Source organism: Nicotiana tabacum, chromosome 4, assembly GCF_000715075.1.
Source record: "Nicotiana tabacum cultivar K326 chromosome 4, ASM71507v2, whole genome shotgun sequence".
Classification (NCBI taxonomy): Eukaryota; Viridiplantae; Streptophyta; class Magnoliopsida; order Solanales; family Solanaceae; genus Nicotiana; species Nicotiana tabacum.
Window position 1 is genome coordinate 35,352,630 of NC_134083.1, and position 72,089 is coordinate 35,424,718.

General features: G+C 38.4%; 2 protein-coding genes, 1 long non-coding RNA gene, 1 other non-coding gene and 1 pseudogene across 6 annotated transcripts; 3 read left to right on the top strand and 2 right to left on the bottom strand.

Moving 5' to 3' along the window:
* Window positions 1–25,964: 25,964 nt before the first annotated feature.
* LOC107802470 (uncharacterized) lies at window positions 25,965–30,513 on the bottom strand. 3 transcript variants are annotated; one of them, XR_012708617.1, is made up of 3 exons: window positions 30,254–30,513; window positions 26,995–27,131; window positions 25,965–26,902 (listed from the first exon to the last, which is right to left on the bottom strand). It is a non-coding gene; the product is annotated as an uncharacterized LOC107802470 (long non-coding RNA). The 3 variants fall into 3 exon arrangements; XR_012708618.1 differs by lacking the exon at window positions 30,254–30,513 and adding an exon at window positions 28,158–28,299; XR_012708619.1 differs by lacking the exon at window positions 30,254–30,513 and adding an exon at window positions 28,141–28,273.
* LOC107802469 (protein NRT1/ PTR FAMILY 4.6-like) lies at window positions 26,257–29,817 on the top strand (annotated as a pseudogene).
* Window positions 30,514–30,601: 88 nt separating the features above from the next.
* TRNAA-AGC (transfer RNA alanine (anticodon AGC)) lies at window positions 30,602–30,674 on the top strand. The gene has a single exon. It is a non-coding gene; the product is annotated as a tRNA-Ala (tRNA).
* Window positions 30,675–30,907: 233 nt separating this feature from the next.
* LOC107802475 (uncharacterized) lies at window positions 30,908–32,868 on the bottom strand. The gene is made up of 2 exons (XM_016625986.2): window positions 32,657–32,868; window positions 30,908–31,677 (listed from the first exon to the last, which is right to left on the bottom strand). Exons 1-2 carry the CDS (start codon window positions 32,780–32,782, stop codon window positions 31,234–31,236), a joined length of 570 nt encoding a protein of 189 aa, XP_016481472.1. The 5' UTR covers window positions 32,783–32,868; the 3' UTR covers window positions 30,908–31,233.
* Window positions 32,869–33,269: 401 nt separating this feature from the next.
* On the top strand, window positions 33,270–35,583 carry LOC107802468 (putative polygalacturonase At3g15720). The gene is made up of 9 exons (XM_016625977.2): window positions 33,270–33,401; window positions 33,491–33,628; window positions 33,718–33,873; window positions 34,270–34,287; window positions 34,392–34,599; window positions 34,693–34,774; window positions 34,864–34,972; window positions 35,047–35,160; window positions 35,243–35,583. The coding sequence occupies exons 1-9, from the start codon at window positions 33,270–33,272 to the stop codon at window positions 35,462–35,464; spliced, it is 1,179 nt and encodes a 392-aa protein (XP_016481463.2). The 3' UTR covers window positions 35,465–35,583.
* The last annotated feature ends 36,506 nt before the right edge of the window (window positions 35,584–72,089 follow it).

Sequence of the window (72,089 nt, forward strand, 5' to 3'; positions counted from 1 at the left end):
TCTGTTTTGATTCCACGAGATATTATTTGCAATTATTTGGTGTCATTAAATGTGACATACTATTTGATTCATTTCCAATGCCATTTTATTTTACTACATTAATAAACATTTTACCATGCCATTATTATATTCCAATAGGGCCTGACCTGACCTCGTCACTACTCTACCGAGGTTAGGCTTGGCACTTACTGGGTACCGCTGTGGTGTACTCATATTACGCTTCTGCACATCTTTTTGTGCAGATCCAAGTACATTTTTACCAGCCTAGACGTCAGTGAGTTACCTGCGCACGGAGACTTCGAGGTATATCTGCCAGCGTCCGCAGACTCTGGAGTCCTCTTCTATCATTTTATGTTGCTTCCTTATATTTTATTTAGACCTTGATATATAGAGATATTGAGAATAAATTCTTAGAAGCTTGTGACTTATTTCTATCGGGTTTTGGGAGTTGTAATTGTTTGAATTGTAGTTTATTTATTTCAGATATTTATTATTATTCCGCATTGATAGGCTTACCTAGTCTTAGAGACTAGGTGCCATCACGACATCCTACAGAGGGAATTTGGGGTCGTGACAAGTTGGTATTAGAGCACTAGGTTCATAGGTGTCATGAGTCACAAGCAGGTTTAGTAGAGTCTTGGAGATCGGTACGGAGACGTCTGTACTTATCTTCGAGAGGCTATGGAACTGTTAGGAAATATTCACTTCTTTGACTCCTTATTGTGCGACATTGATTTAGCTTGAAACATATATCTTATATTCCTTTGTATCCACTCATGTATGACATTGCGCACTCGGTATCAGTTGTGCGTCGACGGTTCGTGATGCCGTAGATGGACTATGAGGGAACCAGAGATGCTCAAACATTGCCTCAACGTGTGGTTCCGACTGAAGATGCGGGCGTATTGAGAGATCACCTAGTGAATCATGTGGGGGTGCAACGGACGTTGCAGAAATTTCGTGCGTGGAGCCAAATTTGGAAGCTTATATCTCGCAATTCATAAGGAATCAGAACACTTTCAAAACATAAAATTGTAGTCGTTTGATTATAGTTTCTAGAAAGTTAAACCATTCATTATTTGGACATTTGTACAGAAAGTTATGATGGATTGAATGAAGGCTGGTAGAGCAGTTTCGCCAGAAATTTCTGATGCGTGGAGCCGACTTTGGAAGCTTATATCTCGCAATTCATAAGGAATCAGAATATTTTCAAAACATGAAAGTTGTAGTCGTTGGATTATAGTTTTTAGAAAGTTACACCATTCATCATTTGGATATTTGTACATAAAGTTATGATCGATTGAAGAAAGACTGGTAAAGCAGTTTCTGGTAGACTTTTAGTGACGAAAAATGGATTTTTAGTGACGGATTGACAGAAACTTAAGGACCAAAAATGGTCATTTCATTCATTTCGTTTTGGATTTTTGGAGCACGGTTCTTGGGCGATTTTCACGGAAAAACATTGGGGTAAGTGTTCCTTATCCTATATTGATTATATTTCATGATTCCATACTCATTTACATCATGAATCCGTGAATTTATGGAAGAAAATTCAAGATTTTTGCAAAATCTTCCAAAAACGAAAATTTAAGATTTGGAGGTCGAGTTGTTATCGGATTTTGGTAAAATTGGTATGGGTGGACTCGTAATTGAATGGGTTGTCGGATTTTATAAGTTTTTCCGGATTCCGAAATGTGGGCCCCACGGGCAAATTTTGAGCTAATTTCGGATTTTAATGAAAATGTAATATTTTCTTATGAAATTGATTACTATAATTTTTGTTGACTGTATCGAATTAATTATGACTAGATACGAGTCGATCGGAGTCGGAAAATCGAGGAAAAAGCATAATACTTGATTAAATTGGAGCAAGTCGAGGTAAGTGACTTGTCTAACCTTGTGTGGGAGAAATTTTCCCTTGGATTGGTATTGATGTGATTATTGAAATGTGTTGAAAGTCATGTGCACGAGGTGACGAGTGTGTACACGGGCTAAATTGCGAAAGATTATATTTTTAAATTGTGTAGATCACTGTTGCGCATTTATTAAATTTTTTTTATCGTGTTATATTCTTCATCATTGATCTGAGATATATACTTCAAATTTGTTTGATCTTTTCTTACTAATTGTTTTACTTGTATAGTTGAAACTTGGTTTCTTTTATTCTGTGCATTATTTGAAGGTTGATTTTCTTTAAATTAAATATTATTAATATGAAGTATTTGACATTTTTAAACTTAATATTGAAGCAACGTAGTAAAGATTTTAAAATATTATTTTCCTAAATTATTTACTCCTGAATATTTTTATACTTATTGTGAGGGTGTCGTGAGCTCTTTATTGTGGAAGAATATTATTGTTGAATTATTTTGACATGAGTCGTGAGCTCTTTATTGTAGCAAACTATTATTGATGATTTATTTTGGCATGAGTCGTGAGCTCTTTATTGTGGAAAAATATTGTTGTTGAATTATTTTGGCAAGTTAAATTATTTGAGCACTTGAGGTACAAATTGTGATATATTATGATATTGATACGCATGCGGTGGTATAAGGTCTGGGTGTTAAAACGCATGCGGTGAGATAAGGGTAGCTTGATACGCGTGGCTAGTAGGGGTGACTACTAGAAGTCATGCGGTGTGATAAGGGTGGCTAAAACGCGGGATGCTATTTCGGAAAAAAATATTTTCTTTAAATAAATTGTGAAGGCTCCCGCGGTGATATAAGAAAATGAGATATTGTGAAATTATTTATAACTTGGGACTACGAGGCAGTACCTCGGTAGTGCCCTTGTTGATATTGATTTATGGCCATAGTTGCTTTCGATTAATTGTTGTGATTTTCATAAAGTTGAAGGAAATTCTGTTTTGATTCCATGAGATATTATTTGCAATTATTTGGTGTCATTAAATGTGACATACAATTTGATTCATTTTCAATGCCATTTTATTTTACTACATTGATAAACATTTTACCATGCCATTATTATATTCCAATAGGGCCTCACCTGACCTCGTCACTACTCTACCGAGGTTAGGCTTGGCACTTACTGGGTACCGCTATGGTGTACTCATACTACGCTTCTGCATATCTTTTTGTGTAGATCCAGGTACATTTTTACCAGCCTAGACGTCAGTGAGTTACCTGCGCACGGAGAATTCGAGGTATATCTGCCAGCGTCCGCAGACTTCGGAGTCCCCTTCTATCATTTTATGTTGCTTCCTTATATTTTATTTAGACCTTGACATATAGAGATATTGAGAATAAATTCTTAGAAGCTTGTGACTTATTTCTACCGGGTTTTGGGAGTTGAAATTATTTGAATTGTAGTTTATTTATTTCAGATATTTATTATTATTCTGCATTGATAGGCTTACCTAGTCTTAGAGAGTAGGTGCCATCACGACATCCTACGGAGGGAATTTGGGGTCGTGACAATTAAAGTTTTTAGGGAGGTGTAGTCACTATTATATCCAAATATATCCTACCCAACCTACAGCCTACATTACATCCAAATAAAGCCATACTTGATCCTAGACTGAGTGAGCTCAATTAGTAGAGTAGTACACTACGGGCAAGCCTATGGTGCGTTTTCTGTGGCACAAGAATGTCATTTCAGAGTGTGAGTGAATTCTGTTCCTTTTAAAGTTCCTTAGTGTGTGTGAATTTTACTGATTGTGAAATGAGTCTCTTTTGTTGTGAGCAGGCACTTGATTCATGAAGGAGAGGTAAGTCTGGACCTCTGAATTAGAGTAAGTAAGCCGGTTAGGAACATTGCGTGGCTAGAAGGAGTCAACTCTTGAGGTGTAGATATTGCACTAATGTCCTTAATTTATGGGAAATATTCTTGGTGTGACGAGTAGGGAAGTCGCTCAGTGAAGTTAGGCCTCTTAGAGTGTGGTTTGATTGCTCGGGGACGAGCAATGGTTTAAGTGTGAGGTATTGATAGTAGACTATATGTATGCAATTTAGACACTATTTACACTCTAATTTAGCTGCACTTTATTGATATTTGAATGCTAAAAGATAACAAAATGCTCTAATTAAGAATTTGATGCTTTGCAGGAGCTACTCCGAGCTAGGAGGAAGCTAACGAGTGTTTTGGAGTCAATATGGAGTGTGGAAGGCCAATCGAAGGTTAGCCCGATCGAAAAGGAGCGAGAAAAGCAAGCGAGATGACCTCTCCAGGTGCGCGGCCGCGAATTGGCCCGCAAACTCAACGCATTGAGGTAGTGAAAATCCGCAGCCGGATCCGCGGACGGGCAGACGAAAGCCAAACACGCAGGGTTAATTATATAATTTCTTAGGCGACTAACCTAAACCTATATGAAGCCTAAACTCGCCCAGAAGTGAGAGATAACCGTTTTTAGAAGATTTGAGAGGCAAGAACAAGGGAGAGAAGACAGATAATTTCCTAAGAGTTTTCATCTTCTTCTTCATACTTCTATTTGTTGATTATGAATTATTTTAGTGATTTGTTTTCCATTAGTGTGAGTAGCTAAATCTATTATCTAGGGTTGATGGAACCAATTGTTGGATGAAGTCTTGACTCTATTTTGTTATAATTGAGCCGTGTTTGTTCTATGATTGTTCAACTACGTATTGTATTGTGGTTAATTGAAAGGGCCCTTGATTAATCATGTCTAGTTACCTTGTGTTGCTTGAGAAAGAACACTTGGTTAGATTGTTATTGAACAACACAACTTTTGGGTAAGTTAAGAGATTAATTACTTAAATTTAAAAGTGGGGTTAGAAATAACAAAGCTTTGGTGGGATAATTCCGAGTTGCATAAATTGTTAACTAGAGTAGTTCGAGCGAATGCTTCTAGTAAATTATCGTAATTGATCGAGAGATAATTACGGTGGCCCGGAACTCATAATCCTCATAGAGTACTACGGCGAGATTATAGCTAAAGTGTTAAGAATTAATCCGGCAATTGGGGAAATCAATAGCCCTAGATCCTTTTACCCTTGAATTCAATTTTAGTCTTGATTATTGCTAATTTTATTATCATTTTTCCTTAGCTAAATAAATTCCACTGATTATTCATTAAACTCTTGCATCCGGAAGTTGTCTGAGCTTGTCATTAGCATTATTTAAAGTTGTAGTAAATAGGTTAGTTCCTTGTGGGATTCGACTCCGGACTTGAACCGGGTTATATTTGCAGCGACCGCTTAGTCCTTTTTACAAGGCATAATTAGGTGTGATCAGTCTACAACTTCAACTGCATTCATGGTAATAGAAGTTTCTTTATGTAGAAGGTTCCAACGTGTGACAGAACATGGATATTATGCCTATATTTGGGATGATCGGTGTTTAAGGATTAAGAGTGTAGTTGGATGATCTGTTAGTTTCAAGTGTATGTTTGAGCTAAAAATAAAACGTTAAGGGTATTTTTAGACCAAAAAATTAATGGAGGATATTTTTGACTCATTATCAATACGTTAGGAGAATTTTTGTCCCTTTTTCATACAATAAATGATAAATGTGTACGTTGTATCCTTTCAACTCCTAGATAAAATTATACTACTTTATAGCTTTTCAATTCCTAATTAGAATTATTTCATCTTCTCTCTTTCACCGGTCACCATCTCCTACATACGAAACTCATCTACAAATATCAAATAAGGTGCATCTTTTTCTTTCATGTTACTTTTTATAAGTGTTTTGCTAATGCCATACCTTTCTTTTCTTTCGTTCCTTCCGACTATTTCTTTGTATAGGGTAGTTAGATTATATATTGAAATTCTAATGTAATTATCAAATCTGGACAATATTTATGATACTAAAAAGCTAAAAGGTGGACTAAGTTTTTAGGACTGAATTAGCTAGGATAAAAAAATTAATTAATTGTTAGCTTCATCATAGCTCCTAACTGGTGTAGTTAATGATTTTTATAATGTTTTTTGATTTCTTTTAGCGTAAAGAATATCATTGTTTATGCAAAACTTTTGCTACGATGCAATTTTTCCACGAGAAATAAATTTATTTTCCATATCATCTTCAAAATTAGATTATGTGTTCCACATCCCTTTTGTCTTGTATACTGACGCCTTAAATATATGAAACAAAATTATTTTCAAAACTTTGCATTTGTATCTCACGTATGACACTTATTGTAAATATTTTTGACGTTATATACTTATGGATGAGTCAAAGAGTGGAAGTGCTACATAATTAAGTTTATGTTGGTTTGTGCTTGTATGTACACATCGATCGTATCTATATCTAACTAAATTTAGCTAATCATTTTTATTCGACAATTAAGTTTGAACTTGTAATTTTCTTTTAATATTATTTATATTATTTTAAAAGTTTGTATCAGTTGACATAGGATAGTTGCGCCGATCCAATAATATATATATATATATATATATATATATATATATATATATATATATATATATATATATATATATATATATATCACGTTTAATTAGAATTATCATTGAGTGAACTGTTATTTAGGTTAATTATTCAAACTAATATTTGTAGAGGAATTTTATAGAGACAGACTGTTAGTCACTGCACTTCCTTTCACCTGACACGTTACGATTATTGCACTACACGATAGGAATATGATATGTTGGTAATTCTGCGTATGTAACTTTAGCATCTCAGTAAACCAGTCTGCTCTTTCTCTATCTGGGCCCACCAGCTCAAAGTCACTCCACGTGTCTCTTGGGGGTTTTGGGGGGGGGGGGGGGTTTGGAAGTTTTGCCTATAGTTTAAAACATTACACAGTTATATTATTCCATTGTTTTTAAAAACTCATATTCAGTAATTGGTACGGTGTTCTTTACATCAAAATTAAAATTAACTTCTTATTTGTTATAAGAAATATCAATTATGGTAGATGTCTATTCTTCCTCCATAATTTTTGTCTCAAATATTTAATGACATATTCAATGATATATTTTCTATGTTTAATGACATATTTTCTTCACTTTTCATGCCTATATAAATGCCTTGTAATAGATAGGAAAATACAAACAATTGAAGAAGAAATACGAATCTCTCCTCTCTTTCTCTCTATATCTCTTAGCTTGTTTTTCCTTGTTCTATTTTGTTACTTTGAGTTATATTTCATAACACGTGATCAGCACGAGGCTCTACCGTCTCAAGAAACTCTTTGAGAAGACTAAAGTATAACTTTTCTCCTCTTTTAATTATGACTGATATTATGAAAAGAAAGTTCGTTGCCCTTGAAATTTCGGGAAAGAACTATATGACATGGGTGTTGGATGCTGAAATCCATTTAGATGCAATGGGTCTTGGAGACGCCATTAAACACAAAAATAAAGCATCTACCCAAGACTGTGCTAAGGCCTTGATTTTCTTGCGCCATCACCTTGATGAAGGGCTGAAGATAGAATATCTCACAGTCAAAGATCCACTTATTTTGTGGAATGGCTTAAAGGAAAGATATGACAACTTAAAGTTGGTCACTCTTCTACAAGCACGATATGATTGGGCTCATCTGAGGCTCCAAGACTTTAAGTCTGTTTTTGAATATAATTCTGCGATATTAAGAATTACTTCTAAATTGAAACTCTGTGGAGATACTATCACTCATTATGATATGCTTGAAAAAATGTTCACAACGTTTCATGCCTCCAATATGGTCTTGCAATAGCAGTACCGAGAGAAAGGTTTCAAGAAGTATACCTAGTTGATTTCTCTTCTCCTTGTGGTTGAACGAAACAATGACTTGCTCATGAGAAATCACAAAAATCGATCCACTAGGTCTACACCATTGCCTGAAGTGAATGAGGTTTATTCCCATTATACTAAGCGTGGAAAAGGTCGTGGCCCTGTTCGTGGTCGTGGTCGTGGCCGTGGCTAAGGAAGAAATTTTTCTGGTGTTAATCACCCCCCAAAGAAAAATAACCACCAAAAGTTGAAAGGGCCAAGGGCAAATGGTTCAGAAACTGAATGTTATCGTTGCGGTGAAAAATGGTATTGGGCAAATATTTGTCGCATACCAAAATATTTGGTTGAGCTTTATCAAGCATCTCTAAAGGATAAAGCTCCTGAAGCTAATTTTGTCTATGACAATGAATTTGACATCACCCACTTGGATGTGGCAGATTTGTTTGAGCACCCTGATGGAAAAATAAATCACTCGATCGGTGATGGATCTATGGTTAAAGATGATTGAGCATTTTGATTTTTATGTTTTCCTACTCGTAGTATCTAATGAATAAACATCTTGTAATATTTATTGCACTTAATAATACTTCTTATGTAGTTTTAAAAATATATATATTTCATAAATTTCATAAATTTCACAAATAAGGAGTAATATCTAAGTAAGTAGTGTCCTAGTCTCACTGATCTTTTAATTCTTTTTGATTTTTCTTTACGTTACTTTAATTCTCTTTAAGAAGAGGTTTACAAGCACCTTGGAACAACTTTTGTTACTTCATCCTTAATTGTTTTTCATGTACTTATAATTGTATTATTTTTGCTGTGTAATTATTTATATAATAATTAAAATTTGCTAGAAAATGCATTAAAGGTCACTATTAAATTATTGGTTTAACTTTATTTCTTTTCTTTTTTCTCTAAAAATACTAATATTTATTCATATACTTCTTTTGTATGTCAAACTATGGGAAGCAAATATGGATATCTTTCAAAGCAAACTTGGATCAAAGTTCAATTGTAAAAATATTTTCTTAATTGATTCATGTACAACACATACAATATTCAAAGAGAAGAAATATTTCTCTCATTTTAGTATGTGTAAGGCAGATGTTACTACAATTTCTAGTAGTAATAATCTAATTGAAGGCTCTGAAAGAGCTAATATAACTCTGCCTAAGGGAACAATACTTATCATAGAGAATGCAATGTTCTCCTCCAAGTCCAAGAGGAACTTGTTGAGTTTTAAAGATATCCGTCGAAATGGATTTCATATTGAGACAATAGATGAGAATAATCTCGAATATCTCATCGTTACTAAGAATGTCTCTGGCCAGAAAAGGTTTATAGAGAAGTTCCCATCTTTATCTTGTGGCCTGTATTGGACATGAATTATTGTAATTGAGGCACATTCTATCGTAAACCAAAAGGTTTCTAATTCCAATATTTTTGTACTTTGGCATGATCGATTGGGACATCCTGGATCAATTATGATGAGATGAATTATAGAGAACTCAAATGGGCATCCATTAAAGAATTTAAAAATTCTTTTAAATAATGAGTTTTCTTGCACTTCTTGTTATCAAGGCAAGTTGATTATTAGACCATCACCAACAAATGTTGGGATTGAGTCCCCTACGTTTTTGAAACGTATATAAGGGGATATTTGTGGACCTATTCACCCACATAGTGGGTCGTTTAGATATTTTATGGTCTTAATAGATGCATCTTCTAAATGGTCTCATGTGTGCCTATTGTAATCTCGCAACCTAGCATTTGCAAAATTAATGGCACAAATAATTCGATTACGGGCATAGTTTCCCGATAATCCAATTAAGTCTATTCGACTTGATAATGCTGCTGAGTTTTCATCCCAAGCATTTAATGATTATTGCTTATCAATTAGGATAAAAGTGGAACATCCTGTAGCTCATGTTCACACTCAAAATGACCTTGCAGAGTCTTTGATTAAACGTCTGCAATTGATAGTAAGACCGTTACTCATGAAAACGAAATTACCCACTTCTGTTTGGGGTCATACCATTTTGCATGTAGAAATACTAATTCGTCTCAAACCGATAAATTATCATAAATATTTCCCGTTGCAATTAGTTTTGGGTCATGAACCTAATATATCCCATCTAAGAATTTTTGGATGCGCTGTATATGTGCCTGTAGCACCGTCATATCGCACCAAGATGGGTCCCCAAAAAAGGTTAGGAATATATATTGGGTTTGAATCGCCCTCCATTATTCGCTATCTCGAAACATTAACGGAAAATTTGTTCACTGCTCGATTTGCAGATTGTCGATTCGATGAGGCATTTTTCCCAAAATTAGGGGGAGAAATTGGTGAAATCAAACAGAAAATTTTGTGAAAAAATTTATTATTATCTCATCTTGATCCACGTGCCTCTATTTGTGAAAAAGAGGTGCAAAAGATTATCCATTTGCAGAAAATAGCAAATCAAATACCAGATGCATTTACGGATCTGAAAAGGATAACGAAATCACATATCCCTATAGAGAATATTTCAATCCGTATTGATGTCCTTGTTGGAAAATCTTCTAGTGTCATAACTAATGAGTCAAAAGCACGCCTAAAGCGTGGCAGACCATTGGGTTCTAAGGATCGAAATCCTAGAAAAAGAAAAATAAATGATCAAGATGACACTATGAAAGAGTCTCATAAAGAAACCCATGATTTAACCAATCCTGAAATTCATGAGGATATCGATGAGCCTGAGACTCAAGAAAATAAGGAACTATTAATAAATCCAATCGATATTGAGACAAATTTGAATCGATTAAATATAGTGGTGGATTATGTCTTTGCATACAATGTTGCATCTATCATTATACAAGATAATGAGGATCTTAAACCTCAATCTGTTGGAGTATGTCGACAAAGACGTAATTGGCCAAAATGGCAAGAAGCAATCCAATCCGAGTTGGATTCACTTGCGAAACATAAGTTTTTGGGTCTATAGTCCAAACACCTAATGGTGTTAAACCTGTTGGCTATAAATGGGTCTTTGTACGTAAAAGAAGTGAGAAAAATGAGGTACAAAGATATAAGGCACGCATTGTTGCACAAGGATTTTCACAAAGGCCTGGTGTCGATTATGAAGAGACGTATTCTCCTGTTATGGATGCTATAACGTTCCGTTATCTCATTAGTCTTGTTGTCCATGAAAAGCTTGACATGCATTTAATGGATGTGGTCACAGCCTACCTATACGGCTCACTTGATAATGAGATATACATGAAAATTTTGGAGGGATTTAAAATGCCTGACGTACATAATTCAAAGTCCAGGGAAATATTTTCAATCAAATTGCAAAGATCTTTGTATGGTCTAAAGCAATCAGGAAGAATGTGGTATAACTGCCTTAGTGAATATTTATTAAAGGAAGGTTATATAAATAATTTTATTTGTCCATATATTTTTATAAAGAAAACAACATCGAAGTTTGTTGTACTTGCCGTATATGTTAATGACATAAACCTTATTGGAATGCCTACAGAACTCCAAAAGGCAATTGATTAAATAAAGAAGGAATTCGAGATGAAAGATCTCGGAAAGACAAAAATTATGTCTCGGTTTGCAAATTGAACATTTGGCAAACGGGATTTTTGTTCATCAATATACCTACATAGAAAAGGTATTGAAACGGTTTTTCATGGATGGAGAACATCCATTAAGTACTCCGATGGTTGTTCGATCACTTGATGTGAATAAGGACCCGTTCTGACCTCAAGAAAAGAATGAAGAGCTTCTTGGTCCTGAAGTACCATATCTTAATGCAATTGGTGCACTAATGTATCTTTCTAACACTACAAGGCCTGCCATAACTTTTTCAGTTAATGTCTTAGCAAGATATAGCTCTGCTCCTACAAGGAGACATTGGAATGGAATCAAACACATATTGCGGTATCTAAAAGGGACTACCAATATGGGCTTATTTTATGGCAATGATTGCAGTCCTGATCTTGTTGGTTATGCCGATGCTGGTATTTATCTGACCCACACAAGGCTCGATCTCAAACTGGCTATGTGTTTACATGTGGAGGCACTGCAATATCTTGGCGATCGACTAAGCAATTAATCGTGGCTACTTTATCTAATCATGCTGAGATAATTGCTATTCATGAAGCAAGTCGAGAATGTGTATGGTTGAGGTTTGTAATACACCTAATTCGAGACAAATGTGGTTTGAAGTGTGACAAACTACCCACAATTTTGTATGAAGACAATGCAGCATGCATAGCTCAATTGAAGGGAGGATTCATAAAAGAAGATAGAACAAAACACATTTCACCAAAGTTATTTTTCACACATGATCTTCAAAAGAATGGTGATATCAGTGTGCAACAGATCCGTTCAAGTGATAATATGGCTGATTTGTTCACCAAATCTCTACCGACGTCAACCTTCAAGAAACTAGTGTACAAAATTGGGATGCGAAGACTCAAGGATGTGAATTGATGCTCTCATCAGGGGGAGTTAATACGCGATGTACTCTTTTTCTCTTACAAGATTTTATCCCACTGGGTTTTCCTTGCAAAGTTTTTAATGAGGCAACCAAAAAGCGTATTCCTAAACATGTGTACTCTTTTTCCTTCACTAAGATTTTTTTTTCTAATAAGGTTTTAACGAGACACATTATCTATGGACATCCAAGGGGGAGTGTTATAAGAAATATCAAATTATGGTGGATGTTTACTCTTCCTCCATGATCTTCATCTCAAATGCTTAATGACATATTCAATGATATATTTTCTATGTTTAATGACATATTCAATGACATATTTTCTTCACTTTTCATGCATGTATAAAGGCCTTGTAATAGATAGGAAAATACAAACAATTGAAGAAGAAATAAGAATCTCTCCTCTCTTTCTCTCTATATCTCTTAGCTTGTTTTTCCTTGTTCCATAATGTTATTTTGAGTTATATTTCATAACATTATTTATTTTGTTTTCAACATTCTTTCACTATCACTAATAGATTACTTAAGTCCAATTAATATCTTAAACATATCTAATCAACTGATCATATAAAATGAAATGACACAAACCAAATACTACATTTTATACTTTTTGAATTTTGGCTAGAAAATAATTACTGAGTCACTTCTTGATGCCCTTTTATCTATATGTGTGTCTTTGCATCATTGAAGTAAGGTTGATGATTGAGGTATTAATGGTTCGGTTCCATTTGAAAATTTGTATTATATCAGTTTTATCAGTTAATTTATTCTGTGCAAGTTTTGACTTTTTCGCATCGTCTTAAGTAAGTGTTTAGACATGATTTAGTTGAAGTGTGAAAGAAAAAGATATTTGAATTTGAAGTTGAAAAAGAACATTGATAGGGGTGGATGGAGTGTTGGCTCTTGATCGTATTCAAATGTTATTTCCCTTTCTTATTAACAGGGGCAAATGGAGTGTTGCCATCGTATCCATCGGAACAGTATTTTCGATGTTAAGCATATATTTATGTGAAGAATATATTAAAATTATAATGAATAGTAGATGTTAACGCATAATTTTAAAAGTATAGCATATTTAATATTATAAATATTAAAAGTTGAATCTATAAAGCTTAAATTTTATTTCCATCTCTGCTTTTTAAAATAATATTGAATAAATATATGTGATGATGAAATTGTTTGACCAAAAAATACAAACTTTTGATTAAACTAATTAATTTTATATAAAAAGAGATTAAACCTAATTAAATCGGACAGTATTGGTGGATGATTAAATGCTAGGTACATTCAATGTTTCAAGATCATTAATGATAGAAGAATTTCAGGTAATAAATAAAAATAAATGACATTAACGTAAATAAGGAGAATGATTCACCCAATATTGAATGGGGTGGATGATTCCTCTTTCTGACAGTGATGAGTGATAGGCAAATGCTATAATACTGAAATATTCTCGGATCTGACGGAAAAGTGTAAAATAATATATAATCGAATCTTCTGAGAAAGGTAATGTTTGTATATTTTTCATAGATAAAGTCTTCTTCTCCAAAAGTGTTCTTATCAGAAAATGTTACCTCCCTCTTTCCCCCTATCTCTTTTTCTATTTATATGGAGCATACCCTAGTCAACCCTAAAAGTACAGACACCAAGAATATTCAATGAAATATTCTCTTGAATATCTTATTGCAAAAATTAGCCGTTAGCAATGCCCTTGATACTCGACCTCGGCCGTTATTGACTGCTCGGCTACGAGCTCCGTTATCTACTGATCGACCTCGACCATATTATTTTTCACGATATCGCTCCATGCTTTCCCGCTGAGGTACATTTTGACCTATACAGAAATCAAACATTTGATTTGTAACATTAGAATATACAGAAAAAATATTTAGAGTTAATATTGTCAGGGTACGAACATCTATCCCTCCTTGTCCATCCATCCATCGGCAAATGGAAAAAGTTTCATAAAATAAAAGGAACGGGAGGAAAAGCACTCTTTAATTGTCTTAAATTAATAGTTCTACTTGATTATGTAAGATTTAAAAATACCAAGTGTGTACAGGTAAAATCGGGGTAATGTCTACCCCGATATCCTGATGAGAAAACTTAGGAAGGACACGGATGCACGAGATTGTAATCGAGGTTAGAGATCCTTCGTATCGAGATTCAGGAAGAGTAGACGATACGCTCGTCATCGGGTATGGTAAACTGACACGCCCCGGGCCAAGAATGAATTCTAAGACCTCGGATAACACGGTAAACGGTTATACACGACAGATAGAGGGTCCTGATTGTCACGACCTAATTTCACCTATAGGTCGTGATGGCACCCAACAATACAGCTAGGCAAGCCAAGTTAATAAATTAAGCATATATTGACAAAATTTAAAATCAAAAAAATAATAAAGCCCAAATTCTACCAATGTGTGTGCCAAGACCTGGTGTCACAAGTGTATGAGCATCTAGTAGATTATACAAAACCTCACAAACTGTCTGAAATAAAATAGACAGAATGAAAAATACAAGGAGAGACACTAGTAGCTGCAGAACGGCTTAGAAAGGCAGCTCACCACTTTGCCCCTGGATAGCGTGGGTATAAGATGATAGGTCCTCCACTAGTACTTGCCTCAGGTCCTGCACAAAAAGTGCAGCAAGTGTAGTATGAGTACGTAAATAACGTGTACCTAGTAAGTATCAAGCCTAATCTCGAAGTGGTAGAGACGAGATGACCGACTTTGACACTCACTATGGATCAATAATAATAACTGAAATACAATTGGAATATCTAAATCAGCCTGATTTACAGAATTTACAATAATTTATTTAACCAACGAAAATAATCAAATTCCTTCAAATGCAACAATTCTCAATATATTAATTAAATTCCTTCAATTCAAATAATTTCTAATTTATCAATTTAAATCTCATTTACAGGAATAACAATTAATTCCTTAACAAGAAATAATAATAATTCATTAAATTCCAAGGATTTTTCAATTTATCAATTAGCTTTGCAAGCTGAAATAAATTATTAAAGTATCGTACAATTATTATTATTAAGCACGATTTCTGTCGAGGACGTACGGCCCGATCCAGAGTGTCGTGTACAATGCCGAGGGACGTGCGGCGCGATCCATAGATGCATCTATCCTGCCGAGGCATTCGCCCCGCTCCACAAGAAAGGAGGATATTGTTTTCTTATGTACCTCTGGGAATGAGAGTATATTTATTATAGGATAAATTCGGTAGGAGAATAATTTCTTTTAACAATTAATTAATTTAAACAAAAAAGCAAGCATATGAATTTTTTATCCTTTAATATTTTTATCTAACAATTCACAACATATATATAAATATATCAAATAATATTAATTAAATAAGGAATATAATTTACACAAGTAATTCATACTTTGAGTCCTAAACTACCTGGACTTTAGCATTAATAGTAGCTACGTACGGACTCTCGTCACCTCGTGCGTACGTAGCCCCCGCAATTATCAACAATTATTCAATTTACTCCCTATGAGGTAATTTTCCCCTCACAAGATTAGACAAGAGACTTACCTCGTCTTGCTCCAATTTAATCCACTAGAAGGCCTTTTCCACGATTATCCATCTCTGTCTGACTCGAATCTAGCCAAAAATAATTCGATTCAATCACTAAAAATTATAGGAATCAATTCTATAAGAAAATACTATATTTTCAATAAAAATTTCGAAATTAATTAAATATTTGTCCATGGGACCCACGTCTCGGAATCCGGCGAAAGTTACGACATATGAACACCCACTCAACCACGAGTCTACCCATACCAAAATCACTAAATTCCGATAATAACTTGACCCTCAAATCGTCAAATCTATCCAAGAGGATTTTCAAACTTTTCCAACTCAATTAACCAATTAAATGATAAAAATAGTGATGGATTCGGGTAATTTAACCAATATTGAGTTAAGAATACTTACCCCGTTGTTTTCTCTGAAAATCTCCCAAAAATCGCCTAAATCCGAGCTCCAAATCATTAAAAATGGAAAATGGGACTCTGCCCAGTGATTTCTTCTAGCACAGTCTCTGCAAGCCTACGCGATCGCGAGCCTCCTCACGCGATCGCGAAACATAAAGCACGTAGTCAGCTTCTGCTTCGTTTCCTCTTCGCGAATGCAGCCTTAGCCACGCGTTCGCATAGCATAACTGAATCCAACCTACGCGATCGCGGACTTTCCCACGCGATCGCATAGAACAATTCTTAGCTGCCAAATTAAGCCTACGCGATCGCAACCCCATTCACACGATTGCGTAGAATAAATCCATGTCTGCCTAAATTACTCTACACGGTCGCAGACCAACTTACGCGATCGCGTTTAAGGATACCAGAAGAAAATACCAGCAGTTATCAGGAGTGTTCCAAAGGCCAAAAATGATCTGTTAGCCGTCTGAAACTCACCCGAGTCCCTCGGGACCTCAACCAATTATACCAACAAGTCCTAAAATATCATACGAACTTAGTTGAAACCTCAAATCACATCAAACAACACTAAAACCATGAATCATCCTCCAATTCAAGCTTAATGAAACTTAAAATTTCCAACTTCTTCTTTCGGTACCGAAACCTATCAAATTAAGTCCGATTGACCTCAAATTTTGCACACAAGTCATAAATGACATAACGGAGCTATGAAAATTTTCAGAACTGGATTCCGACTCCGATATCAAAAGGTCAACTCCCGGGTCAAACTTCCAAACTTAAATTCCTATTTTAGTCATTTCAAGCCTAATTTAACTACGAACTTCCAAATAAAATTCCGAACACGCTCCTAAATCCAAAATCACCATAAGGAGCTGTTGGAATCGTCAAAATTCTATTTCGGGGTCGTTTTCTCAAAATGTTGACCGAAATCAAACTTAACACTTTAAGGTCAACTTAAGGAACCAAGTGTTTCGGTTTCAACCCAAACACTTCCAAATCTCGAACCAACTATCCCCGCAAGTCATAAATTATTAAAAGCACATACGAAAAGTTTTATTTTAGGGAACGAGGTTCTTAAAGTTAAAATGACTGGTTGGGTCATTACAGTGATATTCGCTCCCAATCGGAGATCACGGCGCGGATCTCGCTCGATGTCGATTATGGATTAGTAATTACAGGAAAATGAAGATTTTTACCTTTTTTAGACTTATACTAGGGATGAAACTCTTCTACTATATAAAGGAGAAGTTTTTCTTTTGTAAAACACACTGTAACACGCGAATCAAAGCAATACAAGTTTATTTTCTGCCTTTTAGCTACTGTTAAAGTTCTTGTTCACTTATCATGTTCTTCATTCACGACTGGGCTCGAACCGAGGGTCCAATCGAGGACGAGGTCACTGTTCAATTTAAGTTCAGGCTTGGCCATAACATCACAATTGATTTGATCGCTTATTTCGTCTTTAATTCATTATCTAATATTCCTAATTATTTATGTTGAATCAAACCACGTATTCTTAAAATCGCGTACAAATTTAATTGTTATCCATTTTGGGATAAACACCAAGTTTTGTATGCTTAAGAGTTTATAATTTGATAGACTGTACATACGTAAAATTCATAATGTTTTGTTCATTGTTTATATTAAATTAAAAACCAATTTGATTACTTGGTGTGATAACGAGCGTACAAATTAAACAGTTTTTTTATTTGAACAAAGTTATCTGTAAAATACTTTATCTGTTAGTGTTTCTTTTTGTAATAATCTCGTTTCACTGAATTTTTTCGGTGCCGTGACCGTAAGTTCATTATTCGCACGTGTACGGCAACCATTAGTATATTCTTTAGACTTCTTTCTTTTGGGTATTTGATAGGAAATCATTTGACTTAAGCAATACTATAATCGTAAAAATCAGTTTGATGAAACATCTGGCTTGTTCAGAGGATGGAAGTCGAAATTTTAATTTTTTTTTTCTTTTTGAGCAATCAGAGTTGACTTTGAGTAGGTGTCGGTACTTACGGGCGTGCCGTCCTATACTAATTATACAACATATTATAAATGTTACTAGTATCTAAACAGTTAATTTTGAAATATTTAAAAAAATGTAAAATATTTTAAAATTAGTCTTTTATGGAACTACTTACTTAATAAGTTTGACGAGGTAATGACTTATTTTTCTTTTCTGACGGAGAACAGCAAATTTCTAACTTCGAAAATACTAGCACTACTTATTTCCCTATAAGAATGTCATTGGAGTACGACAATTTGGCACGTCCAAATGAAAATATATGACATACCTTGCTAGATGTCAGATTAGAGTAAAGTCCAAAAAGACTCAGATATTATTTTAATATATTTAATTCCCTTCTCCATCCCAAGAAGAAAAAAAACTAATTCTATATTTGTCTCCTCAAGAAGGAAAGGAAAAGGTTGCGGGGGAAGTTTAAGGTAAGGTATATTGCTAGGAGAAAACAAACTCAAGATTTGAAAGGCAAACGAGAGCATGTTAATATTTATGATTTAACGTTACAAATGGCATAACCCGTTAAATGCTGTGGGATAACATACCTAAAAAGGCTATGACGATTTTTAAGTATATGGTAAAAGCTTATACACACCCGATGTTTATGTGCCAAACTGAGCAATTTGACCAGTTAAAAATTAAAGTAAGAACATTAATATGTCTTTCTTTTGCCTATAATTATTCAACTCATTCAAATATAACAAAGAACTCTCTAACAATACTACGAGTCAATCAGTCAAAAAGGAAAAATATAGTTTTTAATTCATTCGAGGGTAAGTGAAGAACCGATGTTAATTCTCTGGAACGAGCAAAAAGAGGTAATATTAAAAAATATTTTTAAATGTGTCAGTGTCACTACTGTTTTGTGATCACTAACACTGTTGGTTAAAGTTCCTTTCCTCAAATGTCTTTTTCCGCAACATTTGTGGACCATTTTTTTTTTTTTGGTTTCCTCGGGTGTTCGATACTCGCATTGAAGCCCGACTATATCCGAATTCACGTTATGTTGTATTTTTTCTTTTTTAGGGCATATCGTAGTAAGAAAAGGAAGTGAGGGCACTCATTCGAATTGAATAGCTGAAACTACTATAACTCCTATTTTAGGTCCCATTCGGGGGGAAGCGTTCCCTACCAACAATATTTCCATACCCATAGCTCGAACGCAAAACCTCTGGTTAAGGGAAAAACAGTCGCATCCGCTGCACCACATCCTTTAGTGGTAACATTTGTGGACCATTATTAAAGAATCCCAGCACATGTTTACACAATCTCATAGTGGTGAAATCTTGGAATTTGGAGATGTGTTTCATCTACTTCTTGAGGGAAAATGGAGAAATGCCTTACAATATATGTATGATCAAAGATTTAATATGCTGATAAGGACAAATATATGGAATAAAGAGAATTTTCCTGAATGAGAAAGGAGCAAAATGCATATATAAAGGAAGATAAAAAGGAAGATAACAAAATTGGAACAGAACATAAAAGAGAAGAGAAAGGATAATGCTGGAATTAGTAACTGATACACCTTACAATCTTCTTTTGAAGTTATATTATAAAGATTAGATGAAGTTTTTATTTATTTATCTAATTTTTTTATATGCAAATTTATTTTATTTATTGACTTAAGAATTTTTTTTTTATCTCCTCCTATAAGATTGGAACAAGGATAGGGTGTCTTATTACTGCATGAAATCGGTGCTATAATATTTTGTATGAGCTGGGCTTTTATCCTTAGGAGTTAATTTTCATACATCTAAAAAAGATTGTAACTTCATTATAAATTCTCCAGTTAGACACGATAAACGTGCAAGAACGCAAGAATTTTAAATTTGATACCAAAGATTAATAGGAATTTATGAAATGTGGATCTCAAATTTTGTTTGAAAGAAAGATGTTACCACTAAATATATTTAAGAATTTCTTATTTTTTTCACGTATCAGATTTGTAGCCAAGTGTTTGCGTGGATAGAGATAGAGGATTAGTTAGTGTATCTCACAAATAGATAGTAAGAAACATATTCTACTTGAAAAAGAAAATAGTGATCATAAACAGGTAATGGAAAACCTACCAAATCTCTTTCTATACATCCTTTCTTCTTTAATCGTGTGTTTTAACGAAAGGAGCAGTTCAGCAAACCATAAGGAGAGAGTGAGAGAGCGAGTTATCTTTGTGGTGTTCGGATTAAAAAAACAGTTCATTTTTACATAATTACTAAGTACTAAATCATATATATGTCACCAACTTTTTAAGTGTTAAATTTATTATTTCATAAAACAAATATGGTTGGACACTTTCAATCCCAATTCAAAAATTTGTTCAAGAGAACCAAATAGAGAAATCAGAAACCAGGCTTGTTAAGAAGACTTTTCTCTTTCTTTGGAATAAGAAATGGATCAGTTTCAGAACTTTAATTCGTAGAAGAACATGCTCTTTAATAAAACCATTTATACTTAATAAACCATTTACACTTAAAAAACCTTTAAGATGTTAATAAGCTTATACATAATTTCACATTCTACAATGTGAAAGAGAAAAAAGACAGAAGAACTTGACTAAAGGACGTGCGAGTCTAGAGGAGGAAAGAAAAGTATAAACTAGTGATAATATAAGCTATTCTGCTTTATGCACAACTTTTTCCTGATTTCAATTATATGCTCAACTGTATGACCTTTGTTTTTCTTTCTTATATCAATGATCACATAGCCAAGTGTCTGCTTAGGCACTACTCTGGATCCCAAATGTATTAGTACTAAGGGTTAATTTCACATTATGATTTCTGAACTTTACATCATACTGTCAGCCTCCGCCTTCTTCAATATCTTATACTTTGACTTCATTTGATTCTAATTGCTTAATCTTCTCTTCGGTTGGTGCTGATAACTACTAGGTTTCTCTGATTATTAGCAAACGGCTTTTAGCTGTTAGATCAAAACGATTACAACAACAGGTGCATTTTGGTCACCAGCATATTACAGGAACCAAGTGAAATACTTCAAGGACCATTTAGATTAAACACTTAACAGTTCAATATCCATATTGGAGTTTCAAAAACTTGAGATTCAATATTCTCAAGTTGACAACAGAAAAGCAAAAATAAATAAAAATAAAAAATAAAAAAATCAACAATAGTATACAATTGAGATAGAAAGCTAGTATACTTATTGTACTACTAGTTCAAAGGTGAAAGCAGTGAGTTCCCCTAGAGTCATATGCTTCATAAGTTTTGGACGGCTTTGATTACGGGACCAATCTAATTTTCCGAATAACTTTTAGGATCGACCATATACCAAACCAGAGGAAGATGAAGAAAACTGAAGTTAGTTAATACTTCTCTATAGTGCTAAAAGACAATCCAAAATCAGTTAGTCGGTGGTTGAGACCCCAAAAAAAAATTGGTGGTACCACTGTCGGTCGAATAAATTAGCACTTTGCGTCTCATGAAGGTAAAAAAAAGGTCCTTTAAATTATAAATAAGTGTACCAGGGAAATATTTATAGTAAGATATCTACCAACCAGATTCCTGAACGAGTGTCTTTTCAACTTCGGATAAACACTGCACGCATTTAACAAAATTAAGCGCCCAAGTGCCTGATATGAACACTTTCCTACCAACATTCTGAAGAAAGTATAACATAGTCATGTGAACTAATTTGAGAATTTACACTTTCTATGTCATTATACTAACATCTAAGTTCTTTGTAGTACATTCCTGCCTGCAGAATGGTTTGACTGTTTCCTAATTATACCAAAATACCTTTCAAGAAAGGTCAAGATTATTCTTAAAGAATGTCAGCTAGAGGGGACGAAAGAAAAGACTTCTAAACACACAAAAATCCCAGCAATTCCAGTTTTCCCTATGATAATTGTTTAACCAAAGAATTAGATTCTCAGTCAAAGCCTATACTCGGGTTAATGATAATCAAGAAATTCAATATTCTCTCAAAAATAAGAAAGGAAATCAGAATTAGAAATAACAAAGTAATCAATAGAAAGCACAAGAAAATAATTATATTCCAATGTTCTTCAGAACGTGTCCTTAAAAGTGAAATTCCCTTCCCTTATATAGAAATTTACAAACATAACGTTTCTTCCCTTTTATGACCGAATCATTATGAGCATTAATGACATTAATGAAATGTTATAATTGGCAACTGTAACTGCTCATGAAGATTCTGTAACGGTTCTGATTCTTTTTCCACATTAATTAGAGGTTCATGAATCTTCCCTCTTTACTGTCTTGATTCATCCTGCCTGTGTCTGAGTAATTTAGGCTCGAACAACCGTACCCTTTCGTCTCGTAAGTGATTTGTTCGTACCTGTTGTAAATTGTGAATCTTTTAATGCGACACTCTAGTTGTCATCTTCTTAGTGATCCACGTATCTTGCCCTGTCATCCTCATATAATTCCACGTGTAACATTTATTTTTTACCAATACAATAATCTCTTTCATCCTCCGTCTTACAAACATCACACTCATCTTTTCAGACCGGCTCTTCAATACGTGAATTTTCATTCTTTACATGATGAATTAGATTACAAAAGATTAGGACTTCAACTGTACAAAGGCTATGCCCCTGTTTGTTTCTGGGAATGAGCTTCCTTTTAACTACAAGGACAAGGGTAAGAATAAACAGGTTGACTGGTAGCTTGTCTCAGGTTTAACTCATTTGTATGTTAACTCAGTAAAGAGTTGCAGGTTACTACGTCTCTCCAGCCAGTAAGGTAAAAAGAATGATCACAACTTAGCTAACAGTGTCAAACTTGCATATGCTAGGCAAATCAATTGCCACAGATGTATTTCCTTGAAACCAGTGTTTTTCAGAATTATTTTTGCTGAACCTTTTTTTTAATATATGAATCATTTGCTGACATTTACACCAAGGTCCCTAATATTTTAGACCGTGGTAGCTATAAACTGAATTAGTTTTGTTTATCAAATGCATCTGGCATCATCCAGATAGGACATTCAAGTGGTCTACTTAGGTTTCAAAATAGCACCACTGTCCACTGGAGTTCCCTCTTTCAGAAGGAAAAGGGCACATGTGACCCCTGACTCCTGAGACCAAGCAACCAATCAGGTAAGCCTTTTCCTGTCCAGGTCCTTTTCCTAACAAAAAACTTCCTATCTCTGTCCAGAAATAGGAATACTTATATCCACTTCACATCCCACTCCCATCCACCGGCTCTTTCCAGAGGCCAGATACAGGAACTCCAAGACAAAAATGATAGGCACAGGAGAGTAATGTTAAAAACTATGTGGCTACTGGCTCTTCATCTTGAATTTCCCAAGATGATGAAGTAAACGATTTAAGGATTCCAAAAGCAGCAAGCAATGCAATAATCTGAGGCGGGAAAAAAAAGAAGCACTTCAGCCCAGTTAGTACAGATAAATATACAGCGGGAACACTAAAAAGCCTGTGAGCCACAGAAAGGAATGACGAGGACATTTTTGACCCAATTCACCAATTTCTTGACTAAGGCCTCCCTGTCACAATAGGAGCTTTCAAAATTGAGCACAAAATGCTTGGTAAGGTCCCAATAGGAATATCATTAGCAACCATCGAACATATTTACTATTTTATGGGCCTAAAAGTTAGTTGCAACATGATCAGCTTGCCATAACCTGGACTATGGATAAGAATCCAGAGTCCAAACACTTAAAAGATGCATTGTCGACTTGGCATAACCAGACATGTCTTAAATGATGGTTTTCCAGCTCCTTCAGTTGAGCATAAGAAGGATGTAGAACATCCGAAGTCCACCGAACTAATGCAAGGGTGGATGAGCATCGGCATAAAGTTTTGCAAGATATTTGACTTCAGATAATGATGAACTTGCCCACATATTTATAGGAGATTATACAAGAACACAGTAAAGAAAAAAAGAACAACTAATAAGGAAGAGTCCCCTCAAAAAAAAAAAACAAGAGAGGAAAACATAATTGCGAAACTTAACAGTAATGTCAAAGATTCCAACTGTTCTAGACGTCTCAACATACCATATATAGGAACCAATAATCCCTTCTTACTGTGCAATGCACGTCATGAAACCAGCACCTATAATTGTAACCTTTCAGTTTGATGGCCAAAAAACAACACCACTTCCATAAAATCATTACCTGTTTACTATCAAACTTATGTCATGGTAATGGAAAAACATTCAGATGTACTGAAGTTAAAAAGTTCTTACATCTCTGATTTAGAAAAGAACCTAGTGCTCAAAGCACACAACATAAAATTAGGAAAAGCACATGCAATGTTGATCTTAAAAATAAAAAGCACGACCCGAAAAAGGGAGTCAGGGATGTATCTTGGTATTTCATCATTGCTTGCAACAACATATATGCGATATGATGGTGGAATTGTTTCTAATGTCCAAACTATTGGATTAGCCAAGTTCAAATAATTTTTCTTATCTTGGCCTATTTAAAAACAGAAAAGAAAATAAAGCTTATGGAATACCATCTCTTTATTTAAAAACAAAATCTGAAATCACAGGGTACACGATTTGGAAGAAGGCTAATTTGGTGTGAGGACTATAGGATGTCATTGGTGCAAACAATTTCAATTTTTTGAAAAGAAAAATTATGACAATGACATGATTGATCTAAAGCATATATATATATATATATATATATATATATATGCTTTAAGGAGATCAAAAATTTACAATTTCTGTGCCATTACATAATTGGAAAAGGCTACCCGCTAGGCCGCTACAACTTGATACCACTCGCTTGAGTAAAAGTAAAATATATTATTTTTCGTGGACAAGCTAATACTGTTAGGTTTTCTTACTTCATGCCGTTCTATCTGAAATTGCTTGCTTAGACAACAGAGTGCGACAGGACATTAGAAGGAAGCGCATGGTAAATAGCTATGACCTTAAGGACTTCTAGCCACTCAATTTTGAGACCTTTAGGAGTATAATTCCCATAATAAGAGGGTCCACATGGAAACTTGCAGACATGAGTTCCACTCAGATGATAAGCTGAAATTAATGCCATAACTCAAGTACCAAGAAGAAGCAATGGCAAAGTTGAGAACCCTCTACAGACACTGCCAAGGACAAGCCCCACGTGAAGTAGAAACTGACCGCTCTTTATAGACAACGACTATAATGAATAATCTCATTTTACCAACGAGCATCAAGACAGAGATAGAGCAATTCTAATAGATTATGTCACGAGATACAAAGAAAATCAAATAGAGAATATTATTAAACAAAATGAGATGACCATTCCATTATTCAAATGTTCAAACTATAGTAATTCATCATAAAGCAGGAGTTGAAGTTTAACATAGTTATTCAGTTCATCATCTTCCACCTGAACCCTCCTCTCTTCTCCCCGTTTCATGTCCCTCAGGATTCCAACCTCAGTGTTGTGTTCACAAAGACACAAAAAGAAAAAGGTTATTTTTCAAACAGAGCCCTGTGACTCAAGGTAAGTTAACATGTACCAGGGCATGGACTATATCTGGAAGAAGATCAAAGCAGAGGGAGGGGAATATATAACACTTGAGTTTTGATTTAGAAAAGAGAAAGCAGAGTGGGATAGGAGTGAGATGAAGCTGAAGATAAAACTAAAGGAGTACAACATCCCATCATGAGTTTTATTTACCTTCCCAACATGCTTGAACGTGAGATCTATTTCATCAGATTATTTCAATTTATTGGATTCCGTTCACCCTTAGAAAAGCATTACAACACATGCTACACAGAACATATAGCACTTTGTGATAGAAGGAAGAAATACGACGAGACACACAAATACTCAAAAACCAAACGTCTACAGTTAAAAAACTAAAATGAACCAAGCAGCTCAAGCTAATATAAAGATGAAATTATTCCACGTAAACTATGTTACTAATACTCGTATACCATTCTGAAAATAGTGAGCACTCACCACTTCTTTGTTTTGTTTTTTTCTCCCCCCCCCCCCACCCAAAAGTATGTACCAAGAAGCATGTACACATAAATATATGAGGTTTTACCATACGTTAAGCAAAAAGATATTACTAAGTGCAGGGTCACATTCAGAGATTCCAGATTTTTCTACACAACTTGACATCCCCATCCTTTCAGTATTTAAAGGTGACACTGGCATAACTTCCTTGTAGCACTGGACGACTTTCCACTAGGGACTTCTACATCAAGATCCCAGAAACATCACAGAGAGAGAGAGAGAGAGAGAGAGAGAGAGAGAGATGGTGCACATTCCCGCTCTCATCTCTTCTTTTTTATATTCCCTCCAGCAAATCTTTACTAAATTTATGTGCACTGTGCTGCAGGATCATGCGAAGACACTGACCATGTGGGAAGGTTACGTGGACTGGAGAAACAGGCCAGCCATGAAAGGATGTCATGGAGGTGTGGTTGCCGCCTCTTTTGTGTTGGGTCAGTAAACCACCTCTCCTCATGCACATGTTGCTTTCATTACAATTTGAACCCCATACACTATGTTAGCTTCTAATGCTACAGCAATGAACTTCATGAATTAGTACTTATAAGCTGGCTAAATTTATTTATTAAGGTAAATTATAGATTGTAACAACTGACAATCTGAATTTTTTCAATTGTGGACGTAGTGGTGGAGATTTTAGAGAACTTAGCATACCTGGCAACTGCGAGCAATCTAGTCCTTTATCTATCAAAAAATATGAATTTTTCTCCATCTGCTTCAGCCAACATAGTTACCAACTTTATGGGAACTTCCTTCCTTCTCGCTCTACTTGGCGGGTTTTCATCTGATGCTTGCCTCACCACCTATTACATCTATCTGATTAGTGCAGCAATTGAATTTATGGTAAGTAATCTGTGTCTTTGAGATTATCATTTGTTCAATAACATGCACTAACCACATAACACTTGTTGAATCTCTTTGAGATCAATGTTTTCCTAGCATTGTATAGTCTGCTACTATCCAAAAGCATATGTAGATAGAGTACACCTTCCTACACCTGCCAATCTGGACCTTAATAACAATCACAGGAAACTGGACAAAAGGAATAGGATATCATTAGCAGGCGTGCATCGTCTTACCATTGCAGCAATATGAGAAAAACAGTCAGCTCTTTTAGGTCTGCATTTGAGATAGCAGAATTCAATGCAATTACCAGCTAGTCCATAAGATAGTGTTATAAGGATATATGAGGTCGTCTGTGGAAGAATCAGTAATGCCACACTCATATTATTGTCATGAATACACTAAGAATACTAGCAAACACACACTAACAATAGTAGCAAGCATAAGACTCACTTCATTACTTTACTTACCCCACATCATGTATATTTCTATTCATGCCATTTAATAACCTGTGGGTCAGTAGCATAGTAGAAACAAAGATTATTTATAGAAGAACAAATGTTTGTACATCAAACTTCACATGTCTTGAGTTCGTTCTGTCCAATTAGATATCAGGAATGAGAAAAATGGGACCCAGCACAATCACCCCGTTGATGACCTATGGTACATAAATCGGTGCAGCTCATTTTCAGGTTATTTTAAAATGAAAAAGACATACTGGTAATAAATTGTTGCTTTAGCTTTCATGGAGAAATAATGAAAGCTCAAATAATGAGCTGCTCAATATACAGAAATACAGTAACAAAAAGCACAACTTAAGATAGGTATTGAGCACCTGACCAAAGTCCGTTTCATCCGACTTCACCAGATAAAATTCTCAAGTGATCAAGACTTCTATAAAGAACTGTCCATGGCTTTTCTCTGACCCAGAAAAAGATGGGCTTTGTGTATGGACATAATAGTTTTGCAGGGACAACTGTATGGTTCTTAAAAGGAAGTACCTATGCTTCCTAACACGATGACAAACATTCTGCTTCTTTAGTTCTTAGTTAGCATGGTAAAGAAAACACGACACATAGCCTTTCTCCTTTCGGAGACATGAAAGATAACCACTCAGAAGATGATAACATAGCAGGACGCCATGTCACATGAATTGTTAATAATCAAAACTATTGGAACAGGGACTATTGATGCTCACATTTCAAGCTCGCATACCTTCCCTGAGGCCGCCTATCTGTGCATCCATAAACAGAAACACCTCATGTAACGAAGCTGGTCATGGCCAAGCAGCAATGTTATTTGGTGGCCTCTACCTGGCGGCCTTGGGTGTTGGAGGGATAAAAGGCTTCACTTCCTGCACATGGAGCGGAGCAATTCGATGAGAATTCGCCACAAGGAAGGAAGCACAGATCTACCTTCTTCAATTATTACATCTTCTGCCTCTCTTGTGGAGCATTGATTGCAGTGACATTAGTAGTATGGGTAGAAGATAATAAAGGCTGGCAGTGGGGTTTTGGTATCTCAACCGTAGCAATATTGAGCTCAATTGCCATTTTCCTCTTTGGATCTGGGACTTACAGGATCAAAGTTCCCAAAGGAAGCCCATTTACAACCATTTTTAAGGTATGTTCTAGACTTCTAGTTGCCTGCATCCTGTACCAGCATACTAAAATAGAGTAATCTTCATTGAATTGTTTCAACAGGTTCTAGTAGCAGCATTTTGCAACTCTCTTTTTCCTAAGAATTCTATCAATAATGTGTTAGACACGAGGAAATCCCCCCAAAACAAAACTGAGATAAGTCACGAAGAAGAAGGACACGGGGAATGGAAGGAAGAAATTCAGAGTGAAATGAAGGACCAGAAGTTCATCGATAAATCAACAATGAACAAAGCAGCCTACCCATCACTTCACTGCACAGTCACACAAGTAGAAGAGGTGAAAACAGTCGTCAAGATCTTGCCAATATTTATGTCAACCGTTATGCTGAACTGTTGCTTGGCTCAGCTTTCAACATTTTCTATACAACAAGCAGCCACCATGAACACATATATTGGTGCTCTAAAAGTTCCACCAGCTTCTCTTCCAATATTTCCAGTCATATTCACCATGATACTGGCACCAGTATATAATCATATTATAATCCCCTTCGCCAGGGCAGCGACTAAGAGTGAAATGGGCATTACTCATCTACAGAGAATCGGAACCGGGCTATTCCTATCAATTGTAGCCATGGCTGTTGCAGCTCTAGTGGAGATGAAGCGGAAGAGAGTGGCAGCGCAATCTGGCTTAATGAATTCAACTGAACCACTACCTATAACATTTCTTTGGGTAGCATTGCAATATCTGTTCCTGGGATCAGCTGATCTCTTCAGCTTGGCTGGCTTGATGGAGTTCTTCTTCACAGAGGCCCCCTTAAGCATGAGGTCATTGGCAACAGCAGTCTCTTGGGCATCACTAGCCATGGGTTATTACCTTAGTTCAGTGATCGTATCAATAGTAAACCATATAACTGGTAGGTTTCAGCGAACGCCATGGCTCTACGGGAGTAATTTGAATCATTATCACCTTGAAAGGTTTTATTGGTTGATGTGCATATTAAGTGGGTTAAATTTCCTACATTATCTCCTCTGGGCTACTCGCTACAAGTACAGATCAACAGAGCCTGATGACCAGAGAGGCAAAAATGACAACACACCGTAAGAAGCCCAGCTATAGTTGTTCAGTGTTCTTCAAATGCCAAAAATAAGAAGAGGGTAAGAGAGGAGGGATCTTAGCAGAGATAATTGTCAGTAGCATTAGTTTCTAAAAGTTGGGCAGTCGCAGCCTCAGATGTTTTGATTGCTTTTCAAATAACAAATTCCTTCTATCACTAATTGAATGCTATTACACTATATTTTTTATTTACTCCTTGATATTTAGAAATTAGCACAATATACTTTTCATTATAACAGGGTAGCTATTGTCATATAAAAACCTCTGAATTAGTTAGCGCTGCGATGTGTTTACATCTAATAGAGACATGACAATGTAAAAGTCAAAGGAAGATAGGCTGTACAAATACCATGCATCGGATTAAGCTACTAGTGCTCAGAACAACACAGAGAACTTCAAAAAATTTGGCACTCAGATAATTTGGAACTAGAACGAGAGGCTATTTCCATGGAATTGACAGGAAATCGAAATAAGTTTTGGGATTAGCCTTACGAAAAAGCAGGAAAAGCTTAAGAGTGTCTAACCAAATTAAATGTTCAATAACAACAGTAGCAGAAAATCACCATCTTTTCAATCCTTGTCTATTGCTTGGTTTACCTTACAGTCATTGTGCCGCGCTACTTTGAAGCTTGAATAGATGCTGCATATACAACCCAGTCCTCATGCCCGGAGAACTTTGACGATGAGAATCACCGAGACATTCAACATACGCATGGAAAGCAATTTGGAACACTAAAATTTGCACAGTTATGAGTCTTTAAAAGTACATCAAATGCTTTAACGCATCATTAGTTCATTAGAATCGAAGCCAAGTTCATGAAAGATCAATATACCTGCGCACGCGTACACCTTGGGTTCGGGTACATGGACAATAACAAAGGGGGCGAAGAGGGAAACTTTCTGATATGTTTAATTATTTAATTGCTATATGACTAGCAATATCACGGGGATGTAGCTCAGATGGTAGAGCGCTCGCTTAGCATGCGAGAGGTACGGGGATCGATACCCCGCATCTCCATTGAAGAATTAGTTTTTTCCTTTTTTCTGCACTGACTTGTGCGTTAACTCTTCTTCTCCAAAAGTTTTTTTTTCTTCCTTTCAACTCCACCGAAGTTATTTCGTCTATTACGTTTTGTACCTAGCTTGTGGTGGGTTTTCTTTTTTCGAAAGACTGTTTAGTTCATAAACAAAGCAAGGCCAAAATCAATTTTTAGTGAATTCAGAAATTTGTACTAAATAGTTTCAGAGTCGTGCAAGAACAAGGTTTGATTAATTATACTACTTCTTCACATACAATAACTACAAAAATTATTCAAGAGCGTAACCTTAAGAATTGGTTTAGCTTCAACTTTCAACACAAATCTAATGTCAACTAAGGCATGTAACAGCTAGAACTTACAACAACAATAACTTACACCAAAATTCCAAATAAATTGACAGACAATATGAATCTCACAGTGACACCTAAAAAGTAAGAAGCATAAAAATATCCCCTTTATTTGCCGTTTTCCAGGAATTGGTTCCTTTCTTTTCCCTTTTTTGGGTAGTTTTCAGGTGAGGTTGGATATACACGGTGGTCAATCAGCCTCCTGCAACCCATCCAAAACCACTGATCCAACTAACAACCCGACAGCTCCCAACCCGAGTGCTCCAGCCAAAACGGCCTGGACCGCCACAAGACCCGCAGAATCATCGGGTATCAACACGATTGCTAGTATAGCCGCCACTAAAATAGGAAGCGCTGCCGACGCCAAAGCAGAAGGAGAGAAACTCGCGGCCTTCTCCAGCAAACTAAGCAGACCAAGTTCTTCGGCCTTCGAAAATACACCTAACTTCTCTATGGAGGACAGCGTAAAGCCTAGCTCTTCGGCCTTTGATAGAAGCCCAGCTTTCTCCACAGTGCTCAAAACTTTTCGCTTCTCCAGTTTTTTGAACACATCAACTTCCACTTGTTCTCCGCCCTCGTAGAATAGTCCCGCTCCGTACCATTGTTTTTTCCAAGCATCATCATACTTGTTCACCTGCATTAGTGATTCTTATATTATTAGTTACTATATATTGTGGTACTCTTTTAGCTCAGCTTATGTGAATGTAAAACAGAATTTAGTAATTTGATCCAAAGTCTATATAAAGAATGATGGTTTACATTGACATTTATTTTCGTTTTGATAAGATGGTATTTCACTAATCACTGCACAAAAAGGTGCGAATTTGCAGAGCAAAAGATCAGCATCCTCTCAACTGAGGGAGTGCATTTATGTTTAAAGGAAAAAACAATTGTGCCTAAGTGTAAATTCTGCACAAATTTAGTCTTATAAGAGTAGTATTAGCCCATAGAATCAAGTTCACTGTTTTTATTAATCAAGCACCCTTTAGATGTATACTTAACTGAATTAAGAGTGGGATAATACACCAGAACCACCAAACTTGTCCCAATTTTTCCATTACGCACTTATACTTCAGAGGTCCTATCACAAACCCATTCCCACCCTATAACGAAACAAGATTTCTGATACACCACGTGCAAAGGCGGAGCTAGAATATAAATTTTATGGATTTAGGATTCTAGTCATTTTATGTTAATAAGTTCTAGATTAATATTCTGTATATATTCAATGAATTTCTTAAGGCAAATACAAGATTTGGACCAAAGTTATTGGATTCGGCCGAACCCGTAATATCAACAATAACTTTGCCCCTCACCACGTGGTACACCAAATCATTCTAATTTGTTTTAAGTTATAAATTAACTATAGTATATATAATAATCCAAATTTATGTAAAGACATATATCATGTATTCATCATGCTTACTAGAAGTATAATATTTGCTTCAAACAAGTTTGATTGTTCTAGGTAAATAAGGTTTTAGATGAGCATCAAGATGCGGAGGTTAATAAAGTTTGTGCCAATACGAGAAAACTTATGAATGTACCAACAAATTAAGGGGAATGTCTTAATTTTCGATTCGAACTGAATTAGCGTAATATAAATGGGATACCTTCTTTTTAGGAGCCATGGCCAAGAAACGCGGGGCGCTTTTAGAGGGAAATAAGCGGCCAAATCGGGGCTTGGAACTAAAGCCATGTTCTACATTTGTCAGACAAGCTGTGGTTGAAGCCGCCATTGAAGAGTTTCAGCTTCTCCCCAGAACTCTAGTTTCACATGAACTTTCATTAGACCCAAACGCTGACCCATTCTTCTCCTCAGAATTCTATGGTTCCAAATTATTCGACCAATCAAATTGCTGCTTATCCTATCTGGACAGGAAAATTTTAGATGTCGTCGCCTTGCTAAATATTATTTTTCCAATTATACCCTCAATTCTGTTCATTTTTACTTCACGTGGTACGTTACACTTCTAGAGTAGTCAATTAACTCCTGGACTAGGATTTTAATTTCTTGCTTGATTATTTAGTTCCTAGTTTGTGTCACGTTTGAATTAAAATACACTGTGGACTAGTTTACTAGGACAACAATACTTCGGAATCAGATAAGTCCTAGAAATATTGCATGCATTTATAATTGCAAATTACTTAGGTTATTGGCAAGTACTTTTCTATAACCAGTATATATAAGCTCTCCTTAATTTTTCAGGATTCCATAAGATAATAATGAAGATGCTCATCTCATACTTTCTTGCTCTACTACTTTTGCCTTCATTGGTTTTTTCAGTACCTGATTTTCCAGTGTTTAATGTTCTGGATTATGGTGCAGTTGGAGATGGCTTGACCGATACAACCAATGTATTTAACTATCCATTAATAGATGAATTAGGTGTTAATGGACTATTAATTAGTGGACTAAGCACTTTTTTTCTGCAAATTCTATATAGGCTTTCAACAAAACATGGGAAGCAACATGCACATCATTGTCATCTTCTCCGACGATGTACATTCCTTTTGGCAATACGTTCTTGATTCATCCCTTGATATTGAGTGGCCCTTGCGTATCACCGGGCGTCACTATTGAGGTATTTAATTAAAGTAATTAAATCACTGGAAATTCTTAAGTACTGATTTTTTTTAGTCTAAGTACGTCCTAACTCTACTGATTTTGCAGATAAATGGAAATATAGTTGCACCAATTGAACCCTCGGAATGGACGTGTTTGACCACTCATTGTGATAAGTGGATTTATATTAAACATGTTAACGGCCTTACAGTACGTGGGAATGGAACAATTAATGGTCGGGGACAAAAATGGTGGGATGTTAATGTAAGTCAACTACACGAATCAGATTTTAATTATACGTTATTTTTAAATCTTTATAATAACACCAAGTAAAAGGGAAAATTTAATGATAACGTATTAACTGACGCAAATTAATTATCAGCTTTATGTATTTGGTACATTTTGTTTTTCATTCATAGAGTTTTATAATTAGGTGGATGTATATATAAGCTATGTTAAATATTTTCGGGAGCAGATGTACTTGTAACTGGTTGCCGTCTTCAATATTGTTTGCTTAAAACGTTTCTCTTTCATTTTTTGAATCTTTTAAATGTTACTTTCAACTTAGTTAACTTACGTATTAGTTTCAAACCCCTTTTTTTTGACATTGGTGAAGCTTCAGTCTAGGTTTCTAACAGTTTTTATTACCTCTATTTTCAGGACCGCAGGAAACCAACTGTAAGTTTTGGATGCTCTAAAAACTTTTTATAAACATGACTTTTTCAATAACTCATGACAGCATTTATTTTTGGCATTTAACTAATAAAAGGTTTATTTTGTAGGCTTTTGATATTTCACATTGCCAAAACATTAGTGTAAGCGGACTAAGCTTTAAGGACAACCCTCACGTGCATTTTCATATTGAGAACTCCGAATCTGCCACAGTCTCAAACATAACTATAGACGCCCCAGCGAAAAGTCCAAATACTGATGGTATTCATCTTTCTAGCAGCCGAGACGTTTCCATTAACCATTGTCGAATTGGAACTGGTATTTTTGGACATCTCTATCAACTTATAGGATAAAATTTTCTTAATAATTTGATTTTTGTGAAGACAGTGCTAAATTTACTTGAAAATGCAGGGGAAGATTGTATCTCAATTGTAGATGGTTGTTCCAATCTGAAAATCAGCAACATAATATGCGGACCAGGGCATGGTATAAGGTTGAGTTTTCATCTCCTCACTTCTGTTCTCTTGCACTTTCTGTGTTTAGAAATGTAAATGTGATTAATGTAGCCTCATCCAAATGCAGTATTGGAAGTCTAGGCAAGCATGGATCAAACGACACAGTTGAAAATGTTCTTGTCAGTGACGTGGTGTTCATAAAATCTACAAATGGTGCTCGAATAAAAACGTGGCAGGTTGGTGTTACTGTATTAATTTAAATACATGTAGGCTTTATTGTTTTGACAATTTTTTTGTTGTATTTAATCAGGGAGGCCAAGGGTACGCAAGGAACATCATTTTCGAGAGAATATTGTCGCAAGATTCTCATAACCCTATAATTATTGATCAGTTCTATTGTGATCATGAAAACTGTACAGAACATGTAAGTAATTTCTGTTTACAATGTTCAACTTCTGATCCAAATCAACCTCTTAATTAAACTTTTAATACGTTTATTGTTTCAGGATTTAGCAGTACAGGTTAGTGGTATTACTTTTAGACAGATACTTGGAACTTCCCAAGGTGAATTTGCTGTGAAGCTTGATTGCAGTGCTAAAGTTCCATGTACGGGTATATTAATGGAGGATATATACATCCGTTCAGGCACCAAACGTGAAGCTAAATCGTATATTAATAGTGCACATGGATTTGTTAAGGGTCAAAATTTACCTGAAATCCGCCTTTGAGAATCAGGGGCACGAATTTTGGCCGATTAACTTCCAGATTTCATAATTACCCCCTGTCCCCTTGTTTGTTTTGTCTCGTAACTGCTCGAGGGAGTTCAGAATTCTATCTAGGGGATTCAAAGATGCAACAGTGTTATACCCCTTAGATTTAACTTAAAACAATTCTTAATTACCTTTACTGTTACACTAGAATCTTCCCTTATGTATAGGGATTCAAATTTTATTTATATTATATATGCAAAGAAGTTTGATTTTACCTTATTTGTACTAACATACTTTTTTTTATGGGTATTATCATTTTTAGTCCGTGCCACAAACTATTTGTATCTGCTAGTCGAAAAAGTATATAAAATTTGTATAATTTTTGTATATAACATACAAAATATATATAAGTTTTATACATTTTTTAACTATTATTTTTACAGCGGCTATACACTGTCATTTTTTTTTTTTTTTTTTTTTATTAAGGAACCCTCCCGAGTCTACCTAGCTCCGCTCTTGGTTAGAGGGTCTACTCCTTCAATGTTTGAGCTAAATCTTAACATTGTTTTAAGTTGACTTGACCTCTTCGAAACACATTCTACGTATACCTTCTTATGGTGAATTGATACTCATAACTTGGGATTTCTTAAAATTGACTGATAGCCAATTGTAACGGATTCATGGTACCTTTTTGTTATCGAGGTCTATTTCAAGGTCATTGAATCCTTGCAAATTTTAGGTGTTCAGCTGGAAATATTTAGGATAAAAGTTACATTTCAAAAAGAGGTATATGAATATCATCTAATGCATTTGGAGGGGGGGGGGGGGACAAAAATTAACGATGTTATATTTATTTGACTCAAAGACGTCGGCAACAATATTTTTTGTCTTTCAAATTTGCCTTTGGAGGAAGAAATACATTGTCTATAAATCATTTTGTGTAATTATGGTTTCTATTCATTTGTGCACAAATAAAAAATAAATATACTTTCTTCCATGATCAACAAAGTTTGCCAACATCAAACTCGTCATGAATTCGCTTTTTAGAGTGGTCCAATTCAACTTTGCAATTCATTGGTTGGCTTTTTATAATGAATAGTCAATATCAATTGAGCATTAGCACTCGACGAAAAACAAGAATGCGTTTTTTCACTTTTAACCCGTACCAAAAATTATTTATATTTAATAGTCGAAAAGTGTATAAAATTTGTATAATTTTAATATATAACATACATAATGTATATGATACAAAAAAATACATTATTTTTTACTATTATTTTTAGAGCGGCTATACAATATCATTTTCTCGGAACAAAATACCAAAAACCAAAACTATGATTAAGTCAACTAAGTTATAAGATGATTTTATTAAACTTAATGATGATTATGAACCGGGCAAGTTTCCTCAATAGATTCATCTCCACTTGTCATTAGTATGTTAATTAGTTTTAAACAAAGCGCCAGGTTGGATCCTTTGATCATTCCTATTATTCTCTTTTGTCTGACAAAACTAAGTATTTGATATTTACTCCTACATAGTTTCCTTAGTTTCTTTCATCTCATCCATGATTTTGGCGATATTCGATAATGATGGAATTTGGAAGAAAAATTTAACATTGTCACATCCGAAGCCAGTGTTCTTCATTTGGCAGTTACATTAAATCAGCCATATTCCAATCCAATATTTGCTTTATCCTAGATTAACGTACACCGAAATATCCTATATCAGTGTCAACTATCTCCTGCTGTACAATTGTTGAGTTGGTTACATAAATAAAATACTAATCAGACTGTTTTACGTTAAGGTCAGGTTGTTGGATTCACCTATGATTAATGCCATTGCTATCAAAGTTAGATTAATAAACCTATATAATTATTTGTCTTAACTGAACCAGGAGGTCAGAATGACGAAGATCTTTTTGGAAAATAATACTTACCGGCACTCGATGTCTGCACCAGATCAAGTAATTTAATATTAAAATTCACAAATTAAAGCGAGAATACATAAGAGGTTGTGTAGGGTAAAATCGGGGTAATATCCAGTGGCGAAACCAGAAAATTCAATAAGGGTGTCCAAATTTGAATTTTGAACACCCTTTGTGAGTGGGCTAATGCAAGGATGTTTAAAGTCTATTTTTTTAATCAATAATAAGTAATATTTTAGCTTATACGTAGTATAATTTTTCGGTGAAGGATGTTCAATTGACCATCCTTTGGCCAACATAGCTTCGCCCTGGTAATGCCTACCTCGATTTCCCGACGAGAAAATGGAGGGAGAGCACGGATGCACGAGGCCCTTCGTATCGAGATTCAGGAAGGATGAACAATGTGTCCATCATCGGGTATGGTAAAGCGACGCGCCCCGGGCCAAGAATGAGTTCTAAGACCTCGGGAGACATGGTGAACAGTTCTTCATGACGGATAAAGGGTCGTGATATTCGCACTCAATCAAATATCATGGCGCGGATCTCGCTCGATGTCGATTATGGATCAGTAATTACTGGGAAAGAAAGATTTTTACCTTTTTTAGACTTATACTAAGGTTGAAACTCTCCTACTATATAAAGGGAAAGTTTTTCTTTTGTAACATATACTGTAATATGCAAATCAAAGCAATACAAGTTTATTTTCTGTCTTTTAGCTATTGTTAAAGTTTTTGCTCATTTGTTCTGTTCTTCATTCACGACTAGGCTTGAACCGAGGGTCCAATCAAGTACGAGATCATTGGTCAGTCTAAGCTCAAGCTTGGCCATAATATTGCGATTGGTTTGAACATTTATTTCATCTCTAATTCATTTATTTGATATTCTTAATTGTTCGTGTTGAATTAAACCACATATCCTTAAACAGTTTGGCGTCCACCGTGGGGCTAAGGATAATAGTGGTGATTTAATACGAATCTCCATAACACACCATATTTTACGCTTATTCTGTGAAGTCTAAATTTCAGGTCAGCCCAAAAATATCAAACTCCCAGTCTGCTCACTTGAACGTTGACACTGAGTCTGGCCATCACGGAGAAAATAATAATTTAGTGCCCAGTAACGAGGTGCCTCCTGCCGATCTCAACGGTGTCCCTACTGCCGATCCGGTCGATGCTAACTTGTTGGTGTCCATCAACGTCAATTTGCCAACTGATCCCTAAAACAGTGTTTGCGGGGGACCCCGTCTAACATCTCGAGAAGTGCCCGAAGGCGAAGGTGATGGGGTAAGCCTATGGCTAATCTTCGAAATGTTGCAGGCTCAACAAGCGGCGATAGCGCAACTGCAGAATCAAAGCCACGCCCCAACAGGGTCGAGCCCGAACAATCCCGGGAAAGCACTCGAAGAGATGAGTAAATTATCGAGAGGCCGGATGAAGCCGAGCCCAGGGTAAATCCCGAGGTGATGAAGATGCTCGAAGAGTTGACAAAACGAGTTGAGTCGAGTGAGAAAAAGATTGAGGCTAATGAAAAGAAGGTGGAAACATACAACTCCAGGGTCGATCAGATCCCGGGGGCACCCCCTATATTGAAAAGACCGGACTCCAAAAAATTTATCCAGAAGCCTTTTCTCCCGAGCGCGGCACCAAAGCCGATCCTAAAAGGTTTCGTATGCCCGACATCCCCAAATTTAATGGGACCACGGATCTAAATGAGCACGTGACCTCCTACACATGCGCAATCAAGGGGAACGATCTGGAAGATGATGAGATCGAGTCGGTATTACTGAAGAGGTTTGAGGAGACTTTGTCCAAAGGAGCAATGATATGGTATCACAACTTGCCCCCAAATTACATTGACTCATTTGCTATGCTTGCAGATGCTTTCGTAAAAGCCCATGCCGGGTCCATGGACAACGAGATGCTTAGGGAGTTCGTGCCAAGGCTCCAGATGGAATGGATAGACCTACCTCCAGTTGCAGATGATTGGGCCGTTTAGGCATTCAATCAGGGGCTCAACCCCCGGAGTTCCTTGGCCTCTCAATAGCTAAAACAAAATTTGGTGGTGTACCCAGCGGTAACCTGGGCTGACGTCCACAATAGGTACCAGTTAAAGATCAGGGTTCAGGACGACCAACTCGGGGCCCCTTCTGGATCTGTTTACCCCATCAGGGCCGACGATAGGTCTAAGAGGGCCATTGATCAAGAGCCAAGACCGGTCCGAGATCGGTATCAACCATACAGCGCAGACCGAAGGGGGAATAGATCCAGGCATCATCCCGCAAGGAATGAGAAGATAAGCGATCGAGGGCCCGGTGGCCAAGGCCTGATGATCAAAAATGGGTTCGATAGGCCGCTCGGGAGCATGGAAGCACCGAGATTTTTAGAATACAATTTCAACGTGGACACTGCCAGCATTGTGTCAGACATAAGACGCATTAAAGAGACCAAGTGACCCCAACCTTTGCAGTCTGATCCTACATAGAGAGATCCCAATTTGATGTGTAAATATCAAGGCACTCACGGTCACAGGACCGAAGATTGCCGGCAGTTAAGAGAAGAAGTTGCCCGATTATTCAACAACGGGCACCTCCGAGAATTCCTAAGTGATCGAGCCAATAACCACTTCAGGAACAGGGATGCCAACAAACAAGTCGAACAAGAGGAGCCTTAGCACGTGATTAACATGATAATCGAAGGAGTCGATGTCCCCCAAGGATCAATGATAAAGCGCACTAAAGTATCTATCACAAGGGGAAAACGCACCCGGGATTATGTCTCAGAGGGAGCCATTTCGTTCAGTGACGAAAATGCTGAGGGCATCATACAACTTCACAATGATGCACTGGTAATATCCGTACTTATCAATAAATCTCGAGTTAAATGTGTGCTGATTGATCCAGGTAGCTCGGCCAATATCATCAGATCAAGGGTCGTAGAGCAATTGGGGTTACAGGACCAAATCGTGCTAGCGGTCCGGGTATTGAATGGGTATAACATGGCGTGTGAACCATTAAAGGAGAAATAGTAGCTTGCTAGTGAACACTGCCGGGACAATTCAATAAATAAAGTTCAACGTGATCGAGTGGGACATGAGGTATAACGGTCTACGGAGAAAAGTCGTCCGCGAAAGAGATATTCGTTATCGATGAGGTAATCCCGGTACCCGCAATTTCGACATCAAGGAATGCGGAACTGACCAAAAAGGAAGAGATTAAATAGCAATAATTAATACCGGCCTCGGCCGAATCGGAGAAAGATGAGGAGTAGACGAGGAGGATGATTATTGCATCCCGATATCATTCATAGCTCCTGATGACACCGATGCCACCAAATCGACGGTTAAAGAATTGGAGCAAGTCATATTGATCGAACACCTACTGGTTCGAAAGGTATACCTAGGCACGGGGTTAACCCCCGAGCTCAAGAAAAAACTTATTGATTTTCTTAAAGCTAACGTCGATTGTTTCTCTTAGTCCCATCTTGACATGACAGGGATTCCACCGGAGGTAACCACTCACAAGCTGAGTTTGAAACCAAAGTTCCATTCGGTTAAGCAGAAGAGGAGGCCACAGTCCAAGATCAAACATGCGTTCATCAAGGATGAGGTATCCAAACTTCTAAAAATAGGATCCATCCGAGAGGTTAAATACCCCGACTGGTTAGCTAACGTAGTGGTAGTGCCTAAAAAGGGAAATAAACTAAGAATGTGTGTGGATTACAAAGACCTAAACAAAACATGCCCTAAGGATTCTTTCCCTTTGCCTAACATCAATCGAATGATCGACGCGACTGCCGGGCACTAGATACTCAGCTTTCTCGACGCCTACTCCGGGTACAACCAAATTCGGATAGACCCAGACGATCAAGAAAAGACTCTTTCATTACCAAATTCAGCACCTACTGTCGCGCCCCATTTTCTCGCAAAGCGGGTTTCGACGTGCGACAATTTTTTTAAATAAAGGTATTAAAAGAGAAGAGTCACCACCTAACAATATTTGAGGTGCGTTAGGACACCAATTTGAAAATAACTCTATTTGACTAGTCCGTGTCACCAAAGATCGGGTAAGGGCTCAAATTACCACAAAGAGAAGGTGTTAGGCACTTTTCAAGGTCCACAACTGTGGGTCCCAGCCGAATTTTAAACTATGTGGATTATGTGATTAGGTTAGGTGATCAAATAAACAAAGGGAAATTTAGAATTCAAAGAGTCTTACTATAACACATGAGAATTGGTACGAATCTTAATGATCACATGGATGCAACTACATTGGTCTATGTTAAATGACTAAGTGTAAATAACAAGTATATAAAGAAAAGGGGGGATCCTAAGTTATTTAGCCTAAAGGATCACCCCGTGCTAAAGGATCACTCCGTGCAACATAAATAATACTTCGCAACTCCCTTAAGGTAGGGGTTGCTCATATTATTCAGTGAGCACAGTCTATCATCTCTTACTACCCAATTACTATGTGAAGTTGCTACCTAAAGGCGCTCTAATTCAATTCTAAATCGTATTCTATGCATGCACTACTCGTCCCGTACCTACGGTCCATGAGGCATTGGACCTATTATTTGGATGGTTCTAGACTTCACCTATGATGCTCAAAATGATAAAACTAAGCAACATTCAAAACAAATAGGACTCCACATAAAGACAATTAAAGGCCCATGTTAGCCTCCGCAACAAATGCACGCGGGCAGTTTAGGCAGTACATAGTCCCAGAATCGAGACTTAGAGTCCTATAGGCATGGTTTCTAGGTGATTTTGAATTCCAGTATCGTATATGTATCGTTATTGTTCTAAGTGGTTTAGGCGAGGAGGCAGTAAACTGTTTGCAGACTCAGGATTATTAGCACTGATTTTATAGATAGACGTCTCAGGCGAGTGACACTGTCCTATAGGCATGATTTCTAAGTTGTTTGCACAATGGGCAGTGAAAGCTATTAAAACTAAGAATTTCCAGCGTTTGATTCTATACTCATGCTTTCTAGGCGAATAACAGTATTCTATAGGCAAGATTTCTAATAGTTTGTATTTGAACTCGCTGTTAACATACTTATTCCTATATGCATGCTATCTAGGTGGAAGTGTAATAAAACGGCAGAAGCAGTTGAATAAGAGATTAGTGTCGCGGACCCGTTTTCTGGGCGCTCAGCGAGGGCAGCAAGATAGCCTGACTACTACTCTTGCTTCAGCCTTTAACAAGAAACAAGCACAAAATCATGTTTTGGACCAAGGCAATCACACAAATTCAAAGGTTGGAGAGATAACGAAATGAAAGACACAAAGATGGGAGGCCAAGGCCAATTTTTGGGGTTTTTCTCATATACAAAAGAAGGAAATACAAGTAAAGAGATCTGCCTTCTAACAAGGCCTAAGTATCCTATTTATACAGAAAAATGTCCACAGGCAGCTAAGCTGGTTGTGGGCCCGTCCAGCCTGTGGTGTACTGCTTTATGCTGGATTCCAGGAAGGTGTTGGCAGCCCATGTGCCAATTGACTTGTCCAGATGCTGTGGCCCAGTTCTTGCTGGCAAACAGTTACTCCATGTTCATCCAGACAGGATGTGGCCCTACCTAGTTGTGCAGCACATGCCTTTGCTGGCAGCATGTTACTTCCATGATTGTCCTGGCAGACTGTGGTCCTACCCAGTTGGGCTGCATGTGACTTTGCTGACGAAAAGTAGCCCCTAGGAGGGCCCGGACAGCCTGTCGGATTGTTGCCTCCATGTGCAAAGACCTTCTGGTCTTTGGCAGCCAAGTTTGGCTCGTTTGGCAGCCCTTTAGGCAGCAAATTTGGGTGGAAAATATGTGGGTCGGTACACTCTCCCCCACTTGAAATGGCGACGACCTCGGCGCCACACCGATTCAAGTAGTCGTGAACTTGATCTTTGAACGGCCACAATGCCTCATATTTCTCCCGCGTTGCCCTTTCTGACGGTTGCCCTTTCCATCGGACAAGAAATTGGGCGCTTGAATTGCCCCAACCTACTCCTTGTATCACCCGATGCTTGATAATGGTCTCGACCTTTTTGTCGACAACCGAAGAACTTGTGAAAACATTTGGTCGCTTGGATTGCCTCTGCTCCATATCACCCTTGTCTCTACAAGGTTCCTTTAACGGACTGACATGCCTCGACCCAAGTAGCTTTCCACGTTGCTTCCTTGAATCCTCCAACTTTGGAGGTGATATGTACGGACCCATGGCATGTGGCTTTGCCCACGGAATAAAGTCCTTACCCTTAAGGACTCGTTGTTCAGAAGGAGTCAAGGCTTTGTCCCTCTTGACCTCCTTAGTCCCTGTCCCAACTGCCAAAACCGGTGCTCCCTCTTCCTTGAAGCCTTTTACGATTTGAATCGAGGACAACAAACTAACAACTTGTGGTACCCGAACTGCCGGCACCACATACGGACCCCTTGGGTCATAAATGTATGTCTGGTTGAGAAATGGGCATATGTATGCCTTCACTGCATCCCAATAATCCAGCACCAGTACCAGATCAAATACGTCCAGGGAAGCAACAAAGAAACTCACGTTTCCCTGCCAAGATCCTAAGCTGAGCTGCACATTGCGGGCGATCCCTTTCACGTTGGTGGGTTTGGCGTTCACCGTCTTCAGTACAGAACTGCTAGGACCGAACACAAGGCCAAGTGGCTTAGCCTTTGCTTCGGACACAAAATTGTGTGTCGCGCCGGTGTCTACCATGATACGGACTGATTGTCCGTTTAATTGTGCAATCACATCGTCACCTAAAGTGTGAACCAGTTTGACAATGTCATGCTTCCCTTGGGCGACCTGCTTCAAAGTAGGCTTTTCGGCAACTATTGTGCCCAGTACCATGTTGCCAAGATGAGCTATGTGCGGCGGTTGTTCTTTGGCTTGTTCATCCGCTTGGATCCTTTCCTCTGTTAGCCTCCTCTCGGCAGTAATTATGGCGCCGAGTTTCTTCAAAGAAGGACAATCTTTGTAGCCATGACTAGTGTCCTTGCAGATATAACAACCATTGCCATCCTTCCTCCTTTGATTGTACCGGTCGCGCCAGTGCGCCTTGTTGCCTTGTTCTCTGGAATCGCGGTCAGGGGCAGCAACTTGTTTGCCCTTGTCCCGACATCCATGGTCTCCATCCGGTTGGAAGTTGGTGTCCCTCGCCTTTGTGGCTTCTGTCCTATAATCATTTAAGGACTCTGCAACCGCAATAGCTTCATCGACGTCTTTGACTTGACGTCGCTGTAATTCCTGTTTTGCCCAATCTTGAAGGCCATCGATGAAAGTGAATAACAAGTCATCGCTTGCTAAGTTTGGAATTTGCAGAATGAGTTTCGTGAAATTTCTCACGTACTCGCTTATGGAAGTTGTTTGCTTGAGCTCTCTCAACTTCCTACATGCCTCGTTGACAACATTTTGGGGGTAGAACTGGCGCTTCAGTTCGAACTTGAACTGATCCCAGCTCTTGATGGAGCAAGTTCCCTTCTCCATGTCTGCTTTCTTCCGTCTCCACCAGAGCATGGCGGTATCGGCAAGATACATCACTGCTGCCCGGATCTTGGCAGCCTCATCAACGATGTAAAGGTGCTCAAAGTAGTCTTCCATCTTCTAGATGAAGTTCTCTACTTCTTGAGCGTCTCGTTCGCCCCTAAACTCCTTCGGTTTTGGGCCCTCGATCTTGGTCTCCCGCACTGTCACATGACCAGTGCCACCAGCTAACTCTACTGCCTTCAGTTGTTGCTTTAGGAGCTCAATCTCCCCGTGCAACGCCGATACAGCCTCGGTCAGCTTGAGCTCAAGGTTGGTCAGTCCTTCCTTATGCTCAAAAATTGCTTGATCTACCGACTCTTTGACCTCATCTAGTCTATCTAGAGTCGTAGACTCAAGTGCTTGGAAGTAATCCAGAACTTCTCCCATATGCTGGTTTAGAGCATCTAAACTAGCTTCAGTGAGACCCATTCTCACGTTTAAAGGATTTGAGACAGAAGCCTCACAATCTTCACCACGGCTAACCTGTTGTGGGGGCAGCGGTAAAGCTGGCGCCTCACTTGTTACAGCTATGGCGGGATCTCAAACTTTGCTTGTTCCTCTCTTCTTTGGTTTCTGCCGCTTTGTTGGTGACTCGTCTCTGCCACGAATGTTGTCTAAGTTGACATTATCTCCATCAGTTGCCATGGTCGATAACATTTGCTTTGATACCACTTGCCGCGAACCCGTTTTCTGGGGGCTCAACGAGGGCAGCAAGATAGCTGACTACTACTCTTGCTTCAGCCCTTAACAAGAAACAAGCACAAAATCGTGCTTTAGACCAAGGCAATCACACAAACTCAAAGGTTGGAGGGATAACGAAATGAAAGACACAAAGATGGGAGGCCAAGGCCAATTTTCGGGGTTTTTCTCATATACAAAAGAAGGAAATACAAGTAAAGAGATCTGCCTTCTAACAAGGCCTAAGTATCCTATTTATACAGAAAAATGTCCACAGGCAGCTAAGCTGACTGTGGGCCCGTCCAGCCTGTGGTGCACTGCTTTATGCTGGATTCCAGGAAGGTGTTGGCAGCCCATGTGCCAATTGACTTGTCCAGCTATTGTGGCCCAGTTCTTGCTAGCAGGCAGTTGCTCCCATGTTCATCCAGACAGGATGTGGCCCTAGCTAGCTGTGCAGCACATGCCTTTGCTGGCAGCATGTTGCTTCCATGATTGTCCTGGCAGACTGTGGTCCTGCCCAGTTGGGCTGCATGTGACTTTGCTGACGAACGTAGCCCCTAGGAGGGCCCGGACAGCCTGTCGGATTGTTGTCTCTATGTGCAAAGACCTTCTGGTCTTTGGCAGCCAAGTTTGGCTCGTTTGGCAGCCCTTTAGGCAGCAAATTTGGGCGGAAAATATGTGGGTCGGTACATTAGTGTCCTATGGTCATGATATCTAGATGGAAAGTGCATCAAAAGTAATAGAAGTAATTTGATCAATTAATTATTTGAAGTCCTATAGACATGATATGTAGGTTAGCAAAAGCATATAATATACGTCCTATAGGCATGTCGTCTAAACGCACAGTAATAACAAGTATGGCGATTAATAGCATGTTTAAGACAGTGTACGAGTATTAGACAAATTAGTTGAGGTGTGTGCAATTCCTAGATACATGATTTCTACTAGTGTGTAGAAATAGAGCAAGTTAAACAAGATAACGAATAAAGCACGTAGACCCTATAGGCATGTTCTCTACCCTTTATGCAAGAACGAAGCACACCCATTCCTCAATTTCACTAACACCCCAATTATTCGTTATTACAAGTTACAGTACCAAAATGGAATAATACAAACTCAAAGATGACAAAATATAGACTGAAACAAGTACAAACCCGCTATAAAATAACCCAGTGAATTCCTGGGCCTTTAGCAGCCTCACCAACCAACAGACCCAAATCTCAAGCTCATAAGGACAGTACATTCTTCTTGAATCCAATGCACAAGTCCAACAACACATATGGCCCAACACCAAGCCCAATGAATAACTTACTTAGCCAAATGGATGCCAAACTTAACCATACAGGTGATAGACCACTCTTGAAATTAATTAAACAACTTTTCACACTTAACTCCTAAAGCTACAACTAATCAACAGTTCTAACCAAAGCATATAGACAAGATCGCATGAAATACTGACAAGTTTACAAGGCAGGTTCATGTTTGTATTCTCAAAAACAAAACTAAAGTAACAGGATTGACCATCATAGGATAGTGAACTATTCCAAAAGAGTTTCAAGAGTAAACTAATTCAGAATTAGCCTAAAAGAGCTTTAGACACAATATTTAAACATGAAAATCTAATAGAGTCATAGACAAGAACAAGTAGAGCATAGCCTTCACATGAAAGTTTTAATATGAAGGCCTAGTGAAAACAACATAAAAAATTAGGTTCATGATCGAGCAATCACTTAGTAGAAGATAAGAAAACTTGAACATATTGAATATCAGTAATAATACCAGCAAAACTTATAGTAAACAGAAGACATGTCAATTTTCAAATCAATAGGACAGACAAGCATCAAACCTTGTACCAATTGGCCACATATAGGCAAAAATGTTGATTATGAGATTTACTCTAAAAGTGTTAACTAATACTGAAAAATACAGGATCGAACAAGTCAAGAAAAGCACACACTAGAGTTACAAATAGCATGGGAACAAGTCATAGCTAACAGTAGAACTCCAGAGAGATAAAAGTTGGGCATGAATATCTCAACAGGAATTAGAACACATTTTGGGCATGAGTTGGCTATCATAATAGTACAGAACAAGGCAAGGAACCAAACTCAGAATAAGCAACAGGTATAAGTAACCAAATATTCAAAAACATAATGATTAGAAATTATTTAGGTTGGACACACCTAATGAGCATGCATTAAGGCTAGCATATTAGGCTAAGTATTTAGATAGGCTTGCAGAGAAATAGCAAATTATGCATTAAGGATTCAATCATCAAGAAAGGAGTTTGAGCAAGAACATAGTTTCATAAGGGTTTTGGTACAAGAAATAAAAATAAGGTTCAACAACCATCAATCAGGTTTCAATTATGAATCAGGCAGGCATTATGAATCAACTTAGCTATCCACATGTGAGTTAAAATCATAACTCGCATAGAATTGAAGCTAGGGAACTACAGAGTAGTACTAAAACAAGCAGAATTGTATACGAAGGGGCATAATATTGAAATTAACTCAAGGAAATCCAAATAGCACTAATGCACCTAACACAAACACTAACAGAAAGAAGTAGAAGTGCGAGAGTATAGGGCACTAACCAGTTGCAGACAAACTAGGCAAAGGATGAAGAACTCAAAAATCTCAGGAATAGTTGTGGTTATTGAAGACCAGTAAAACCTCAACTCCCCAGTGCTTCAGAGTTCACAGGAGCCTCGAAATGGACTTCGAGCAGTGCTTGCACTGGAGGAAGGCGAACAAAATCTGGTGGCCTTGGCTTTCAGCCGGCCAAGAGCTCAATTTCAGAATAGTACAAAATAAATGAGAGTGAGAGAATAGTTCTTAAGGTGAAAAAGTCTGTCCAAAAGGAAAATTGGGGAGGGGTTATATAGTGGTAGAAATCGAGCAACCAAACATGGAAAATAATTAATCAAACACAAATAAGGAAAGAAAATCACATGCAATCGATAATAGAACCAGTAAAGGAAAAAAATAAAATTTCAAACCCTAGTTTGACGGAAATCAAAGATTAGCCGAGGATCTTGGTAAATCGGACCCATATAATTTGGTAGTAAGTGTATATAGATGAAATATCATCTAAGTCTCGAAGATTGAGGATGATTGTTCATAACTCAGGGCCTGGTACTTGCCAAGAATAGGCGAGTACTAGGTGATGCCAAAATCGTGTAAGTAACAAGATGACAGAATGTATAAGGTAAGGGAATCATGGATTGATTCCATTTTGGGGCTGGATTCGGAGAGGATTTGAGAGTATGACGGCTAGGGTTTCTCTGAGATGAGTGGAATGGAGAGGTTTCAGAGGCAACTGTTTAGGTGGGAATGTCCCTAAGGTTTAGGTTATGGAGAAGTTACGCCCGCATTTGATGGGTACAAAGGTGATTGTCCACACGGATCATGCGGCGCTTCGGTATCTAATGAGCAAGAAAGATTCAAAGGCGCAGTTAATGAGATGGGTGCTTTTATTACAAGAGTTCGATCTAGAAATCCAAGACCGCAAAGGCAGTTAAAACCAAGTGGCGGACCACTTGTCTCACTTGGAGGAGGAGGGGAGGCCACATGACGGCCTTGAAATCAATGACTCCTTCCCCAACGAGCAACTTCTAGCCATTTCAATAACCAAGATGCCATGCTTCTCCGACTTAGCAAATTATCTTGTGAGTGGTATTATACCGAATGAGTTCTCTTTAAACCAAAGAAAGAAACTCAAACGGGATTGCCTTGACTACTATTGGGATGAACTGTACCTCTTTCAGATTTGTACCGATAGTGTGATTCGAAGATATGTGCCGGAGGAGGAACAGGTGGAAATTCTTGATGCTTTCCACTCTTCACCGTATGGTGGTCACCATGGTGGAGCGAGAACGACGGCGAAAGTGTTGAGTTATGGATTCTATTGGCCTACTCTCTACAAGGACGCAAGTGATCTAGTCAAGCGTTGTGATGAATGTCAAAGGGCCGGTGGGATTTCTAAGAAAAATAAGATGCCCCTCACCACCATCTTGGAAATTGACATCTTTGATGTGTGGGGCATTGATTTCATGGGACCGTTCGTAAGCATTTGTGGGAACACCTACATTTTGGTAGTTGTGGAATATGTGTCAAAGTGGGTTAAGGCCGTTGCTCTACCCAACAACGAAACTCGAAGTGTGGTGGCATTTTTGAAAAAGAACATCTTTACAAGATTTGGTACTCCAAGGGCCATTATAAGTGATGGAGGATCGCACTTTTGCAACAAAGCTTTTGATACCTTACTCACCAACTATGATGTCACTCACAAAGTCATGACCCCATATCACCCTCAAGCAAGCGGACAAGTGGAAGTATCCAACCGAGAGATCAAGAGTATTTTGTCAAACAAATAAATGCCAACCGGACGGATTGGTCAAAGAAACTTGATAATGCTTTATGGGCTTATAGGATGGCTTACAAAATACTGATTGGGATGTCTCCATACCGGTTAGTGTTCAGGAAAGCTTGTTACCTTCCGGTGGAACTTGAGCACAAGGCTGTGTGGGCATTGAAGAAGCTAAATCTTGAGTGGGATGTCGCCGCCAATTTAAGGGTGGCACAATTGAATGAGCATGATGAATTCCGGTACCGTGAATATACAAGTTCTTCCTTATACAATGAGAAGATGAAGTACCTCCATGACAAGTACATTCGGAACAAGGAGTTCAAAGAAGGTGATATTGTGTTATTGTTCAATTCTCGATTACGGATGTTTCCGGGAAAGTTGAAGTCTAAATGGAGTGGCTCGTTTGAGGTTGTGAGTGTGACACCCTTTGGTGCAGTAGACTTGAAGAATAAAAATGATGAAGTGTTTAGAGTCAATGGTCACCGGGTGAAGCATTGTTTGGGAAAAGTTGATGATGGCCACGTCGTGGCATTGATTCATTTCAAGTGATTGATGGTAATTTGCGTTGTGTCGAGACGTTAAATCAGGCACTTCTTGGGAGGCAACCCATGTTTCTTTTTATTATTCTTTTTCTTCTTTGTTTTAGATAAGTCTTGTTTTGTGCTAACTGGATTTTGAAGTATGTTGCAGGAATGATTATTCTTTGCAGGAACTGTGCTCAGGAAAAATCCTAAGTGTGGAAAAACGTGCGTACCGCACAATCTTGATTGACACATCAGAAAGGAGTCTATGGCCGCACAATTCATTGTGCGACCGCACAACTGGAGATCACAAAATTGCAAACTCTCTGAAGTTTGAATTGCAGAGAAATGGCCGATCTGCGGCCGTACAAGGAATTGTGCGGTCCGCACAAAACTCTGCGGCGGCACTCAGAATTGTGCGGACCGCAGATTGACAAAGATGGAAGCAGGTGACAGGTAAAGAGTGCGGACCGCACACTAAATTGTGTGGCCGCACTCGGCTGCTATTCCTTGCCTTAAAATCAGCCAACTATAAATAGTGATCCTCTACCACTGTTCAAAACTTTACACACTCTGACTAGTTGACACCAAAGCAAGCACTGTGCACTCAAATTGATTCAATCATCTCGCATTCACTTCATCACCCTAGATTCTTCCCTGCATCACTCATTACTGGTATGTTCAATTCATGTTTAGATTCTTTCAAATTTCTTAATTTTTGTTCTTTATTAGTTTAGTTATTTTTAGGCTTAAATGTCAAAATTAATCATCATGCGTGCTTAAAATAGTGTGGGTAACTTTATACTTGTTAATTGGGGGATGGGTAAACTGTGCATCATGTTTAATTTGCCAATACCATGTCTAAATTGTGCAAAAAATGAAAAAAAATAACCTAAGTTCAGTGCCGTCTAATTTTGAATTGTGCGGCCGCATAAGAAATTATGCGGTCCGTAGATCCTTAGGCGAGGGCAAAGTCTGTGCATTGATTGTGCGGTCCGCAGAAACTGAACTACGGCCGCATAAAAATATGTGCGGCTGCAGATCAAAACTTCAGAGAATTGGTATTTCTGGGCCTTGAATTGTGCGGCCGCACTCAGAATTGTGCGGACCGCACTTCAACTGTGCGGTCGCACTTCCAAAATTGTGCGGTCCGCACAAGCCATTTTGCGACTGCACTTCCCCCTCCTGCCCACTGTTTTGTCTGCAACTATTTTATAGTCTGTGTTTAAACTTTAACTGAATTATGTTGCTATGTATTGCAGAAAATGGTTAGATCAAGAGGACGTGGTGATACTTCCAAAGGGAGGGGTGAACCCTCCCAAGGCCGAGGCAAGGGTACCCTATCACTCTCTGTGCAAAGAGTGTTATCTAAAAAGGCAACTGCAGGGCGAGGTAGAGCTGCAGAGCCCTCTGAGTCAAGTTCATATGCCCCAGGGAAGCATCGGAGAGCGACTCAATGCAAAGGCAGCCTGCTGAGCAATCATAGCCACATCTGCCCCAGGACAGATACCGACTGAGAGATGAGCCTACCTCTTCTGAGAGTACTTCTTAGGGGTCGGAAGGGAACAACCAGGCTTCGGAGCCCTCATCTACTCATGCCCCCGCTGCACCAGTCACAGTTGATGATGATGATGATATTTCGGATGACGGAGGGGGAAGGGAGGGGGTGATACCAGAGTTGCAGGCCTGGAGAGGTCAAAGAAGAAGGAAGTTTGGGAAGATAGGTTTGTGAGCCTGACTATATTCAACAGGTTCCAAGAGTGGTGGCCCCAGAGATCGCTCACACTTGAGCGTCAGTTCCTGTTGAAATACTTGGATAGGCACAATCCAAATGTGTTAAGACAATTTCGGGAAAGAAAAGGGTGGAAATGGTTCCCGAAAAGCGTATTGGATGCCAAGGAGAATTTAGTCCGGGAATTCTACACCAATGTGATGCATATCAAGAAGGGGACTAAGGTGACTAAGGTACGGAACTTGAAAGTACGATTTGATCAGAGCACCCTGAACATTTATTTGGGGCTCGAGAATATGGAGCCGGTGCAGTATTTAGAGAAGTTCGCACTGGGTGATGCAGCTCGCCCTTGGCTAGCTGAGATACTAGCAGCTCCAGGACCACCACCACCATGGATCACAGCAGGGGTTCCCATTCTGTGGAACACCCTCAACTTTGAAACAAAAGGGTGGCAAACATTTATATGCAGTCGCATAGACCCAAGCCGGAATGAAAATAATCTCCCAATCCCTTGGGCAATCATAGTTGCTTCCATCTTGGTCGGGTACCCAATCAATGTGGGTGACATCATGTCGGCCAACGTGTCTCTGGTTGTCAGGTAGGGTGAAAGCTCCTATCCGTATCCCAACACTCTCACGAAGTATCTCACGGATGCGGGGGTGGAGCCCAAGAGCTTTGATATGAAGGTTAGGGCTAAGCAGCCCTTCTCCTGGTACTCTTTGAAGGACCCAAGGAATCCGAAGAACAAGGGTAAGTAGACTACTACCGCATGCCAGTCTGATGAGCCGTCGATGGTAGTTGCAGATTCTGCTGCTATGCCTTCTACAGCTTCCATGCCTTACACAGCAGCTGGGCCTTCCACCAAGACAACTGCCATGCCAGCACCTCCATCTTCAGGGCCATCAGCATCAGTATTAGTGCCTTCCTCCTCCACTTATCCACTCACTGTGTTGCGAGTCTCCCAGACACTGGCGAGTCTCAACAACTGGATGCAGATAGCTACTGTAAATCTGTTCGACCTATCAAGTGCTATTGCAGCACAGTCTTCTGCCCCAGCACCCCAGTTCCTCCGTCAGTGGAGGAAACATTGAAGAAGATATTGGATAATCAGAAGACCATCATGGATACCTTGGTGGCACATGGGGGAGCAATCGAGGAGCTAGGTAAACAGGTGAAGAATATGAGAAAATCCCAGGCTCGAGAAAATCAGTGGACGAGTTGAGACGTGAAGTGACCAAGATAGCAGCAGCTGGTGATCTTCCCTTTGACTTACTGATGGAGACAGATCCATCAATACCAGCAGACCCAGCAACACCATCAGTACCAGTGGCACCAGCTATCCAGTCTGAGGAGCCAGACCTCTCTGTCCACACGGCAGAGGCGGTGCTACAGATGTTCACCAACCCAGCTACTCCCCGAGTAGAGGATGATGAGATCCAATTGGAGGAGCTTAAGGGAGGTGATGATGCTATGGACACTGAGACCACATAGGGAGTCCTCTATACTCTTTCCCTTCCTTATTTTGATTTTTGTTAAGCATTGAGGACAATGGTTATTCTTATTTAGGGGGGTGGTCTATTTTGATTTGATATGACATTTGACATTGGCCTGTAATAATTGATAACATTCTCTTTTTATTTTTACTTTCATCATGTACATATTCTTCTCTCTATTGATGTATATATTCTCTTTCCCTTTCTCAGTTTGTATATTCATTTACGCTTTCAGCAGTTTACTTCATAGCTTTTTTATTTTGTTTTCTCAGTAGTCAATGTTTAGTGAAATAGCTTCTTATTTACTTTAATAGCTTCTTTTTAATTTAGTAATTTCTTTTCCTGTTTAAGTGATCAATAAGCCTTTGGTTTTCTTAATGCCACGGTTCTTTCCAAAGGTGGTTTTTGTATGAACCGGGTGACTCTTCCTAACGATGGATAGCGTGACAACTTTCTTAAGGGATTGATTCCGTTTTTGATGTTTAGGTAAGAACAATAGTAATAATGAATAAGAGGACCTAATTGAGTCGAACTAGAAGAGTCAAGCATGCTTCACTTGGTACCAACACACTTAACTACATGCTTATGATTAAAAATAAGTTATTGGAAAGAAATAGCTCTAGTTAGTGACCTTGTGACTATTACATTGACTTAGGCAATCATCGAGTGGTTTAGTTGAACCATTAGTGATTTTCAATCTTGAATATGGTTGTTGTGGGCCCTCGACTCTATCCTCTTTAAAAATCCAGCTGTGTAAGAGGTGAGATGTTTTGTCGCAAGTCCAAGTACTCGTGCGAATGGTCTAGAACTTGCCCCGAATGTGTTTCTAGGCAAAATTTTGAGAAGTGATTGTAGGTTCTCCTTGACCCGTTTTGAAATTTTCCATGGCCCACCAATGATGTTATCCCTAGTCAACCCTTCTGAGTCTAAAGCCTTTCTTATTTAATAACTATGTTACAAGCCTTTACCTATTTTGTAGTGACCCTCTCTTGGCACCCGAGCTTTCCTTAACACTCATGAGAAGCAATTGGCGAAAACATAAGTTTGGGGGAGATAGGAGGAGTTTGAAAGTGGTATCAAGGTACAAAAAGAGAAAAGAAATGAAGAAAAGGCAAGGCAAAGAAAAAGAAAGAAAGAAAAAAGAAAAATACAAAAAGAAAGTGAATAAATTGAAGAGTTGAAGGGATTCAAAGAAAATCAAAAGTGCAAAGCATGGAGGAAACAAAGAAGGAAAAAAATGAATATCATGACCAAGAAAGAATGATGTCAAGTCTCTCTAGTTCCCCTAAGGAAAAAGAAAATGACTCAAAGAGTCGGCAAAGCATGAGCCAAAAAGAGAAAATGGAGTGCTTAAGGAAAGATGAACCCGTTTTACTCTAACATTTCCTACCTTAGTCCAAAAGCCTTCATTACATTCCGAAAAAGCCCTATGTGATTTCAAGCCGAGTGAACGTATATTAGTGGTGATTTACATTAGGGGCAAGCATATGATACTTAGAGTCGTACTTGTGACATTCTTTTGAGAGAGATGAGCGAACTTTTCACAAATCCTTGAAGTGAGTGCTACATTTTTAAGTGAGATAAGCTAACTGAGAGTAGAGGAGGAGAAGTTTGGGATCCACAGTGACCTACATGAAAGAGCGAACTTCCTTGATGATTAAGTCAACTCTTGATGCTCTAGTGTCACATTAAAACTATTTGTGCTTAAAACTTCAAATCATTGCCTTGTTGATAATTCATAAGTGTTGTGGATAATTGTTGGTCCCAATTGATGTGTGTTTGATTCACCTTAGATTAGCTAGAATAGCTCTTTTCTTGTGGAGGTGGGAATTACCTTATTTGCTCGAGGACAAGAAAAAGCTTAAGTTTGGGGGAGTTGATAAGTGGGGATTTTAACTACTTATTTGCGCCTTTTAACTTTTGTTTTAGTTCAAAAATGTTTAAAGGTATTCCCGAAAACTGATGAAATATGCTTACTTGCAGGAGTATTGGAAAATGAGCCATTACGATGAAATCAAACTCAAGAGGAGTGCTTTTGAACAAGGACAAAAATCAAGCACAAAAAGCTAAAGTGCAGACTGCAGAATTCTGTGTGCGGCCGTAGAACATGAAGAAGAATTAATAGACTGCAATGTAAGGTGCGGACCACACAATAATTGTGCGCGCAGAAGTCAAGGTTAAGAGAGTTCCAACTCCAAGCCCAGCAAGAATTGCGGACCGCACTATAATTGTGCGGCCACAGAAATCAAATGTGTTGCCGCACTCAGAATTGTGCGGTCCGCAGAACTCAAGAGACGCGGCCACAATGCAGAATTGTGTGGCCACGGATCCAACTCCTGTCAAGAGCTGAAGCAATGTGCGGACTGCACATAAAATTGTGCGGCCGCAGAATCTCCGAAAGGGCAATTTTGTCCGAAAATTTCAGCTTTGTATAAATAGACTACTTTCACGAAATTAGGTCAAGTTTTGAATACCAGAAAGTCTGTAGCCATTTTTATTTACTCTTTTAGGAAACTTTAGTTTATATTGTTGATTTTACATTGGATTTTCATCTATTAATCGTTTAATATGAATTTTATCATCTTTTTTTCTTTATTTTTCCTCAATATCCACTATGAGTAGCTAAATTTCGAGCTAGGGTTGTGACCCAACCCTAGTGTGGGAACCTAATGGGTGTTTGATTTAGTACTTGTTTATGGTTGGGTGTGTATTATTTAGCCTAGTTCTTGCTATAATTGTAGAATTAATAGTTGCAAATATTGGTTCAAGCCTATTTGACTTGGTCTCTACTTGAGAAAGAGAGACTTAGTCTAGGAAAACTTCTCTAACAAGAGTTTGGGATGAAATCAAGAGATCGATAATCCCAACTAAAGGGTTAAACCTGGAGATAGTAAAACCCAACTTGAGCAATTTGTCAATTGTTTAGTTCAATACCCATTTGGACTTGAAAAAGCCAAATTGGGCAAAACCACTCTCTTACCGAGAGGTATTGAGTGGGTATTTGAGTGTGATTGCTATAATACACCCCGACCAACGAAACTCACTCTAAAGCCCACAACCCGTTAGGCAAACACCTAGGTGGAAGTCACAGCCCTAGAACTTTTACATATTTGAAAAACAACAACAAAAACATTCTTCTCTAGTTTCATATTTTTCAATTGCAATCCTTAGTATAATTTTAGAAGTAAAATCAAAACAAAATTTGTGGAAGTGCTACTTAGATAATTCACGTGCTTAGACCAAATACATACCACTAATCCCATCTACGCTCCCTGTGGATTCGATCCCGGCTCCTAGTTGGGTATTATTATTGTAATCGACCGCTTCACAACCCCAATTTGAGGTGTGACTTGGGCGAGATCACCGCCTCCAGCATGGAACACCCTAAATTTGGAGGGGGGAAGGTTAGTTCGTGCTCTCGATTCCTTGCTTTGCCTTTGTTCTTGTCTTGAGGTCATGTTTGAGTCACCACAGGTAGCGTCTGGCTACTGTAGAAAAATAAAAAAAATTTGAAAAACATGCATTTGTGATAAATCGTTTGTAGTTGTTTGAAATATGTGATAATGCCTGAGAGTAAACAATTTTGACGAATTGGCGAATGTGACACGCTTTTGAGATATTACAACCTCCTTAACACAGGGCTTCCTACATATCCCCTTTTAAACGGGAATCAGGTCAAGCGTAGTTCAGGTTACATCAAATAGAAAGTGCAAACATAATCTTAAATATAATATCTCTTGACTGCGTCTGAATTGATAGGTTTTGGTCATATCTCTCCATTCATCTCTGCAAGTATAAGTGATCCTCCTGTCAGTACTTGGTGAACCATGTAAGGGCCTTGCTAGTTGGGTGAGAATTTCCCCTTTGCTTCATCTTGATATGGGAAGATCCGTTTCAGTACCAGTTGCCCCGGGGTGAATTGCCTTGACCTAACCTTTTTGTTGAAAGCTCTTGCCATTCTGTTCTGGTAGAGTTGACCGTGACACACTGCATTCATTCTTTTACTATCAATGAGAGCTAGTTGTTCATATTGGTTTCATACCCATTCTACGTCGCTGAGCTCGGCTTTTTGTATGATTCTTAAGGAAGGGATCTCCACTTCGGCGGGAATAACGGCTTTAGTATCATAAACCAGTAGATAGGGAGTTGCCCCAGTTGATGTACGGACTGTGGTTCGATACCCTAGTAAAGCAAATGGTAGCTTTTCGTGCCATTGTTTGTAGTTGTCCACCATTTTCCTCAATATCTTCTTGATGTTCTTATTGGCGGCTTCAACGACCCCATTCATTTGCAGCTTGTATGTTGTGCAATTCCGATGCTTGATCTTGAATGTTTCACACATGGCTTTCATCATATCACTGTTGAGATTGGCAGCATTGTCAGTGATGCTTGACTCAGGTACTCCAAATCGACAAACAATGCGATCCCGAACAAATATGCTACGACCTTCTTAGTCACAGCCTTATAGGACGCGGCTTCAACCCATTTTGTGAAGTAGTCTATAGCCACCAAAATGAACCTGTGTCCATTGGAAGCAGCAAGTTCAATTGGTCCGATGACATCCATGCCCCAACCAGAGAAATGCCAGGGCAAATTCGTTATATTGAGTTCGTTGGGCGGCACTCGTATCATATCAGCGTGCATCTGGCATTGGTGACACTTTTAAACATAGTTGATGCAATCTGTTTCCATAGTCATCTAGAAATACCGTGCTCTTAATATCTTCTTGGCCAAAATGAAACCGTTCATGTGAGATCCGCAAGTTCTGGCATTTATTTCTTCAAGCAATCTAGATTCCTCCTTGGCATTGACATATCACAGTAATCCCAAATCAGGAGTCCTTCTATACAGAATTCCTCCGCTTTGAAAGAAATGATTGACCAATCTTCGGAGTGTTCGCTTCTGAGTGTGTGTAGCATTCTCTTGATATTCTCCCTTTTCCAAGTACTCCTTGATGTCATGGAACCACGGATTTCCGTCAAACTCTTCTTCAACAAGAGCACAATAAATTGGCTGCTTATGAATTCCTATTGGGATAAGATCGATGAAATTCTTGTCTGGATGTTGTATCATGGAAGACAAGGTGGCTAATGCATCTGCAAATTCATTATGAATCCTTGGAACATGCTTGAATTCTATTTTCGCGAACCTCTTGATCAGCTCTTGTACACAATGCAAGTATGGCAATATTTTGGTATTCTTAGTAGCCCATTCTCCTAGAACCTGGTGCACCAATAGATCTGAATCTCTGATTACCAGCAACTCCTGAATGTTCACATCGACGGCTAACCTGAGTCCCAAGATGCAGGCCTCATATTCTGCCATATTATTGGTGCACGGGAACCTAAGTTTTGCGGATACCGGGTAATGTTGACTAGTTTCTGATACTAAGACAACTCCGATGCCCACTCCCTTGAAGTTTGTTGCTCCGTCGAAGAACATCCTCCAACCGCCGTATGCTTCAGTAATATATTCTCCTACAAATGATACCTCTTCGTCGGGAAAATACGTCTTTAGAGGTTCGTATTCTTTGTCTACGGGATTTTCTGCCAAATGATCAACCAATGCTTGCTCTTTGACTGCCTTCTGAGTTACATAGATAATGTCAAACTCACTCAGCAATATCTGCCACTTTGCTAACTTACCCGTAGGCATAGGCTTCTGAAAGATGTATTTTAGCGGATCAATCCTTGATATGATATATGTAGTGTACGCACATAAATAATGTCTCAACTTCTGGGCTATCCATGTCAAAGCACAGCAGATGCGTTCTAACAAAGAGTATATGGCTTCGTAAGGCGTAAACTTCTTGCTCAGATAATATATCGCCTGCTCTTTCCTCCCAGTTTCATCATGTTGTCCTAGAACGGAACCAATGGCCCCATCTAACACGGACAGATAAAGCAGCAGAGGTCTTCCTGGTTCTGGTGGGACCAACATGGGTGGTTTAGATAAATACTCCTTGATTTTGTCGAAGGCTTTCTAGCATTCTTCAATCCAATTTGTTGTAGCATCTTTCCTCAGCATTTTGAAGATTAACTCACATATCATCGTTGATTGTGCTATAAAACAGCTGATATAATTGAGGCGCCCTATAAAACTCATCACATTATTTTTATTCTTTGGTGGTGGCAAGTCTTGGATAGCTTTGATTTTTGACGGGTCTAGCTCAATACCTCTGCGGCTGACGATGAAACCTAACAATTTTCCAGCAGGGACTCCGAAGGCACATTTTGTAGGGTTCAACTTCAAGTTGTATTTTCGAAGCCGATCGAAAAATTTCTTCAATTTTGCTATGTGATCCGAACTCCTTTTAAATTTGATGATAACTTCATCCACGTACACCTCTATTTTTTTGTGTATCATGTCACAGAAGATAGTCGTCATGGCCTTTCATGTAGGTGGCCCAGTGTTCTTCAAACCAAACGACATCATTTTGTAACAATATATTCCTTATGGCGTGATAAAGGTGGTCTTTTCGACATCCTCTTCATCCTTCCAAATCTGATGGTATCCTGCGAAGCAATCCACAAAGGATTGGAGTTCATGCTTGGTGCAGTTGTTAATTAGTATGTGTATGTTAGGTAGCGGCAAATTATCCTTAAGACTTGCTCTGTTCAGATCCCGGTAATCGACACATACTCTAACTTTCCTATATTTCTTTGGAACCGGCATAATGTTGGCTAACCAGGTCGGATATTTGACCACTCAGAGAACCTTGGTTTTAATTTGTTTGGTGATCTCCTCTTTTATCTTCAAACTCATATCCGGCTTGAACTTTCTGAGCTTTTGTTTTACCGGTGGACACATGGGATTGGTAGGTAGCTTGTGAGCTACTATGGATGTGCTCAACCCAGTCATATCGCCGTAGTACCATGCGAAAATATCATCATATTCTTTTAGAAATCTGATGTACTCTTCATTTTCTGTCGGTGATAGATGGATGCTTATGCGAGTTTCCTTGACTGTTTCAGAATCCCTTAAGTTAACGGCCTCAGTTTCCTCTAAATTAGACTCTGGTTTGTTTTCAAAATTCTCTACCTCTTTAACAATTTCCTCAGGTATTACATCATCCTCTAGATCTTCCGAATCACTATCCTTATGTTGCGTTGTCTCATTATATGTCACAGTCGTAGATTCATCAGGATATGTAATAATTATGCTGAAAAGAATATAGAAAGATAATAATAAATATGAAAAGCAATAATGCATTAATAAAACTTTTAAAATGTCAACAAGTACGACTCGATGGCTCGAGTAATTATTTCAAAACAAAATACTGAAAAATGTCTTAAATGCAAAACAATTTGAAAATAAGTCATGCTAATTTTCTGGCTACCCAGGAACACGGCGAGTTCGGGATGGTGCAGCGGTCCAGTTTTTGAGAAGAGCTCCCTCTTCCATTGTCTGAATGGTAAGGTATTCCTCCTCCTCCTCAACAATAATTGCACTGCAGTCCATCTCTTTTTCATCCAGAAATAGCTTTCTCATGCCAGCCAAAATCTCATATTCCTCAAATCCCCATATTATGTCAGCCTGATGGAATGTATGGTGCAGAGGTGGTATGGGTTGTTCCAGCAGATAATAAGGGGCGTGCCATGGCGCTGTCCGATCCTGATGTTCTTGCACAGTATATTCATACCCAAGTCCAAAGGTCGTGCCATAATACTGTGGTTGTATGGGTTTGGTGATCCCCTGAAGATTTTTACCAAGACCTTTGCCTGGTTCGTATCCCGTCCATAGCAATATGATTTCTATCTTGTTGCTCCAACATTGGTCCTTTTCAATTGCGTTAACCCGTTCAATGCGATGATATGTTTCTCTGTCCAACTTCCTCCTATTTTCGATGACTGGAACAATCTGATTGGTGTAAATGGGGTTGCTCCCATATCCATGAATGATCACCTCCTGATGATTCTACTTGAACTTCACAGCTTGGTGCAGAGTAGAAGCCACTGCCCCAACTATATGTATCTATGGCCGTACCAATAATAGGTTATAAGTAGCCGATATATCTAGCACTTGGAACTCAACATAAAACCAAGTCGGATCCATATATAGATCAAGGTTGATTTCTCCGATAGTGGCTCTCTAAGATCCATCGAACGCCTTCACATTCATGTTTCCCATTCGTATCTTGTGCAGGCCCTTACCTAATCTCTTCAGAGTGGTCAATGGACATATGTTCAGACTCGAACCTCCATCTATCAGGACCCTGGAATTGAACTTGTCCTCGAATTGCACTGTGACGTGCAATGCCTTATTGTGACTAAGTCCTTCTGGTGGTAACTCATCTTCGTGGAAAGTGATTTTGTGGCTCTTTAATACATGTCCGACCATGTTAGACATCTCTACACTAATGATGATGACGGGTACATAAACTTCACTTAACACCTTCATCAAAGTATTCTTGTGCGCGTCTGAGTTTTGCAACTGTGATAAGATTAATATCTGAGCAGGAGTCTTGGTCAGGTGGTTAACAATATAGTATTCCCTTACTTGTATCTTCCTCCAAAGATCGTCAGTGCTAGTCTCAACAACAGGCAGCTTAGGTGCAACTTCCCTACTTGTTACTCCCAGATTCTCAGGTGTGTAAACTCTGCCAGTTCTAGTCATACCTTGCGCGACACATGTTTCTTCTATTTTGGCTTTTCCCTTTCCTCTTGCTTCCACAACATAATCCCACGGAACGGCATCAGACTTGTAAGATGGTGTAGGGGCTACCATTACAGTGAAGGGTGTAGTTACCTAACTTTAAATGGCGCCTGGGTTTGTACCACAACTGGCATGAGGGTGACCGGAGATGTTTTAGGAGCGTCTCCCTCTCGAATGAGTCCAATGGACCCTTGCTGATCCCACTCTTCATCAGTTTCTATCACGTTCACTCCCTCACATCTGTGATCCAGGAAAGGGTTGTTGTGGATGTTCGGTACAACTTCCTTTGCTTGTAAAACCTTAGTGTCGATCAGCGTCTGAATCTTGTCTTTCAACGTGCGACATTCCTCAATGGTATGACCCTTCATACTTGAATGATAAGCATGTGTTTTGTTAGGGTTGATCCATTGGGAATGATTTTCCACAACAATAGCAGGAATAAGGGTGACGTAACCAGCGGCCTTCAGTCTTTCATACAGTTGGGCTATGGGTTCAGCAATTTGGGTGTATTGTCTAGGAGGACTGTGGTCAAAATTTGGACGTGGCTTTGGGTAGCTTTGGTGGGCGAGTGGAGGTGAATGGTAATATGCAGGTTGAGTGTTATAGGTATGGTAGGTGGTGGCAGGGTATTGGTATTTTGGGGGTGAGGGTTGATATGTGGATGGAGGTGTTTGGTATGTGAGGGGAGACTTAGGGCCTTGGGCTACTATCACGGCACCCACTTCTTTCTTCTTTGAAATACCTCATGATTGCAAAGCTTTATTCGTGGCCTGCAGCGCCTAGAAATTAGTTACCATCCCACTCTTGATTCCTTCTTCTATTCTTTCCCCTAACTTGATGATGTCTGAGAACTTGTGATTTTCGTTGACCATCAACCATTTATAATATTGCGGATCTTGTGCTCTAACAAAGAACTTGTTCATTTGCTCTTCTTCAAGTGATGGCCTTATCTTTGCGGCCTCTAATCTCCAACGAGTAGCATACTCACGGAAGGTTTCTGTCGGCTTCTTATTGAGGTTTTGAATGTAGAAAACGTCTGGCTCATTTTTCGTGTTGAACCTGAATCTGTCCATGAAATCTGATGCCATACTTACCTAATTAGCCCACTTCTTTGGGTTTTGATTAATATACCCAAACAAAGTGTCTCCTGTAAGGCTTCACATGAACAGTTTCATGCGGATTTGTTCATTCTTACCCACTCCTACAAGCTTGTCGCAATATGTTCTTAGATGCACTTTTGGATCACTAGTGCCATCGAACATTTCGAACTTGGGAGGTTTGTAACCCTCCGGCAGTTCCACATCTGGCTGAATACACAGATCTTCATAATTCAGACCTTAAATGCCTTTCCCACCTTCAATATTCTGGACTCTCCCCGTAAGTTTCTTGAGTTACTCTTCCATGTTTCGAATGAGCAGGTCCTTCTCAGTCGGTTCTGGTATGTATAGGGTTTGCTGCAGAGTATGGGCTAAGGTTTCAACATATATCGGATTACTTTAACGATTTCCTGGAACTTCGGTATATAGGTGGTCGTTGGTTGAGTTTTGGGGATCGGGAGTAGGTTATGGTGCATTTTGGGGAGTGTGATAAATATGGTTTGTGGGTGTTGAGTTGGATGATGGTGATGTTGTTGAGGGGTTTGCACTGATGGTGGGTTAAGGTTATGGGGAGGTATGGGATTATGATACTGGTGTTGTGCGGGAGGATTCTGAGCTATGGGTGGTGGATTCTGATTTTGTGTATTTTGTGGTGGTGTTTGGTTCTGGGTAGTTTGGTTTTGATGGTTGATGTCGGGAACATTGAGAGTAAGGGAAAGGTTTACCAGATTTAGGACCTGCTCAAGCTCACCCTGTAGTTCCAGGATTTTCTGCTCCAAAAGCAAGACCAACTCATTCTGCCCCGGAGTACTTCTACCATCTGAAGTTTCAACATTTTCCACCACAACAGCATTGTCTTTCCGAATACCACTTAAATCATCCATTTTCCCTTTCCCTTGCTTTTGCTTTTCGGGTTGCTAGGTGGAGGAGAAGGTGGAGGACCTCTGGATCTAGTGTGATATGTTGATGAAGCCAGTATGCACGAACCAACCTTTGGGGATTTGAGTAATCATAAAGAAAGAAAAAGCAAAAGGTAACCAAGTTAGTAAGGTGAAATAAAAGAGTGTTCGCAATATTTAAACATGTTTTACAAAGTCATACAATAATTCGCGTCCTAATTTGGGGACCTCATTGTGCCTGAGGTAGCCTAAGCGACACATAGACTTGGAGAAAATTGGGGCCAACGTTTGCTTCATTTCATTAATGCAAAAATGAGCCAAAACAATCTTTTACTAAATCGACAATAATATAATAAAGTTACTAATGGAATTTAGCTTTATTACATCGAAATCTAATCTAAGCTAGAAAGAAGTAAAGAACATCATCTCCTAATCTACTTGGTCCTTGAAGGACCTTCTCCATGCTTGGCTCTTTTGACCCCATCAATCATATTTCCCAGATCGCGCATATCTAGCAATAAGTAAGCTTTTTCCAGCTTTCCTCCTTCATCGTCTTTGATGCATTGACAATCCAAAAGTCTCTTTCTCATCTTCCCTTCTAGCTCCATCAGTCCTTATTCCAGGTATTCCAATCTTTCCGTTGACTTAGTGGCAATCTTCTTCCATTCCCTTATCGCCTCCATGTTCACTTTGTGTTGCTCTAGATATTTAGCTTTGGACTCAAAAACCCTTTTGCGTAGCCTCTTGTACTTCACTTGTGCCTCAACCACTTCATCTATGATCCAATCCTTCATATTGACTTCTGGTTTGACATCCCCAGCTACGTTGTCTTCCAGCCATGATAGATAGTAGTGCATATGACCGACGTGATACCTGTCTGGCTCAATAGTTTCTCCTTCCACAATGATCTTTTGGTTCCACATGTGTTGCGCTTCGAACTTGAACGGGATGACATCTCCCTTAAAATCTGCCTTGTACTGGACCATATTGGAAACTCGAGGTATGACTTGTTTTCTTCCAGCTTGTCTCGTTACCCTTATAGGAGCGTAAGGGTAGATGTCCCGCAGACTGATCAGTACCAAGTGAGTAGTTCCTTTTGATCTGATGGTAAACTCACTACTAGGAAGCCGTTCAAACATCCAATGTACTTGCTCATCAGATTGCTAAAGAAACGCACCCAACTTACAGCATTTCCAGGTTTTGCAAATCTGTTTGGAATAAACGTCATTTTCTTTGGGTGATGGTTGACTTTGTAGTCATTTAGTGGCCTTTACAGAAGCTGTTGACGATACTCACCCCTCTGAAAGTGTTCCAACAGCCAGACTTGTAGCAATAGATTGCAACCCTCAAAGTGTCCAAACCCATGCTTGCACCGATCTAGAGCACGGTACATCTCAGCTAAGATTATTGGGATGATAGTATAAGTTTGTCCTTCGATACCATCTATTAAGGTCCTGGCGACCATGGCTAAGCGAGTATGAATTCTTCCTCCTTTCATTGGAAAGATCAACAACCCTAGGAAGCAGACAATGAAAACATAAACCTGGAGATGCACCCATCCCAAAGAAGTAATGGCTAGTTCATCATGATGAAGACGATATGACTTGCTATGCCCATAACGCTCGTAAAGAAATTCAAAAGGGATGTATGATTTCTTTAGACAGAGCAGTTCATCATTCTTCTTAAAACCTAATATTTTCAGAAAACCGCGGGGAGTGAGATTCTCTGGTACTAGCAGTTCCAGACTATCCCATGGTAACTTGGCGAAACCCGCTATTTCTTCTAGGAGAGGAGTCGTTTCTATATTGCCAAATAAAAAAAAATCGTTTCTCATCCCAGAATATGGTAGCGGCCTCGATCAATTCCCTATTTGGTTGAATGTTCAGCAAAGATGGTAGGTAACCAAGTACTCTCTTCACATGATTCTTGTCACAAGGTACAAGGTCTTTCCACCAGTCAAGTAGCAAAGGCGGGATAGTCTGGACCATACCAAACCTAGGGATTTTGTGCTTCATTTCTGCAAACAAATAAAGTTAACCCTTTTTCCCCTCCAGATTCGGCTACTTACGCAATAATGATCAACATGTTGGCAAATTTTCTCCAAGTAATGCACATAACATGATAGTGTCCATTGGTATTATGGAAATCCCATCGGACTTTGGATAAGGTTTATCTAAGCGGGTTGTTACGTCAATAACGCTTCAACCCGTACTAGGTTTAGCATGATGCATGTACATTTAAAATTGGAATGGGGTTTCTAAAAGGGTCTAGACTAGTACTCCCAAGTGGACAACTTGAGAGGGAAAGGCACAGGACCGTCGACTGCACCGATGATCGACTAGTCTACCGCAAATAAGCCTTTCCGATCTAAAAAGGGTAATTTCAGGAAAGCGCGGACACTCATCAAGTGCCACTATATTGATAATTGGCATGAGTGGAGTATGAGGTGGAGCATGCTTTATGAAGGAATAATAACACATTTCCAAGTTGCATGATAAAAGTATGTAAAATTAGTAAACAACATAACAAAGGTGAACGTGAAAAGAAGAGAAAAGAAAAGAAAGACAAAAGAGAGAAGTCACTTTAGCTCATGAAAATGTGCGAGAACGTAATGAAGCATGTAGGGAAATAGGGATGGGAGAGTCATAATATAGCAGTCTTAGGCAAGCTAAAAAAGATGGAGAGAGGTCATACATGTCATAGCAAATAAAGGAGAATAAGGGAAGGGATGTGCACGTCATAGTAGTTTAAAATAAATAAAGGTGAATAAGGAAAGGGATGTGCATGTCACATCAGTTTAAAATAATTGAAGGTGAATAAGGAAAGGGATGTGCATGTCACACCAGTTTAAAATAAATAAAGGTGAATAAGGAAAGGGATGTGCATGTCATAGCAGTTTCAAACAAATAAGGAAAGTAATCCATATAAATCAAGTTCGTCATAGTAAAAGCCTAAGTATATCCCCAGCAGAGTCGCCATGCTGTCGCGTCCCGTTTTCTCACGAAAGTGGATTTCGACATTTGACAACTCTTTTAAATGAAGGTATTAAAAGAGAAGAGTCACCACCTAATGATTTTTGAGGTGTGTTAGGACACCTATTTGAAAATAACTCTGTTTGACTAGTCTGTGTCACCAAAGATCGGGTAAGGGCTCAAATTACCTCAAAGAGAAGGTGTTAGGCACTCTTCGAGGTCCACAACTATGGGTCCCAGTCAAATTTTAAACTATGTGGATTATGTGACTAGGTTAGGTGATCAAATAAATAAAGGGAAATATAGAAGTCAGAGAGTCTTATCATAACACATGAGAATTGGTACAAATACTTAATGATTACAAGGATACAACTACATTGGTTTATGTTAAATGACTAAGTGTAAATAACAAGTATATAAAGAAAGGGGGGTCTTATGATTTTTTAGCCTAAAGGATCACCCCGTGCAACATAAATAATACTTCGCAACTCCCTTAAGTTAGGGGTTGCTCATATTATTCAGCGGGCATAGACTATCATCTCCTGCTACTCAATTACTATGTTGAAGTTGCAACCTAAAGGCGCGCTAATTCAATTCTATATCGTATCCTATGCATGCACTACCCGTCCCATACCTACGGTCCAGGAGGCATTGGACCTATTATTTGGATGGTTCTAGACTTCACCTAGGATGTTCAAAATGATAAAACTAAGCGACATTCAAAACAGATATGACTCCACATAAAGACAACTAAAGGCCCAAGTTAGCCTCCGTAACAAATGCACGCGGGCAGTTTAGGTAGTACATAGTTCCAGAATCGAGACTTAGAGTCCTATAGGCATGGTTTCTAGGTGATTTTGAATTCCAGTATCGTATATGTATCGTTATTGTTCTAAGTGGTTTAGGCGAGGAGGCAGTAAACTGTTTGCAGACTCAGGATTATTAGCACTGATTTTATAGATAGACGTCTCAGGCGAGTGACACTGTCCTATAGGCATGATTTCTAAGTTGTTTGCACAATGGGCAGTGAAAGCTATTAAAACTGGGAATTTCCAGCATTTGTGTCATGCTCTAACCTCGGGGGAGCGCGACCGGTGCTCAACCGAGTGAACCCAGTCGAGCAAGCATGTTAGATACTTTCTACCCAACTCACCCATGATCAAGAGAAGACATGATTTCATTAATTAGACAGTAGGAAGATCATATATATAATACTAAATCGTCTCATTGGTTACATCATTTTTAAGTTTCAAGATACATACATTCTTATGATTCGAGTGGAACAAGAGACCAAAACACAACATAATCTGTTTGACTTTTCTAGCACCCATGTACAACCCACATAGTGTCTACGGAGCATCTAAAAGATACAAAAGAGTGTTATGATAGTGCCGGCAACAAGGCCCCGACTCTACCTTAAAACGTGATAATAATATAAACAAAAGATACAATACATGACCCCGGGATGAAATGGGGCTCACCAAGTCTGTTGGGAAGAGGATGTACCACTATCGCTGATCAACATTACCTGCTATGGAACCACCTGCATCCATTTAAAGATGCAGCGCCCCCGGCAAAAGGGATGTTAGTACTGTCGAATAATACTAGTATGTAAAACTAAACATCATCTTAATAGAATGAATAATAATACAAGGGGTAAACAGTCATGAGTTCAATAAGGGCTTCAAACAATACTAAAACATCAAGTAAGGATCACATAAGTTCTCAAGTCAATTCCCATGTTATTAGTTTGGGTGATCTTTAAAGCCGATATACCATAATTTGCAATACCTCTGTATTCTTACACGGAGTCCGATCTCGACCCGATTGGCTAGGTCGTCTCATTTGAGACATCAACCATAACCATAATTTCATTATAATTTCCAGCACAGTTACCACTATGTGTGCGGCATGGCGTCCGATCACAGCCCGATCGGCTAGGCCGTCTCACCCGAGACATTACCTTTTCAATCAATCATCTCACTTCATACTTCTTTCACATCTTTTCAATTCATTGGCACGAGTGGCCTCAATTAGAAAGTCATTCTTAGTACTTGGCTGTATTTCATAATTCCAGTTTCCTCTTTCCACATTCAAACATCATTATCATTATCAACAATAATAAGGTTTCCCATCCTAGATATTAAATTCATATATGAGCAATTTGGGAATCTTAGGCACATAGATGTTTTTCATACAATTTGGCATAACAACCTTCATTCGATCTTGACATGAAGTCTTAACATTTCTAACACATATTCCATATTTTGAAAACATCCTCAAATGACAAGATGATATGATGAAGCATTTAGAATAAATATTGAACATACATCCTTCAACACAAACACATTAGAAATAGCCGATTCTATAATGATCAATTTGGGACTTACACCAATTATATGAACACCGTGGGATTCGATTCTAAGAAGAAGGGGGTTTAGCCAACATACATCAATTGAGCTTCCTTAAAATTTTAAAACGTTCCGTAATTCTTAGCAACTTCAGTCTATTTTAGAAATATAACAAGTTGAACCAAAATTAGGAAGACGATCATGATTCTAGCTCATTTGAGCATATTATCAAGCACTAGGTGTGTATTATAGTTTTTAAGGCCCTTTTGTGAAAGATTCCATCATCCCTCAACCCATTCTCTACTATTTTTAGCTCACAACCTTCCTACATTATTTGATAATACATGCATGCAAGATAACAACTCCCACACACAAAAATTGTCTTGCTAATTACTCCTCTTTTAGAAGATTTTCGAAATTAAGAGCTAGGGCATAGATTCTTACCTTTAGGGTGAAGACTTCTTTGTTAATCCTCAATAATTGAGCAAGAATTAATGGATAATAGGTTAAAGGTTACTCCCCCACTCTAAGAACTCTTTCTCACTCTAAGAATATCAGGAATATGCTCAAAAATGGACTATGGCATGTGTTTTAACGAGGTAGGGTCGGGTTTAAAAACCCCAAAAATGAAGCCCTGAGATAGGATCTGCGGTGGCATATGCGACCACAGAATGGATATGCGGTCCACATATCGGCCGCACAATTGGGTGCCAAACAAAAACTGGAAAAATCTGTCTGGGTCTGCGGTCGTTATGCGGCCCGCAGACCTGTTCTGCGATCGCGTAATACGTCGCAGAACCTCCCTCCGCAAAAATCTCAAAGCTGGATGTGCGATCAGAGTGCGGCCCGTGAAATAGTTTTGCAGTCGCAAAATGGGCTGCGAAATTGACATAAAAAATGGCCCAGAAGACTGACTCACTCTGCGGCCATTCTACGGCCCGTATCACGGAACCCCGGTTTTTAGGGAAACAAATTCCACGGGGCCTTACAGTTTGATTCTATACACGTGCTTTCTAGGCGAATAACAGTATTCTATAGGCAAGATTTCTAATAGTTTGTATTTGAACTCGCTGTTAACATACTTATTCCTATATGCATGCTATCTAGATGGAAGTGTAATAAAACAGCAGAAGCAGTTGAATAAGAGATTAGTGTCCTATGGTCATGATATCTAGATGGAAAGTGCATCAAAAGTAATAGAAGTAATTTGATCAATTAATTATTTAAAGTCCTATAGACATGATATGTAGGTTAGCAAAAGCATATAATATACGTCCTATAGGCATGTCGTCTAAATGCACAGTAATAACAAGTATGGCGATTAATAGAATGTTTGAGACAGTGTACGAGTATTAGACAAATTTAGTTGAGGTGTGTGCAATTCCTAGATACATGATTTCTACTAGTGTGTAGAAATAGAGCAAGTTAAACAAGATAACAAATAAAGCACGTAGACCCTATAGGCATATTCTCTACCCTTTATGCAAGAACAAAGTACACCCATTCCCCAATTTCACTAACACCCCAATTATTCGTTATTACAAGTTACAGTACCAAAATGGAATAATACAAACTCAAAGATGACAAAATACAGACTGAAACAAGTACAAACCCGCTATAAAATAACCCAGTGAATTCCTGGGCCTTCAGCAGCCTCACCAACCAACATACCCAAATCTCAAGCTCATAAGGACAGTAGAATCTTCCTGAATCCAATGCACAAGTCCAACAACACATATGGCCCAACATCAGGCCCAATGAATAACTTACTTAGCCAAATGGATGCCAAACTTAACCATACATGTGACAGACTACTCGTGGAATTAATTAAATAACTTTTCACACTTAACTCCTAAAGATACAACTAATCAACAGTTCTAACCAAAGCATATAGACAAGATCGCATGAAATACTGACAAGTTTACAAGGCAGGTTCATGCTTTTATTCTCAGAAACAAAGCTAAAGTGACAGAATTGACCATCATAGGATAATGAACTATTCCAAAAGAGTTTCAAGAGTAAACTAATTCAGAATTAGCCTAAAAGAGCTTTAGACACAATATTTAAACATGAAAATCTAATAGAGTCATAGACAAGAGCAAGTAGAGCATAGCCTTCACATGAAAGTTTTAACATGAAGGCCTAGTGAAAACAACATAACAGATTAGGTTCATGATCGAGCAATCACTTAGTAGAAGATAAGAAAACTTGAACATGTTGAATATCAGTAACAATACCAGCAGAACTTATAGTAAATAGAAGACATGTCAATTTTTAAATCAATAGGACAGACAAGCATCAAACCTTGTACCAGTTGGCCACATATAGGCAAAAATGTTGATTATGAGATTTACTCTAAAAGTCTTAACTAATACTGAAAAACACAGGATCGAACAAGTCAAGAAAAGCACACACTAGAGTTACAAATAGCATG

What these genes read in the sequence shown, in the direction of transcription:
- LOC107802475 (XM_016625986.2), bottom strand. Translation starts at nt 32,782, where the DNA reads ATGGCGGCTTCAACCACAGCTTGTCTGACAAATGTAGAACATGGCTTT. An exon ending in CCATGGCTCCTAAAAAGAAG is followed by an intron (nt 31,678 to 32,656) that starts GTATCCCATTTA and finishes TCACTAATGCAG; the next exon opens with GTGAACAAGTATGATGATGC.
- LOC107802468 (XM_016625977.2), top strand. Translation starts at nt 33,270, where the DNA reads ATGAAGATGCTCATCTCATACTTTCTTGCTCTACTACTTTTGCCTTCA. An exon ending in CCATTGTCGAATTGGAACTG is followed by an intron (nt 34,600 to 34,692) that starts GTATTTTTGGAC and finishes TTGAAAATGCAG; the next exon opens with GGGAAGATTGTATCTCAATT. An exon ending in CTCGAATAAAAACGTGGCAG is followed by an intron (nt 34,973 to 35,046) that starts GTTGGTGTTACT and finishes GTATTTAATCAG; the next exon opens with GGAGGCCAAGGGTACGCAAG.